Raw genomic sequence first — 65,868 nt, 5'->3', positions numbered from 1 at the left:
GAATATTTTATAAGAGAAGGAAATTAGGAACTGAACTGAGTTGAACTGAACTGAAAATAAACGTATGAGAACAGGCCCTAAGTAAACGCTCTCAAATTGATGAATTATACTTCGTACAAAGTATCTAGTGTTTTACACAAGTAGTACTTAAATATGAAACATACTTAAAAGATAGCAAAACCGGTAAGAATGTTAATTCACTTCTTATTAGTCTTGTATTACGGATTTACAATGATGTTTCCGATGTATAGTATATGGGAAAGATGTTACAAAGATGTTACTGATGTATAGTATATTTCTGATACAGGTGATAAGTGTCATGTGACATACTACATATATTTTATACTTCGTATTAAACACACATTTTAATACAGTGTAAATATAAATATACGATATAATTTGACCCGTATTATCACACGGGCAGGACTAATCTAGTTAGAATTAAAATTCTCCGAAATCATCACCCAAATATGACCCAACCCTAAAGCCTAAACTGATAAAGTGAATTGTCAATTGTCCTAGCAAAAAAGAGAAGGTTCTGGAATTGAATACGTGACATTAGTCGAGCATCAAAGCCCATCAAACCAAAAGAAAATCAACGGCAAAGATCGATTGATTCTTCAGGAATTCGGCGTTAACATTGACTCTCAAACAACCCTCACTCACATCAAGTCACACCCACAATTATTCTCTCTTTCTCTTCAAATTTCTGGGTTTATTTTCCCAGAAAATTCAATCAAATCTCATCAATCAATCAATTTAATTTGTGATTCTCTCTCATCTTAATCGAAAAGAGAGAGATTGAAGATCATACAACCATAAAAATGGCGAGTGGAAGTGTGAAAAATGCGGGGTCTAAAGCAGAGGTTGATAAGGCGGTGAGCGAGGGTAATCCTGTCATTTTACATTTCTGGGCGACTTGGTGTGAAGCCTCCAAACACATGTACCAAGTTTTCTCTCACCTTTCCACTGATTTTCCTCATGCCCATTTCTTCAGGGTAATTTTTAAAATGTTTAATTTTTGATGATTATATGATGTTGGGTTTTGCTGTATTGTTGTAAATGTGTAAAAAAAACTTGATTTAGTGGTTTATTTTTTGTGGGTTTACTTTACTTGGTTGATTTATTATACTCTGCAAATTGGGTTTTTTGATTGAATCATGTAGTTTTGTGTTGTTTTTGAATTGGTGATTTTCATGTTTCTAATTAGGGTTTAATGACTTTGTCTGTTTTAGCATCAGTATGTTAAAATCTGATTATTTTGAAATATATTATTGTCATTTTAGGAATTGATGGTAATAGAGTTTAATGGCTTCCTTTTCTTTAACTGTATGATCTTAATAGTGTCGCCCACTTCAATTAGTCATGCTATACATAATACATCCTTTGGTTCTTTCAATGAGAGCATCTGTGTCATTTAATTATTGGATTGGTGTCTTGTACGGGGCGGGGGCGGGGGTATTGGATTCAGGGATTCTGAATCTTTCTTGAGGGTGTGATTCTACGGACTTTCGTGATCTTTCGTGTGATGTATGGACTTGAACAGAAGGGTTGGTGGATTGGGAGTTGATCTAGTTTATGTTTAGCTCTCTTCGTCGCAGCTTGGTTAAAAGATTTTATGTTCTTAAGTGGAATGAGTAGTAGGTTGCAGTGGCGGATCCAGGATTTTTCGGGTGCTAGGTCACCACCGACTACTAATCAATAATTAATGCAAGAATATTAAAAAAAAAAACCACAAATGCTTCAATTTACAATCCACATATGCAATTATCCAAACTAATCAATTCCAAAAAAAAAAAAACAGAAACTCTAAGTTCTAATATGAAATCATCAATTAATCAATTTTACTGTCAATTTATAATATCAATTTACAGGAAACAATTTATAATATCAAATTATCAATTTACAGGAAACAATTTCAATTCCTAAAAAAAAAAAAAAAAAAAAAAAAAGCAGCAATTCAATTCCTAAAAAATCAGAAACCCTAACTCCCTAAATTGATAAATTATCAACAATTTCAAAAAACAATAGAACACACCCTAATTGACTAGATTAAATTACATAATCACCTCAATTAATCACAAATTCAAATACTCAACCCAACAATTCAACAATTTGGGTATAATTTACAAATTTAAAAACTTAAAAACAAACTTACCTGGCAGCAAGAAGAGTCGAAGAGCGCCGAGTGTATGCGGATGGAGCAGCCGGCGACTCGGCGAGGCGGTGCGGTGGCGACTCCGGCGAGCGGCGGTGCGGCGGCGAAGAGCGAAGAGAGAGATTGAGATTTGAGAGTGAGTGCGTGAATTTTGAAGTTGGTCTCTGTTTTGTTTCTTTTCCCCTTCCAGTAGACTGTCTGTGTTTTTTGTTTTTTTGTTTTTTTATTTTTTTTTATTTTTTTTTTGCTAGGTCACGTGACCTACCTGGACCAAGGGTAGGTCCGCCACTGGTAGGTTGTGCTTGTAGGATTTCAGGTTTCACAGGAGGCTCACGTTAGTGTGCTAGCTATTCTTGATTTTATCTCCATTTCCAAGTGACCTGGGTTTTACTCTATATAGTCATATGCAATAAGCTCCTATTTGAAGGGCTGAATTTTTGAAGTTTGTGAAATCTTATGTTGGTTTCCTTGGAGACTCAAGACTTAAATTGCATGTTCAACTCCAGCTTCTCATTTTTCTAGTTTAAGTTGAATGTAGTCACCGCCTAACACAGTTGTAGACTTGTGGGTAGACCTGCCAAACAGTTTAGCAGGATTGAGTTGGAGGTGGTGAATTATGGGTTCAGGTTGGTACATTTCAGGATGGACCATATTTGTTCTTCACCCAAAGCTTTTGGGTAGTCAGCTATTTCCAACAGCTGAATGGTGGGAATTAAAAGTTTGGATAGATGATTAATAAGATTATCACGGTATGTGAAGTAGATAGCATCTGGAGGACATAATGCTCAGCCCTTGTATTACCATGGTTTTAATTTTTTTTTTTTTTTAAATCTATTAATTTCATCGATTGCCATTGACATTCGTAATGTACACTTGAAGAAGCAGTTTTAGTTTTTTTTTTTTCCTTCTCTTTTCTCATGCTTAGCTTGTTTATAAATATGCTGATTTTCATGATTCTTCATAGAAAGCACTTTTATCCCCCTACTTTTAAAACCGCTCCTAGATAGCTGTAATGCTGTATGCCTCTATTTGCTTCTGAAAAGCATGCTTTATTATTGCAGTACCATATATTTCATTTTTATGTACTTCCTCTGTTTTTTTTTATTGCACCATTTGACATTTTACACTACACACACACTTTTGATTGTCTTTTACACTATTCAAGTGGGGTCTTTTTAGAATTGGCTTGATATATATACTTTAAATTTTTTTTTTTTTATTTTGGAAAAAGCTAATGAGCGCCCCGGGGTGTTAGATAAGAGAATTAAAGTGCAAATATTAGAGTAAAATTAACATTAATTACATCGAACGACGCGTGATTTTGTCATGAATTCCTAACTTAATACCCTTTCAACCAATATAATTACTCCTTATCTAACGCTCCGGGGCGCTCGTTAGCAAGATCCTTTTATTTTTACTAAATATAATTTAAGATAGTAATGGTATATCATGTGCATTGGCAAGTGTGAAAACCCCAATGTACTAATGTAGTGATTAAAAAGAATGGAGGAAGTATGATTCTTTTAGTACCCTCTTTTTCCAGGAAATATGATCTTTTGTATATGAAAATATTTTGGATGTGTGAGTGATGAACCTTTACATTGGAAAACATGATGAGATATTTATTCATCTTATTCTGTTTCTGACACTGAAATGATTTCTAAATTTGTGTGAGGGCTTGTTAGTTTTACATTTGTGTGAGGGCTTGTTAGTTTTACATTTGCGTGAGGGCTGATATATGCACACCCCTTTGTAGGTTGAAGCCGAGGAGCTACCAGAGATATCTGAGGCTTTTTCTGTTTCTGCTGTGCCTTACTTCGTCTTTTTTAAGGTAAGCTTATAAGTTGTCTTGAATTTTTTTTATCTAACATAGATAACTGTTTCAGCTATCATCATTTGCTATTCTATTGTGATTCCTATGTCTGACACTAAACTACTGTGATATAACACCTTTATATTAGCTCAATGCCTGTAATGCAGATTCTTCCTAGGGCAGAGTGAGGGAAATCAGACTTAGACTCACCTGTGCAATTGCAAATCTCTTGTAGGCTTGTATCCTTAACTTGGCATTTTGCAGGGTTGTAACCTTATCATAGATGGGTGTTTTATTTTTTGATTTTTAATTATACGAAGCAAATTTTGTCCATTTTTTTATGGTAAATTTTCAGTCTTATATTTGGTCAAAATTTCTGGTCATTATAATATGATGGTTAATTTTTTGCAATTAGTTTGTCCAATATGATAATCTTATCTCCTGTTTCATTAGGGTGGCAAGGCTGTCGATACATTGGAGGGAGCAGATCCATCCAGCTTGGCTAACAAAGTTGCCAAAGTTGCTGGATCAGTCAATCCTGATGAACCTGCTGCACCTGCCAGTCTTGGTTTGGCTGCTGGAGCCACTGTCCTAGAAACAGTGAAAGAATTTGCTAAATATGATAGGGAAGTTCCAGTGGGCAATCAGACTGGTCGCAGTGATGATCTTAACAAGAAACTACGGCAGTTGATTAATTCTCATCCAGTTATGCTATTCATGAAAGGAACCCCAGAAGAGCCAAAATGTGGATTCAGCCAGAAAGTTGTTAATATTTTGAATGAAGAGAAACTCCAGTTTGGAAGCTTTGATATCCTAACTGACCAAGAAGTTAGAGATGGGTTGAAGAAATTCTCCAATTGGCCAACATATCCTCAGCTGTACTGCAAAGGTGAACTTATTGGTGGATGTGATATAGTCATTTCTATGCATGAGGGTGATGAGCTGAAATACATTTTCAGTGATCACGAGATAGATTCCACTAATGTCGTTGACGAGAAATTATCTGAATCAGGAAGTGGAAAGGGGGGTGTATCAGCATCGACTGGCTTAAGTTCATCTGTTACTTCCCGCCTTGTAAGCCTCATCAACTCGAGTCCTGTCATGGTTTTCATGAAAGGTACACCAGAAGAACCAAAGTGTGGTTTCAGCCGAAAAGTCCTTGACATTCTTGAGCAAGAAAAGGTGGAATATAAGAGTTTTGATGTCTTAACTGATACCGAAGTTCGTCAAGGTCTCAAGGTTCATTCAAATTGGTCCAGCTACCCCCAGCTATACATTAAGGGTGAACTCATTGGTGGGTCAGATGTTGTATTGGAGATGCAGAAAAGTGGTGAGCTCAGGAGGGTTTTGGCTGATAAAGGGGTCATTATTCCTCATGAAACACTTGATGATCGTCTGACTAAATTGGTCAGCAGTTCACCTGTTATGCTTTTCATGAAGGGCACCCCTGATGCTCCTAAATGTGGTTTCAGCTCCAAAGTGGTGAATGCCTTGACAGATGAAGGTGTGACATTTGGATCTTTTGATATTCTGAGTGACGATGCAGTTAGACAGGGGCTGAAGACTTTTTCTAATTGGCCTACTTATCCCCAACTTTACTACAAAGGTGAGCTGATTGGAGGTTGTGATATCATTTTGGAGATGAAGAACAATGGCGAGCTTAAATCAATCTTTTCGGAGTAGGTACTATGATGTGAATTGCAGGATGTCGAAAATAACATCAGTCAGCAACTTGATTGCACAGTAGTCTTACATATTGATTTATGGCCAAATGTGATTTTTTCTACACCATACATGTTCAAGAGTTTCGCGGTGTAGTTGACGTTTATGTTTTGGCTTTTTTAGTCTGAGGTTGCTCTCTTTGTAGTTGTTTGGTGGTGATAGTTTCAAGGGTACGAGTAGATCTGTCCCTTGTTGTCATTACATGGAGTATTAGGCTAGAGTAGTTATATGTACAACTGCTTTTCTAGTCTTAAAGTTTTCGCTGTTTTGAGAGAATGGTATCACACACATTGGATCGTTTATGAGAAAATAATTACTTACGAGTTGGATTGGATAAACATGCACTGCTTTTGTTTCGTAATACTGCCTTTTTTTCTCCATAGGTGCAAAATTTTGACTTTGTCCACTTTATGTTAACATTGAGTGCACCTTTTTTTTTACTGGTAATGTTTTGACTTTAAATTTAACTTCCTCGTTTTTACTCGTAATGTTTTGACTTTAAGTTGATATATACTTTTAATCTTCATATTTAAAATTAATTATAGATAATTAAAAATATAAATGTTGGTATTGTGAAACTATAAATTGAGACGAATTTACCAAGGATTTACATTATTATTACTAGTGTAAATATCCTAACGTTGCAGGTAAAGATCGTGTACAATATAGCTGGATTAGTCTAAATGTAATTTTTATTTTATTAAAAAAAAATTGATGGTCAAAATGACAACTAGAAAGTGCAACAATTAGCAATGCATTTGTTGTAAAATGAAAGTAAAAATTAACTCTACAATTTACAGTGTGGTTAGCCACGTAATAATATAATACTTCGTACAATATAGCAACATCCTTTAAAAAGCAATATTGTATTCATATGAGTAACCTTTTTTTTTTTTTTTAATCGGTTATGGTAGCTTTATTTTGTCCATAAAAGTAAGCTCAATTCATTATATGAGCAACATTTGTTTATTCAAGTAATTATTATTATTATTATTATTATTTTTAAAAAAAACTATTAAAAAAGTAATCCCATTTTTTCCATTACTCAATTACTTGTCTGATAAATATATGGCAACTGTAATGGGTACACACTTCACACCATATAGCTATGCCACACGCCCTCACATAAGAATTTGTTAACTCAATATGTGTTTAGCAGCACAATGTAAATAACAGCTAGTTCATTTTTTTTTTTTTATTTATTTTTTTTTTTTTCTTTCCTATACTTGTAGCAAAATTTGAAAATAAAATTGAGAGTGTTTAAATCACCCTTCAAAATTTTTCCAAACCAAATAAGAAATCTTAAGATAAAAACATACAATGAAGTTATACTTGTGTCAACAATAATAAAGTTAAGTTTATATGGTCAAACTTTGGATTTTGTTGAATACAAATGAATAAACTGCTAAGAGTAACAAACTTGATTTTTATTGATCGATTTAATGGCACATCCTGAAAATATAAAAGGTAAATGGATAATTGTCTTGCGTCTTACAGAGTGATCTAGTTTTCCTTGGTACAGAGTATAGACCTACATAAGATAAGAATATTGGAAAAGTTGTGATCACTAGTGTAATTCCTTGCCCGAAAAGTGCTTGTGGCAACTGGGCAAGTCACTGCATCTACATGCTTCTTATGCTGTTAAATACACCTCATCCTTGATGCAGTAGCTGCATAACCCGAACAAATATACGAGCTTCTGTGGACAATGTGATCATGCGGAACTACAGATTTCCTGCCAAAAATAGCAGTAGTTGTAGAAGGTAATCAAGTGTTTGTTGGTATCGTACTAAGGATACTTTTTGTCTCTTCATTTTCTTTTATTTGATCAGCCTTCATCTCCTCCAAAATCCCATCCACATCCTTGCCATGTCGTAGATGGGCTTTAATTAGAGCATGATACATCTGTCTATTCACAGGAACTGCATTTCTCAACAATTTGACAAAGGATGCAACATCTTCAACACTGCCTTCATCACCAATCCAATTAAGAAGATAATAAATAACTTGTCTATTAGGCTTCCAACCCTTATTCTCTACATAAAATGACAAGCCTGCTTTCATGCAGCTGACTGCTTTATGCATCTCACCCTTCTCCTGGTACCTTGCTGCTAATAATCCCCAAGTGTTGGGACTTGAACCATTTTCTTTCTCTGACACAAGCATAGCCTCTGCTTTCTCAAGCATTCCTTTGTCCAAATATGCTACAGTAACAATATTACGAACCCGAAAATCATAACAATTATCAGATGATTCCCACTCCTTCAGCACTTCCTCAGCTGCTTCTACTGCATTAATCCTCACAAGAGATTCCAACACGTTAATATAATCCCTATTGATACATCTCTTACAAGCACTCTTCTCCAGTGCCCACAACCTCAATATATCATCCTTTTTTTCTAGTTTGGCATAGAGAGTAATCAGATGATTATAGGCAGTGCCGTCTTTCTTATCCACTCTCACCTCTGCCTTTTTCAGGGCATCAATTGCCTTGTCTGTGAGCCCTGCTTTAATGTAAAAATTAGCAGCAACCGCATAGGTGTTCCAGTCTACTGCCATGTGAGGTTGAGTCTCTGCTTCTTTCAAAATATTTGCCACCGCCTCAATATCAGATTTTGCTCCATATGAATTGATGCACAGTCTGTAACTGTAATTATCAGGTAAAACCTTGTTTTCCTTCATTTCAACTAACACCTCTGGAACCTTCTCATATTGCCCTATATTTGTGTATAGGCACATAATGTCATTATAAGTAAGAGCTGTTGATGCAAAACCCATCTCTTTCATCTTCCGTAAATGTGACAAGGACTTGTCAAGTTGTCGCTGTCGCACATAGCAGTTAAGAAGAGCGCCATATGTCTTATCAGTTTGGTCTTGTTCAGATAAGCTATTGAAATAGCTCTCTGCAGACAAAAAACCACGGACTCTGCCAATAAGATCTAACTGCACCGCATGTTCAACTGGTGTAAATTTACAGACGCCTTTCTCGTTCATCCACTCTGAAACCTGCAACAATGGGTCAATCATAAGCTTAGAACCCTGCTAAAAAACATAAACCCAGTTGACTTCAACATTCATCCTTCCATCATTTTCCGTCTGTCTCATTATCCCTCAAGGGATGTCAAATATTTGCTCTATCAAGGTTTGGCAAATTTTACGTCTTTGCGCCCCTTTAATTGTCCTTTGGAGCCCACCCCAACCCACCAACTTTATTCTCTCTACTTTTTACTTTCATTAAAAGCATGCCAAACCTCAAGTCTTCATTGGGCAACAAAAAGGGATTGAGGGAGTAGTTTGTTATGCACTCAGCTCTTAGGCATTTTATGATATACTTTGAAGCATTCTGCCTAACTCCTACAAGCAAAAACCTATTGTTTGGCCAACAAATCATGCAGCTCAATCATCAAACAAGACAGCAAGATAGTACTGACAAGCAGGACTACTAGTAAATAAAAGTGCATACCGATCCTTATTAGAGCAAAGAAATGTAAGAAATAAGTTTCCAAATTGAATAAAATTCTCAGCATTTATTCCTCTCGTTACTCACAGCACCACATTTATAAGCAACTTTGTCAACATAAGCTAATTTAAAAGCACATACACAAAGCTCTCAGCAACTTATAGTCCAATGAGCAAGTGAACAGCAAGAAAATCCAGTGTCTCACCAATTGCAACACTTGAAGGGTGTTTTGTTCACAAGTGGTTATGAGTTTAGAATAGGGAATAAAAACAAGGTAGTATGATTATGGAACATGATTTTGAATACCATGTGTTTGTTTCAATTCAGGAATGAATCTCTCTCTTTTATTTGATGACTGAAATTTAGGTATGCGAAAAACCTCACCTCCCTTAGTTTTCTTGCCTCTATTTATTGGGGGTTTGAAGCATGGGTTTAAAGATGGCAATTCTCTCAAACAAACACAAAGCATGGAACATATCCATTATGCAGGTCCAAATGCAAGCAACTATATTATTCTATACAAAGAAAAAGAAGCTTTGAAAATTAAACTAAGGAAGAAATAAGCACATCACTGAGTATGGACAACAATCAAAACAATGTACATGACCCCAACTCCAGGCTGGATAGATTATTTCATCATATTGAATGGCATACATTCATTTATTCTACAAAGACTCAGGCACAAAAATAACTCTAGAAATTGAATATCTTAAACTAATAACCTATAGACTTTTTTTTCCCCCAAATTACACTAGTACTTCGTGTTAAACTCCACAAATTTCTAAGGCCTACTAGAGCCGAACAAGGTCAATTGATCTAGATAGTTTGCTTACCACCAATCAAAAGTCAAAACATAAAACTTTAGACCTTGTTTAAAATCAAAGCATCCAGCCAACTACTTATTAACTTATATAGTTAAAATCAAGAATTCAAAAGCATACTAGCTGAGGACGGGGGACAAAATTGTGAGCCTGCAAATGTAGTCGCGGGTTCTCCCTTTCTAAGTTCCTATCAGGGAAAATTGTATATAATCATTTAACGTAGCATCTCATCATTTAACATAGCCACTACCTCCAATTCAATTTCAAATCGACAAACCCCGGTATTACAATCATGCTCTGATGCTCATGGACGCGGCAAAGTTTTATACTCGTTATCATCTACTGTAACCTTCCTCCTTTTATCCTTTACCCATTATTGCAAATTCATAATTAAGTCTCTTTTACTCTATACATCTTCACAAGTACCCATTTTTACAGATACCCACAAATCCAGAATCAAATTACATATACATCCCACAAATTATCATGTAAATATATGATCTCAAATATAAAAAGAACAAATTCTTCCACATTCTAATTCACAATATCATCTCTAAAAAAAAATAACAATTCAAAATCTAATTATCAAACATACCCAACATCTAAAAGCTTCCAAATTCAACAAAATCACAACAAAATTCAGCATTTATAATCTACCTCGAGAGCTTGAGTAAATCGCTTGCGCTTGCGAAAATCATGGATGATTCGCAACAACTCAGCAACGCTAATCTTCTTGCCTTTATCAACCCAACCATTAAGCTCTGGTTGAACATTGATTCCAGGACTTCCTAAGGGGCTTAACTTTGAATACAATGTCTCCCTAGTTTTCGTATTAGTGTGGTAGTTTCTCTCACCATTGATAACATTTGAGCTCAAAATTAGGGCTTTTTCTGATGAAATTTGAGCTTGATTTAACCTATAAGTCAACCGATTTAGGATCACAAATAGCTTGGAGCTCATTTTTGCTGAAATGGGGGTTTAATTTGGGGAAAATTAGGAAATGAATGAAGAAATTGAAGGTAATTTTTGTAGGGTTTTTGAGGAGGGTTTAAGGAAAAAGGGGGGTTTTGGTTTGAGATTGATTAATGTTGTGAGAAGAAAGTATGGGCTCTAAATGAGTGAATTCTTGTGTTTAGTTTTAGGAAACCGAATGTTGGCCCAAAGAAGTGGATACATTATTGGTTTTGATTGATTGATTCAATCTCAGTCTAGATTTTATGAAAAGTGGCCTATGTTATTTGAATTTGATTATCCCATTATCCATATTCGATAAATTTTGTGAAAAAATTCCATAATTTTGAACTAAAAGTGAAGTGTTTGGGTGTTATATTTATGTTCGAGTATCGGGAGTTCGACACAGATACATAAGTTGAAATGAAAAGTTCGAGTAACATAAAAAGTGTTTATCGACGTACAACACAAACTGACATCCTAAAACTATATCTTTCTCTCATGTTGCTAACTTTTGGAAATCACAAATTCACAACTCACAATTTCTAAAATTTGGACATTGCTTAAGTAATGAGATTTCTTTTTGTTGCAATATTTTAGGCTTTGATTTTATTCAGTGATTGCAACCAAAATTTGGTGGCTAGTTTGCTACTCTTTGAAGCTCTTGTTACTTAGTACTCTCTTTGTCTCCAATTTTTTTTTGTCCCATTACAGATAAATGAGTCAAATTTTAAAAACTTTTGACCTTAAATTCTCATTAATCAATTACTAATAATACATGTGGGTCCTATTAGATTCGTCTCATTGTATATTTTATTAATATCAAATTTTTATGCGTATCAAAATGAAGTATATATTTCGTACGTTTTAAGATGCGTCTTAAAGTTCCTAAAAAGGCAAATGGGGCCCAAAAAAAAAAGGACAGAAGAAGTAATTAGTAGCTTATTCCAAAATTAAAAACTTGGAACTTTGGAAGTCTAGTCTTTGTGGTATTGTTATTGCGTAATACTAGAAAACGAGAGCTTATTAGGGCATGTTTACTTCAGCTTAATTTCAGTTCAGTTCAGTTCAGCTCCAATCAGTTCAGTTAAGTTCAGCTCCTATTTCCTTCTCTCATAAATTCATTTAAGCTCTAATCAGTTCAATTCAGTTCAGTTCAGCTTAACTCCCATCAATTCAGTTCAACTCAGTTCAGTAAATGTGAACATGCCCTTAGTTGCATGCTTTTAAGAAACAACTCATTCATGTTAACGCTATGTGTCACCCTTCTTTTTCGATATGATTTGGTGTCACGTGTGTCATCACCCTTCTCTCAACACATTGAATAGTACTCTATAGTATTGTTTAGTCTTAACACTCTATACTAACGTTTATTTACTTGATTTTTTTTTTCCATATGTTCTCTATTTAAATTTGACATATATTATATATATTGATGAAAGATGATACGAAGTATAACATTCTTCATATCTATAACCTCTCTATTGTTCAACATATTAATAAAATATCATATAGATTATTATTTATATTATTCAACACTAAACCTTATTAATTAATTTAGATCAAACTTATAAATTTATGTATGATGAGTCTGGACATTAACTAGTTTTTAACATAAAACTTAAAAAACGCATCAATTTACAAAAAAATCTAAAATTGAAATAAACTTAATAGACAATAAAATAAGAGATAAGTGGAACAACATTTAAACACACAAAGTTTACGTGGTTTATAATGACAATTTACATCCACGAACAAGAGAGAAGAGATCAAGAGAGTTTTACTGATCTTGACTCTTGAGGATAATACAAATTACTCCGTACATAATAGTGGATAGGTACCAATGACCTATGTTAGAGAGTTTAAAAATTCAAGATAAGGCATAATCTAGCACTATGTAAATATGTAATTATATATTTATATACCATGATTAAATAACAAATAAAAAAAAAAACCTTTGTCAAAGAAACCAAATTTCAACAATGCAAGATCATATTTTAGATATGCAGTCTTATGATTTGCAATGCTAACCAAACACAATTTGATGACATTGCTTAGAGATTGACATTTTCCACCATTAAATTGATATTCAACTCAAATTAAAAATCTACATGAAGTACGTATGAGATAGTGACAATGAAGCATCTCAACGTACTTATTTGACGTAAAACTGAGAATCAACTTGTCAATTTTCTATCATCATAAAGTACACAATCAACTTTAATCTTATTCAACTATGAACATTGGAATGCAAGCTTCAATTAAAAAAAAAACATGTACCTAACCTTTGATAAGGTTACAAATGTCACAAAATCTTATCCCTTTTGCCAATATATAAGAGAATATTTTTGTGCAGGTTAAGAAAAAAAACTTTATCTACCCGATAGATATACAACAAGTTTTATACGAACATAATTTCTTTTTTACTTTACGTCGTGGGTAGATATAACGTTCTTTGTATACGTGCCTTACGCCCATTTAGCCATGAGAGACATAACTCCCATGCCAATGAAGGCAGCAAGATAGCAAACTAATTGAAGCTTGATATTTCCTTGAAGTTTAGGTCCCATAAAATCACATGCTAATAAGTCCACCAAAGCCATGTAAATTAGAAGTCCGGATGAAGTAGCATTTAGTATTCCTACCACAATTAGGGCAGCTGGGCTATTCTCATTATAGAAACTTAGCATACCAATTCCAAGAGCTATTCCAAATGGTGTTGTTACTGAAAAGAATGCTACCATTGTTGCTTTCATCTTGATCCCATACTCCGCCTGAAATATTCATTATATATATATATATATGAACGCATTGTCAAAATTAACTTTATAAAATAATAATTGGCTAATTTTGGATCAAAAAGTAGAGGGGTCATTGGGTCATCAAGTCTAGCTTGAACTTTCAATCTTTAGTTAAATATTGTCCTTATTGTTTCTCTTATTGTTTGCACAATTTGATCTAAAAAGCTTTCAGAAAGAATGGGTCCATAACTAACTATCGGGTTCAAATTGACTGGATTACCTGTAAGATGCAACCACCAAGACCCATGCCCTCAAAGAGCTGATGGAAGCACATAGCCGCGACAAGTGGTCTAATGGTACATGGATTGTTAGAAACACCCATTGAAAGTCCTATCACCACCGAGTGCACTACTATTCCCATCTCTAATACCTGCATATATATCAATAAATTCGGTCATTTATATGCACTATTACTTGTCAGTTTATTATGTATCACTAATATAATACGAATTACATTAACTAAAAACGTTGAGCAAAAACTTGTGTGTACCCTTAAAAAGAGGTTAAGGGAACAACTTGTGTATAGTATATATATCTTTCTCTTACTTTGAAAGTCTCTTATCCCTTGTCTTCAGTTTCCAGGAATTAATCAAAAGACTGACAATTGATTAAGTTCACTACCTCACAGTTTAATTAATTAATTAATTTTTATTAATCATTCACTCATTCTAACTTAAAGGTTAATTAGCCTATAAATACGCGTAGATTATGCTCTTTTGTAGCTGGATTATTCTGTCTAATAATTTCATTTAATCTCCCAAATTGTGGATCTAGAATGTCCTCTAACTCCTAAGGCATATATATATATATATATATATATATATTCCTTGTCATTCTTTTTAGAAATTGTTGATCATACAAAATGAATAGGATTATCAAAGCAAAAATGATAGCTAACTTGTCTTATCTAGCCCCATCAACACTTGGGAGGTTAGAATATATATGTGTATTTCCTATAATAATAATATGAGTAGAACATGTCCTTAAACTATTAGTTGGGTAAAAAATGTTAACATAATTATAAACGGAGGAAATATTAGCAAGGAAAGATCGACCGTACCATAAACTACATTACGAAGTACTCCGTAGTTGACTAATACACACTTTCATATTTATATATACTATGAAAATGATGACCACACACAAAAAGGAATCATTTAAATAAAATAACGTGTAAGTCTAATTAAACTTGATTTAATTTGCACCAGCTTATGACAAGCTAGATAGACAAATGATTAACATAATGTAATGATTAATTAACTCGACATTTTAATTAATTTCCTTCATCTTGTCTTCTTCATACCTACTCTCTAGCAACCAACAGAATTTTTCAAATTGGGAGGGCTGTTAGCGTTTATATTTAAATATTTACTGTAATTTAACTTTTACAAAATTTTAGAGCTTAATCTCTTGCATTATATTATGTGGGAGTCTTGGAGATCATGAATTGGAACTTGTAAGATAAAAGATTATATAAAAAAATTAAGCAGTATTATATTTTAAGTACTTTTGAATTACACTAATTGTATTGAAGTGTTTTACAATAAGAAGATATTTTATCATCAATTATTATTATATTAAATTATTATTCGTATATACTTTACTCCTACTAATTATTGCCATTTGATCGGATATACTTTCTCTGTTCTAGACATATTGCATTATGTTGACTTTTACAATATCTATACATGCATGCTCTCCTTTAATCATCAATTTCTAACTTTCAAAGTAGTGTGTTGGCAAGATAGCATAAAGTTAACATGGTGTAACATATTTATTTATAAAAAGAAAGTAAAAAAAAATTTATTTATTTATTTATTTATTTTTTTTTTTTTTTGATCAACCATATGAAATCAAGAATAAAATTCATGCTCTTTCAAAGTAAATCAATAAAACTTGGTCAAAAAGATATTAATTATAAGAAACTTTCTTTCTTAACAAATCAAGATCATGAATAAATCAAATTTCATTAACTACATACTAATTCATACCTGAGCCACAATACGATATCTCAAGAGTTGAGTCTCTTTTTCTTGTGCAACAACTACTTGTTCTTTGTTGCTATTATGACTTTGATCCACCATTTCCATATCCCCTTCTCTAGGACTTTGCATGTTGTGTACAACACCAACACCGCCACCGGTATCGTGGTTACCACCACAATGGGCGTGCATCCTCTTCAATCCCTTCTTCTTAAAGTACGCGGTTGCAACCGTGTCCATCATCATGGTCAAAACCGTCGTAACCATAGCTATAAAAGTAGACCAAGGGTAAATCCTCCAAGGGTTTTCAGGCAAACAGGGCGAAGTTAAATTATTCCATGAATCTGGGAGTACGTGCATAAAACCCGTGGACAAAATTACCCCCGCGGCTAGGATTTTAACTATAACAGCCGCGTTACGATCGGGGTGTAACGCGGGAAAAGCCGTTGAAAATAAGGGTAACCCTATTCCTATCATACTAGCTACTAATATGGTAAATATTCCTATGACTTTTAACTTCAAGGATTTCTCCTTGTCATAACATCCTCCACTAGCGGCCGCCTCACACTCGGAGGCGTCCTGCCCTCGGACCGACGGGGCATGGATGAGGATCATGAGAAGAGCGATTGAGATTGAGAGTGTTTGGAGTACTCTCATTCTCTTGCTAGTCATTGCTCTAGCCATTTTTTGATGCTTTAATTTTATTCTTATTGTAATAATACTATATATTGTACTAGTATTGTACTTGTGTGTATGTGTTAACTCTATAAGTGTTTATTTGGTGATGGTATTTTCATGTTGGAAGCTTTGTGTATTTATAATAGACTAGTTAGCTAGGATTCATGTGAGGTGTGTAGATTACTTCTATTAGCTAGCAAGTTAGTTGACTAATTAATAATCTAGATCATATAATTAAGAATTTTATTATAATTATTATTATTTGTCTACTATATATGATTAATTATCATTGGTAAGTACAACAATTAAGAATTTATGGAGTAATTAACATTTAGATATTTAATGAGCTTGTGGTTGACATGTGATGGAGTAGGCCAATGGGGAATTTAAGGTGCCAAGTAGACGCTCATTTTATCCAACTCATCCATTTCAAGGGCAAAAGGGTGTTGTATATGTACTCATTTTGCTTCAAATTAATCACAATGCTAGATATTACACATAATGTAACACAGTGAATTAAAATTTATTACTACCTCCAATTTTTTTTTAGTTGGAACTTTGGGGTATTATTTGAGGGATATAAAATATTCCAAAGTTGCAACTAAAAAAAATGAGAGGTAGTATATAATGTCGAGCATAGTCATTGAAATGATTTGTGTGAAAATGAATAGTGAAATGTTATAATATAATGAAGTAGCTAGTGAAATTATAATTTATTATACACTATTTATGAATTATTGTAATTCAAATTTTTTTACATGAAACCTTAAGTGAAGCTTACTTATAATAATTTATCATACCATTAACATAAATTATTCTATTTTCAGAGATAAGCTATCCTAACTTAATTTATACTACGATAACATAATATTTTACAGTAAGTTATTCAATAATTCTAAGTCATTTTTACCTTAATCTATATCGGATTAGCGGTATAACTTGATCCTTTACAACTTCATTAGAAGGTTTTTGTGTTTGTAAAATCGTATATTATTATTTAATGATACAAGACTTGTTATTTAATTTGAAATTTATTAATGAGCAAAATATATGGAATTAGTATATATTTTTTAAAAACACTAACCCTATGTGCACTTAAGTGCATTAAAAAACAATAAAAAAAAAAATAAAAAATCAATGGTTGAGTGTGCTATTAGCCTATTATCAATAGATAGGATTATAAATGTTAGCAAAGCATCATGCATGCCTTCTGTTATTAGATGTTGCTCTCAACTTATGCTTTGACATTTGACAACTAAGGTTCCGACTTTGAATTTACAATAGAAGTCAACGAGTTGCAAGTCAAATGTATTGCCTCATTTTTATTTTTATTTTGAATAGAAAAGTATTGCATCTGCATCTTAATGGAATGTTTAATAAGTGACAAACTGATCAGCAGCCACAATTAATTCCGATATTTTAATGGAAATTATCATCTTGATATTGTATTCTTTATTTATTTATTTTATTTTATTTTTTATTTTTTATTTTTTATTTTTTTTTTGGTTTGAAAGATGATATTGTATCCTATTTGTACATACAGATTATTGAAGTACATCAAAATTATCACTGGGGTTATTTTTTTAATCTATGAGTGGTCGACTAGTGCTTTCTAATGACATGCTTTGTTATACCTACCATTTATGACATGTTTTATTCATCTAATTTTCATACTCCCTCTGTGTTTTTTTTAAGTGTTATAGTTTGACCGGCACATAATTTTAGGCAATTTAATTGATTTAAATAAAATAAGAGTTAAGTAGGGTATTTGGAGTATTAAAAAATTGTAAGAGAAAGATAGTGGGGTTAATAATTTATTGAAAAGTAATGAAGGTGAGTGGAAAGATATAATAAAAAAAAGTAGTAGTGGGTTTGAGTGGGGACCATGAGAGGAGAGATATATAATATTTTAATGTACTATCTCTGGTTCAATTTACTCGCAACAAAAGAATATTTTATGTCTCACAAATAATACCCCTTTGTTGCGAGTAAATTGAACCGGAGGTAATAGTTTTTTTGCCAAAAAAAGAAAATGTAACGCTTAAAAAAACACGGCCGAAAATGAAAAATGTAACACTTAAAAAAACACGGAGGGAGTACATTTAAGAAATCTAAAAGTGATCTTTAAAAATAAAAAAAAAAAATCTAAAAGTGAGCGTTAATAATTTTAGATAAGACAAATTTAGGGGGAAAAAAAAAGTTTTTATAAATTAAGTGGGGTTACTAAAGTTAAGTTGACATCTAAAATAAGTTTGACATTAGCTAAATGAGTTTAGATAAAAGAGAATTAGGTGGAAAAAAAAAACGCGCCCATTAGAAAATTTAATACTAGACAAGCTCGTCGGTATCTATATTAGAGCAACTCCAATGACAAGTTAATTGTCAAATTAGATTGTCATGCTACATAAGCTTTTAAGCTAATTATCTTTGTAGCTAGTTTGAGCCCCAACGGTTAGCTGTTAGCTTACTTTTTAAATCATCAATTTAATATTTTTATCTTAATTACTAATTAACTTTTAGCATTTTCTTTTTGGCAAGTTTTTTTTTCAAGCAAATTAAAGCAACTTCAATGGTTGCTTTTAGGGACTAGCTTGAAATTTTAATAATTTTCAAGCTAATAGCCAAACCATTGGAGGATATTTTAATAATTAGCTTGGCCAAGCTAATGCCAAGCAAATTAGCTTAGCTAGGCTAATTAGCTTAGAAATTAATTGTCTCTAATAAAATACTAATTATTTAAAAAATAAAGCTGAAAATCTAAATGCTAATTAGCTTAACCATTGTGGCATATATTACCTAGAAGGAAGAATAGCTTTGCAATCCTAGGTGGCATGGCAAGCTAATTTGGCAATTAGCTTGCCGTTGGAGTTACTCTTAGCTTGTAATTTGCTTGACTAGGCTAATTAAATATTTTTACTCCAATGGTCAAGCTAGTAGCTAGGGACTATTTAAAATTGCAAGCAAGTCCCTAGCTACAACCATTGGAGTTGCTCTTAATAATTTTTTTTTAAAAAAAATAATACTGGTAATAAAATCTATTGTTGGTTAACAAATTTAAAAAAATGCCAAAAAAAAAAATGCCAAAAAAAAACCTAATAGTAATGCCTTATACACTGTTCAAATGCGCGCGCATGATAATCATTTCCCGCTTTTATCTAGGCATTATGAACTTATAAGAATTATTATATGGACTTAGGGCCTGTTCTCATACTTTTTTTCCAGTTCAGTTCAACTCATTTCAGTTCATTTCAGCTCCTAATTTCCTTCTCTTATAAAATATTCATTTCACTTCAGTTCATTTCAGCTGAGTTCAGTCTATGAGAACAGGCCCTAGGGCGTGTACAACAAAATATAAGCATATAACTGTGAAGGTAACTGTTAGCTGTGTAGGTAGATGTTAGCTGTCAACAAGCTGTTAGATGTGAAGATAAATAATTAGGTATAGTATAAGTGTTGGTGAAGTAGCTGTTACATATAAAAATCATTATTTTTCCTAAAATTATGGATTAAATTTTTCAACAGCTACCTCTAACTTTAAAATCTAATATTTCTAACTTTTGATAAAACCTACCTCCACCACTAAAAGCTACCACAACCACTACATTGAATTGTCAAACACTTTTTTTTTTTTGTTAAATAGTGGTTTGACTTGGTTAACCACTAAAAGCTACTCGAACGCTACTGTTGAACATGCCCTTACGTAATGTTTGGTAATTAGTGATTAACTAATCGCTAAGAGCTTACATTAGGGGGGGGGGGAATCTAAGAGCTAGTAGTTGAATTGGCTAGTTGGTTATGGTTGTCATTTGGCTGAAATGTGCGACACATATAAAATCAAAAAAGTAAAAGCTTTACTCGTATTTTCGTGCTGGAATTAGACGTTGGAACACAATCAGCTCATTGAATAAGCTCCTTACAAAACAACTAAAACACTCTTTCAATGACACCCAACTTACTCGAAAATTTACCTCTCCCACATCTCACTATCCTTAATAACCCAACACCTATTGAGTCATTGACCATCACTACCAGTATTTGTAGTACATCCCTCATCTCTCCTCTTAAAAAGGTTCAAATTGTTTCTCTAAGCTAACTCCACTGCCCACCAGGGCCACCACCTATTCATGTCCCTCTTTATCACCAATAGTCAGTTCACTATTCTCCCCGTCCTTTACACCTAAAGGTGTCAAAACCAATACGACTTGAAAATATTCATCCATTTTGAAATATAACTGATTTGATTTGACCTAAGAAAGTCAGGACCCTACCCTGATCTGTAACTGACACAAACTCAACTCGATTATCCCGTCAGAAATTTCCGACGGAATTTCTGTCAGAAAGTTATTAATAAAAAAAAAACCTTACTATACCCTCTTAACCTAAACTAGCCTCTCCTTCCCCTTATTTCATGTCTTTTCTCTATCTCCGCCCTCTTTCTTCTTTCTCTCTCCTCTCCTCACGTCTTTCTCTCCGCCCTATTTCTTTCTCGCTCTCCTTTTCCGCCCTCTTTCTCTTTCTCCTTCTTCTTTGTCGGGGTTTGTGTTCTTCTCTTTCTCCCTTTTCCCTCTCTTCTTCGGTCTCCTAGCTCCCTTGTGATTCCAGCCTCCTTCTCTCTCTTAATTCCAGCTCCTTTCTTTTCTCTCTATTCTCTTTGTCTTAGGGTGGTGGGTTTACTTGGTTTGACCCTAAAAAGCTTAGAGGAATGACGGAATTTGAAGTCTCATGGTCAAAATGAGGTTTTTAATTAGGTGAAATTCAACCATGAAAACTTTATATTTCTAAAAAATATACTAACATAACCATAAACCTAAATATATATTCTCTAACTAATAATATCTTTAACATAAATAAACCTAAATATATTATTCTCTTAATATAATGATGATATCTACGGAAAATATATCACACATATTTTCTGATATCTCATATCTCTAACATCATTCCGCAATTGTAACGGCAGTAACACAAACGTTGCAATTGAAAATTCTACTTTGTTGAATTCGATCAAGATAAACTTCTCTGTTGATATCACTGTTAATTTTTTTTTAATGATGAGAGCGTTCAGCTTTTCGAACTCATCAATCATCAAACAAGCAGGAATGTCATTCTTTTCGAACTTGCAAGAAAAACATTACAACGAGGGCGTCTCTTTTTCTCAAACTCATCATATTTCATTTGGTTTTTCCTAAGCAAAATAGAGCTCCAAACAAATATTGGTTTTTCAGAGTAAACAACACTCAAAACATTTAAAACATCTGTCTCACGGTACAAGGAGAACCAATATAAACACTGCCTCACAGTACAAGGAGAATCAATACATCTTGTCTCACAACACCACAGAGCGGATTTTTTTTTCGTTAAAAAAACCTCATGTATGTAGTCCCCAATAATCATCTTTGAGGATTCACACACCATGACACACACGAGCAACTTAATCTGACAAAGGCCACTCATAATATTAAATACATCAAATCATCAAATTTTTCACCCACAAACATATTTTAACTAACACATCGAAATTTTATCCCACCGGTGGATTTAATTTTTCAACCCACCGGTAAGAATTTTTTTTTTTTGTGAATATTACCAATATCAAAACCTATGCACATAAAATAGAAAACAATATTCCTATTATTCTCTTAATGATGATATATATCTACGAAAAATATATCACATATTTTCTGATATCTCATATCTCTAATAGAATCGAAATGAATCTGTCCCAAATTTTATTGACCCATTAAAACTAACAATAAAAGACAAGTATTTTCTACCCTATTGCAATTCTTACAACAAAAAATAAATAATAATAACAATAAAAAATAAATAAAAAAAATAAGTTTTTTACTCTATCAAAACTATTGACTTATTACGAGAAGATAGATCTCATGAACACGATTCTTAAAAAGAAACATATCAGTAAAAAAACTATTGACTTAATACGAGAAAATAGAACTCATGAACACGTTGCTTAAAAAGAAACATATCACTAAAAACACACTCAGTTTTTCATTCCATATTGTACAAATTCTGAAATTTAAGTTGTTTTTCACCATCGATTATTGTTTTCCAACTAGTTAAAACTACCGCATGACCCAAATTGGGGTTGACGTTAAGTGAATAATTCATTTATTCAGAGTCAACAATTGTAAAATAATCAAATAAACTCTTATTGTCCTTAAGCAAAAGCTCTGCAATATCAACACCAAAACACAAAATAACACGTTTGACATCCTAAATCCAACACAGTAGCGAATCTAGCTTAATTATAAGTATGTTTAATCAAAATGAACAAATTATATTAAATGATTTATAAATTAACAAATTACGTGAAACAACATACTTTCTCGTTAATAATTAATTGCAACAAAGGAGGTGCATATACACGAAACCAAGACAAAACTTTTTAAACAAGATTAGTGAAAAATAAGGGTAATAATTAAGGAGTGAATAATTAATCAAAATAGAGAATCCAAAGTGTAATACCACCACCTCTTACAAACACATCACTATCTTATGAAAATACGCCACCCAGAACCACTACCCTGAAAACCCACACCACTCGAATCACCCCCACAAAGCCCATGCCACTCAAAATCACCACTCATGAAACCCACAAACCCAAATTTAGACCCACATCACCCAAAGAAACACCAAAACCCATGCAACCCAACGAACCACCAAAACCCACTGCACGCGTCCTACCAGACCACCAGAACCACGCCACCTAATGAACCACCAAGACTCACAAAAAACAATCAACCCAAAAACAAGGAAAACCCAAATCAAACCCAAACAACCAAACTCAATTCAACGAAAAACACAAATGATGTAACCCCCACGAACTACCCATGAAAAGAAACAAGTCTTGCCTATTTCAAGATCTGGAATTAAAAGGTTTTCTTATTCAATTCATGACAATAAGGTTGAAGGTAGAAAAGAAAGATAATGAGGAAGGTCATTAAGGTGAAAAAATTGGATGATAAAAAGGAAAGAGAAAGATAATAGCAGAGATGGAAGAAAATGAATTAATGAGAAATTTGATTATTTTGGTCTCAAGTATGTAATTGAGGTTATGAAGTTTGAAATAAAGGTTTTTTTTTGTTATTTTAATGGAAAAAAGTTACCAAATTTTTTTTTGTTGCAAATAAAGCTTATCATCCAAATATAATAATTGTTGCAATTAATAATCAACGGAGGAAGTATTAAGTGTTTAGTCCCTCCGGTTCCAGGAGATCTTGGGATCGAACCTCACCCCCGCCCTTGTGGCTCTTTAAAAACCAAAAAAAAAAATATTGGATTTTTCATCAAATGCCCTTGAGTTATTTTTTTATTCACTATATACCCATGAAAATTTTCAAATTCACTATATACTAACGAGTTTTTCAAAAATATCACCAAATGCCCTTAATGACTAATGACAGTTAATTCCGTTAGTCATTAAGACTAATTATGTCACGTGGTAGCATAGGATTGGTTACGTTGTTTATTAAATTAGAGAATTAATTATAGAAAAAAAAACTTTAAGATTTTTTTTTTTAAAAGTAACCACCACTCAACTTCCCCCTATCTACTGTCAGCAGCCAATCGCTTGTCGGCCTTCTTGTCACCAACGCCATTCCTTCCTTCGTCGGCAACCCCGGAGGAGGGAATGTGGTCGTCGACACCGAAGTGTACAGTTGTCGGCGGTAGGGCTTCGGGCTTCGGCGCCAATGGGGGTTAAATTTTTTACCTTACATTTACAAGGTACCCCACTTGCTTTTTCATTATTCTCTCTCACACTCTCTCATCTGCTTAATATATGTGCCTAAATCAAACGTGTCAACTAAATAAAAATGGATGAAGTATATGCAGTAAGAATTTAAAAATTATATGGGGTCAATTGACCCTATTGCCTTAAACTTAATTTCGCCATGTTCCAACATATATTATTTTTGGCCAAAATGTGCGACACATAAATTAAAAATTAAAAAGCTTACTCGTATTTTCGTGCTAGAATTAGACTTCGGAACACAATCAACTCATTGAATAAACTCATTACAAAACAACTAAAACACTTTCTATAACCACTTTAAAGTTTAAACTACTGTAATAAAATCAAATTATCATGTTAAAACTCAAAACTCTCTTTATTACCAAATAAATTAATACTAAGTTAGCTAATAACTCTATAGTACTTAACTACCACTACAAGAAAAATCTCTTTTCGTAGCGATTGTACATTCGCTACAATATGCAAGTATGTTTGTGAAATAATTAAGGATGTCGTATCATTTTTACAATCGTCATGGTTTTTCCATATAAAATCGATAAGGAAAACATAATAATACATATCCACTCTATTTTTACACATTTATATAATTTTGAGAAATCATATCATTTACAATCACCACTAAATCCTAAAAATCGATACGAAAAACCTTTTCAACACTAGATATATAAATATTGTTTGACAATGAATACATAAAATATGTCATAGCTTATTGGTGAAACATTTAATATAAAAGTTTGAGGTTGCATGTTCGAATCTTGTAAATATCATACTTTGTATCGATTATTGAGGCCAACCCCAGCGATATTGAAAACCACTACTAAAGGCTAAGGCAACGGGGGATATTGTATCGAAAGTTTTTTTGTAAAATAATCGCTACGAAAAGGTTATTTTCTTGTAGTGTACGGAATATTTATCTACATCTATATATAACTCTCCAATCCTTTAACGTGGAATAAAATCACATTGTGTGATCTTTCTTAAGTCATTTCTAATTGTGCAAGTTTAGCTTGACAAACTATTGACTTCATTTGTACCATAAGAATTTCAACCAAATAATGTCATGTAATTATGTAAATTTAAAGTTTAAGATACTCTCTCCGATCTGTATTTAAATAATTTTCATGCTTTTACTCTTTTTATGATATAATTATTGTTTCAATTAACAAAAAAATATATTAAACACTAAGGAAATAATTTAGGGTTCGTTGGGCATCGTTGTGGTTTTCAGTTTTTTGTTTTTTTTTTTAAAAGTATATTATATATATCACATATTGAATCAAAAATTATTTAGACTTGTTAAAATCATAATAATTTTGAAAACTGACAACAGAAAAGTGAAAACACATTTTTCTTGTTTCCTGTTTTTGGATTTTAGTTTTCAAAAAAACAGGAAACTGAAAAACCAAAAATGATGCCAAACAAGCCCTTAGTATCATGAAAAACACATTATTCCCTCCGTCCCTTAATACAAAGCCTCTTTATCTTTATTATCTTAAAGAGGCTTTGTATTAAGGGACGGAGGGAGTATTGTATTAGTAGAACCATTGGATAACACATAATGATATCTCATATAAAAATCCAAATTAAAAAGCAACAAAATTAAGAGGTTTAAACTAGTTTATGAGAATGATAACTTCAATAATACAACAATCAATTAAGCACAAATTACGCGCTTTACACATTTTTTTTTTTTTTTTAAAACAATAGTAGACAAATGAAAACTTTAGGAAATCTTCCTCGCAGGAAACTCATATGCATTAACAAGCTTTGAACATAAGCATTATTGCATGTCGTTATTACGCCCATTTTGCCATGAGGGACATAATTCCCATGCCTAGGAAGGCAGCAAAATAGCAAACAAATTGAAGTTTGATATTTCCTTGAAGTTTAGGTCCCATAAAATCAGTTGCTAACAAGTCCACCAAAGCCATGTAAATTAGTAGCCCTGAAGAAATAGCATTCAACACTCCAACAACAATTAGGGCAGCCGGGCTATTCTCATTATAAAAACTTAGCATGCCAATCCCAAGAGCTATCCCAAATGGTGTTGTCACCGAAAAGAATGCTACCATTGTTGCTTTCATCTTCATTCCATACTCGGCCTAGAAAAAAAATTTATACGTCATCATCAATATTAGTTTTTCAATAGTCGAGTTAATTTTAGGCCAGATTTTAAAATCTCAATGAAATCTACACAATTTATTTTTAATTCGATAAGAGTACCTGTAAGATGCAACCACCAAGACCCATGCCCTCAAATAGTTGATGGAAGCACATGGCCGCGACAAGTGGCCTTATTGTGCATGGATTGTTAGAAACACCCATTGCCACTCCTATAACCACTGAGTGCACTACTATTCCCAACTCTAATACCTACATAAACAACAAATTAATAACACAATGAACTATTGATTATACTGCAAATAAAAAAAAATGAAATAAGTAACCTATTTAGTAGATGATAATAAATAAACTATTTAGTAGTACGTACCTGAGCAATAATGCGATACCTCAGGAGTTGAGATTGCTTCTCCTCGGATTCCACACCTTGTTTTTTATTGCTACTAATGTCATGATGATCAACCATTTCCATATCACCTTCTCTAGGACTTTGCATGTGATGTATAGCACCACCACCACCACCACCACCGTTGTCGGTACCATGGTTACCACAATGGGCGTGCATCCTCTTCAACCCTTTCTTCTTAAAGTACGCGGTTGCAACCGTGTCCATCATCATGGTCAAAACCGTCGTAACCATAGCTATAAAAGTAGAAAAAGGGTAAATCCTCCAAGGGTTTTCAGGCAAACATGGTGAAGTTAAATCATTCCAAGAATCCGGGAGTACGTGCATGAAACCCGTGGACAAAATTACCCCTGCAGCTAGGATTTTAACTATAACAGCCGCGTTACGATCGGGGTGTAACGCGGGAAAAGCCGTAGAAAATAAGGGTAACCCTATTCCAATCATACTAGCTACTAATATGGTAAATATTCCTATGACTTTTAACTTCAAGGATTTCTCCTTGTCATAACATCCTCCACTAGCGGCCACCTCGCACTCGGAGGTGTCCTGCCCTCGAGCCGAGGAGGCTTGAAGGAGGATCATGAGGAGAACGACCGAGATTGAGAGTGTTTGGAGTACCTTCATTCTCTTGTTAGACATTACCCTAGCCATTTTTTTTTTTTGGTGCTTTTTTTTTTCTTCTTAGCTTTTGAATGTAGTAGTGATTTTTAAGTAAATGAGTTAATTGTTGATGATGATTTGTGGTTAAGATCTTCAAGTATTTATAGTAGTCTAAAGTTAATGTAATTAAGTGTTGTTTATTTGTAATTAATAGCTAATTAATATATAATTAATAATAGAAATTAAAATGGTATAGTATGAGCTTGTGCATGGCACGTGTAGGGAGTAGTCGAAAGTGAATTATCCGTGCGCAAAGTACACGCCCGTACGTACTAACAGAATATAAGTTAGCAAGCATCATGCCTCTTATTATTGGATGTTTTAATTTCATTGTAATAAATAAGCTTTTGTCAACGGTTACATCTTTGGATAATAAAGGATGACAAATGTGAAAGTCAATGACTTGTTAACTAATTATTTATTTATTTTTGCATAATTTGAGAAGTTGCTATCAACTTCAATTTGTTTAAGTAGGATTAATTTTGTCCATATATCTCTTTTTTAATAAGCTCATTTGTTTTTGAAATAACCACTCTCATTCTTTCTGTGCTATATTAAGGCTCAGTTGGAAAAAACTAAATTATAACTGAATAACGTTGAACTTACACTTTTAATTTGTAACAAATTGGACTAAGGTAAGTTAGGTGAGCTTTAATAATAATCATTATTAGAAGTTTAGAACTAGCAAGGGTGAAAATAGTACTACTAATTATTCCTTGTGAATGTACAAAGTTGCATCGTCATAAGATAAGTTATACTAGTACTCCGTATGAAAATTTTTACTTTTTTTGCATTATTTTCCTTTATGAGAAGACGCATAATAATTACACAATTTCTTATTTGGTATGTTTTGTTATTTTTTCCAAAGTATCGTTAACTACCCAGCCTTGTTCATATGTATTACTGAACACAGACTACGATTTACGAAGTATGTGAATATCAGAATATGTGATAATTACAAAGGTAAAAGCTAATCAGTGCCTTGGGACGTTAGTTTTTTGAGGGAAAGCGGTTAGTGCATTAATTCAAAGAAAGAGTATCCAAAAGTACATACGGGGAAATTTCATCTGGAACGAGAAATTCCCATAATTGTTCACGACCATAAGGCACTAACTTCGCTAAGTGATGAGCAACGAAATTACCCTCACGCTTCACATGAGACCAAAAAATGGAAGAAAAGTTCGAACTAACAACAATTATATCTTCCAACACGCAATCCACCGATGCCAAGGAGAAGGTGTTCTTCTTTATTTTGGAAACTAGCTGCAAACAATCTGCCTCAAGAATTACATCATTGTAGCCCTGGTCCCTCGCCTTCCGTAGCCCAAAAAGAGCAGCCTTGCTCTCAGCAATCAAGGGCTCCCATCGCGCTCTCACCCTGCTAACTGCCGAGAACAGAACCCGGCCCCTGCTGTCGCGAGGTATAGCACCAAGCCCCGCCCATCCTTCATCAGAAATTGAAGCATCCACATTGATCTTCACTACACTAGATGGAGGAGGCATCCATGTTGTTCTTCCAGCAGGTTCATTCGGAGGAGAGGTGCCCCCATAAATCTTCTCTGTATACTCACCATAGTCAACTACCAGTCTACTATGACGGAGGAGGAGAGCCTCATCAGCATCCCAGGCATTTTCGAAGACCCATTTGTTTCGTCGAAACCATATAAACCAAGAAAGGAATAAGCTTCTCTGATGAACCTCTTTTGAGAGATGTTCTGCCCATTTCAATAAGATCTCTCCAAAAGAACCAGAATTCGCCAAGTTGAGAGCTTCCCTACATCCACTATTCAGCCATAACTGATGCGCACTCGGGCACAAAATAATCGCATGGACAACCGTTTCATCAGCCAAATTGCAGTAGGGACAGAGAGGGTCTTCAATGAGATGGCGATGCTTAAGAAGACTACGGGTAGGCAGGGAATTGGAGCAGCAACGCCATAGAAAATGACGTACCTTCGGGGTAGTCTTAACATTCCAAATCTCAACCCAAAATTTGTCAAAATCATCCAAATTTAGGGAAGAACCTAGCAAGTATGCATATTTTACCTCATAGTATCCATCCTTAGACCATGCCCATGTGATGGAGTCATTTGGCAGACGCTCACTAATTGGGATTGTTAAGATAGCTTGCTTGTCTTGGTCATTAAAGATCTCCAATTTCTCCAAATTCCAGCAGCACCCCTCCACATCAATCAACTTTGCTACTTTATCACATAAATCGGACCTGCTAGCAGTAGTAGTAAAACGACTATCAACAATAACAAGCCACGGGTCGTTCCATATATTAATATTACGGCCATTTCCAACCCTCCACAGTAAACCTTCCTTCACAAGAGCCTTAGAACTCCATATACTCTTCCAAGAGTAGCTCGAAACTGGACCAAGAGCAGCCTTAAAAATGGACGTCTTCGGATAATATTTAGCCTTCAAAACCCGGCTAACAAGAGAGTGCTCATTTGTAGCAAGACGCCATATCTGTTTACCAAGAAGGGATACATTAAAAATCCCCAAGTCCCTAAAACCCATTCCCCCAAGGAACTTCGGTTGACATAGTGCATCTCAACTCTTCCAATGAATCTTTCTACCCTTCTCATTCGACCCCCACCAAAACCGAGCCATCATACTATGAATCTCATTAATCAAATTGCTTGGGAATCTATACACACCCATAATATATGTTGGAATTGCTTGGATAACGGACTTCAAAAGCACTTCCTTCCCGGGTCTCGACAACAACTTTTCTTTCCAACCTTGAACCTTCTTCCATATCCGATCTTTAACAAATGCAAAAACCGCTTTCTTCGATCTCCCTGTCTCAGTTGGCAAACCAAGATATTTCACATGGCTCTCCACCATTTCCATACCAAGTACGGAGCTAAGAGTGATCCTAGAAGGCAATGGAACCCCTTTACTAAAAGATACTTCCGACTTCTCTAAATTAATCTTTTGCCCGGAAGTTGCTTCGTATTTGTTGAGAATATCAACAATGACTGAACATTCCTGTCGAGTAGCTCTAGTAAAAAGGAGACTATCATCTGCAAAAAACAAGTGAGTAATCTCGGGGCCATTCCTACTTGCCCGAACTCCATGGATCAATTTCCTCTCCGAAGCCAACTATAACATTCTAGAAAGGACATCAGAAACTAGAATGAAAACATAAGGGGAAATAGGATCACCTTGACGAAGACCCCTAGATGGAATCAGATCGTTTGAGGGAACCCCATTGATGATGAAAGAGTAGCTAACTGTGGATACGAAAGTCATAATAGTATCCACCCAAGCTCCGGCAAACCCCAACTTAGTCAACAGCCTTCTCAAAAATTCCCACTCCACCCGCTCATAAGCCTTACTCATATCCAGCTTCATTGCAATCGAACCCCTGCGACCTTTCAATCTCTTCTTCATGGTATGAAATAGCTCCAGAGCAATAAGAGCATTATCAGTAATTAACCATTTGGGAACAAAGGCACTCTGGTTTTCTGTGACCATTCCATGGAGAAAAGGTTTAAGTCTATTAGCCACAGATTTTGAGGCTAATTTATATAAGACATTGCATAATGAGATTGGCCGAAATTGAGCAATGCTAGTAGGATCTTTGACTTTCGGGATAAGAGCAACATTAGTACGATTTACATGAGACATCGACACTCTACCAGAAATAATATTATTAACAAATAGAGTCACATCATCACCAACAATATGCCAATATTTCTGGTAAAAAATAGCATGTAAACCATCAGGGCCCGGGGCCTTACAAGGACTCATTTGAGAGAGGGCAGCAAAAATTTCATCTTTAAAGTAGGGGCGACTTAAAGAAAGATTCATACCTTCAGATACCAAACTCGACACATTAGCAAGGACCTCATTAAGCAAATTATCATCAATCTCGCCACCAGTGAACAAAGAGCCATAAAAATCATGAATAATTTTTTCCACATCATGTTTACCAGTACGCCAATCTCCATTTGAATCCATGAGCCCTCTGATTCGATTCTTGCTCTTTCGTTGAGACGCTTTATGGTGAAAATATTTAGTGTTGCGATCCCCGTCTCTAATTTCTGATACTCTTGAACGAAGAAACCTGTACGCCTCATTTTTCTCATGAAGGTCATCAAGCATTGCCTCTAATTTATTACACTCATCAAAGTTTGGCTGAGAATTCGAACGAAGTTGGGCCTCCTTGAGTGCATCTTCTGCCTCGGCAATCTTCACACCCAGATCATCAAATGAGTCTTTACTCCATCTTGTCAAATCATTTGCTACTGATAACAATTTGTTCGACATATCGAGATGACTAGCTCCACTCCAAGAGTCTCTAATGACGTCCTCAATGCCCTCAGCAAGTAACCAACATGTGTCAAACCGAAACCTTTTCTTCATATTTTTCTTCTTCTTGCGTTCCTTAGAGTCAATATCAAGGAGAATTGCCACATGATCAGATTTAAACTTCGTCAAGTGTGTCACATTTGCCTCACTGAACCATGCGCACCATCTGGTACAGCCCACAAATCTGTCCAGTCTTTCACGTACTACCTCCCCAGCCGGAGTGCCTCGTTCCCAAGTAACCCACGACCCCTCATAGCCAAGGTCACGTAAGCCACATTCGTCAAGCACCTCCCTAAAAGCGTCTATAACCCGCTGTTCACACTTAACACCTCCTGTCTTCTCATGATGCCCAAGTATCTCGTTTAAATCACCTCCAAGAACAATAGGATAAGGTGAGTCCAAGTAGAGGTCACGTACAAGAGCCCATGTATTACCCTTCAAGGCCTTATTTGCCCAACCATAAACACCTATAAATCTCCAAATTCGACCCCCAACTTCCTTCACATCCCCACAAATATGATGGTCCGAAAAAGACACTAATGAAAAATCCACCCCTTCCCTCCAATACACGCATAAGCCACCAGATTTACCTCTACTGTCAACACCAACTGACATTAGGGATGGCAATGGATCTGGACCCGACCCGGATCCGTGGATCCAGATTCGTTTTTCACGGATCTGGGTCTTCAAATTTTGGACCCGACGGATCCGGGTCGGATCCGGGTCCTGTTGACAAAAACGGATCTGGATCTGGGTCTGGGCCCTAGACCCGGATCCAGATCCGTGGACCCGTTTTTTAATTTTTCCTATTAAAAAAACTAAAATTGTTTGTTTCTAAATTAAAAATGTTGATAATGTTAGTAATGATAAAGATTAACCCTTTCAAGAGATGAATTTTGGATGCTCATATTATATACATCACGTTGTTTTTTCACTACGTAACATCGTATTTTTTTTGTTGTTTATAATTTTAATTCAAAATATGAGTGTATAAGTTGGTTAATATGGGGTTGAACTTAATAACCAACAACGTAAGTTTGAAAAATATTTTTTGACCCGAACATTACATTTATTGCAAAAAATTAGGCAAAATATATGGACCCGTTTTGGACCCTTATCCGGACCCGGATCCATTGGACCCCACGGATCCGGATCCGGGTCTTCATTTTCTAGACCCGACGGATCCGGGTCTTCATTTTCTAGACCCGACGGATCCGGGTCAGATCTGGATCCTATATACAAAAACGGATCTGGATCCGGGTCCATCCGGACCCGGTCCAGATCCGACCCGTTGCCATCCCTAACTGACATAGAGAAATTAAATTTCGTTTTTAAATTTTCAAACTTATGTTTGCTAATCATCGTTTCAGACAAGAAAATAATATCCGGGCAAATACCTCTACTCCAATGACGGAATGCACGAATTGCACGAGAGTTGCCCGCTCCCCTGCAATTCCAACACAAAATTTTCATTGCTTTTCAGGGGGGTGGCTCAATCCAACTCCCCTTACTTGATTTATCCCGTCTCCGGCAAGCACCAAATTTTCAAGTTTCTGTTTTTTAATAATTTGAGTCTCCGATATCAGCGAGTCTTCAGGCACCTCTTCCCTCAGATTTCTTTTCAGTCCTGTCCCCTTCATATTACCACCCTTAAGAGAGCTATCTATCACCCCTTCAAAACTACTAACATTTCTCCTTTTAAATTTCCTCCTAACACCTACTGCCTCATTCGAATTTTCCACCAGATCATGCTCCATCTAAGACACCTCATCTTCCATCCTCTCAATCGCCATTGTAGCTGCATTCTCTTTTGGTACATCGTGTTCCTCACTAGTCTCCTCAGCAACATTGTCACTGCCACCTTCCCCAACAACACTCTTTAGTCGGAGCACTGACTTTTGAGTCTTTGAATCAACAACCTTGACTAAGGAAGCTTCACGAGGGCGGGGTGGAGGAAATTGTAGCTTTCTAGCAACACCCGGGGGTCCTAACTTAACAACATCCGGATCATTGTAGCTTGGGATACGAACCTTTTTAGCAGAGATCAACCTCTCTTTAAGCTTCTTCTCCCTCTTTATCTCAGAAGCAGGTTTGCGAATGGTTTTCCTTGGGGACGCTCGCAACCAAGGGCCATATTGATACACTATTTCAGCATTGGTTTCGCTAGCCTCATCTTTGTAAGAAACTAAGAACAACTTGACTCGGTGTGATCCAATCTTCCACAGAAAAAGCAAAATTCATCCAGACGTTCGTACTTTAGCGTCACCCACTTAGAGCTTGCAGTACCTACTGCCAAGAACAGGCCCCTTCTCAGAGGCTTTCCTACATCGATCATCACCTTCATCCTCACAAACTCGCCCCAACCTAAAGGATCCGTATCATCAATTTCCAGGAACGTGCCAGGAAATCACCAATTTCGATCAATGTCTTCTTGTTCCTTTTGCTGAAAGGAACATCCACCAATCGCACCCACATAGGGGCATGCTGGAAAACAACTTCAGAGGGTTGCTCTTCACCGTTCATCTCCCTAATGACAATTAGTTTCCCATCAAAGAACCATGGGCAACCATCGAGGACCATCTCTCTGTCAGCCTCACTATAGAATTGGAAAACAAAAAGGTTCGGCTCCAACATCTTAATCGAAACATTATCGTGTAACTTCCAAACCGAGATCAAAGTTCGTTTCATAGCCTCAACATTAAAGGGCTTAGAGGTCAGAAGTTTTCCTACCAACAAAAGAGCAATTTGATTATTTGAATCATCATCGTCAACAGAATTCTCACCAATCACTTTCGACTCGTCATCCGTTAATCTAATTTTCTCAAAATCGTTCAGTAAATCCTCTACCATGGTCAGAACATAATTTGCAGGGGAAAGCAGGAAAATTAAGCAAGAATTGAATGATTGAGATCAAGGAAATCAAGAAAACGCAGCAAACCCTAGGCGAGGGACATACGAACCCTAGACGAGGGACTTCCTCTTATGAGAATTAAAAGTGAAAATATTAGAGTAAAATTAACATTAATTACACCAAACGACGCGTGATTTTGTCATGCATTCCTAACTTAATACCATTTCAACCAATATAATTATTCCTTATCTAATGCCCAGGGGCGCTCGTTAGCTTTTGGCTGCATCGTAACCTTAGTGAGTGGCTGAGTGCTGTTTCAAAATTTAAATTGATTGTTTTTGAGAAAGATGATTAGTAGAAACAAGGTACAAAACGTCAGAACTGAATACTGGGTAACATCCCATTTATTATTTGATTAATACAAATCTAATCTAAGCAATCTATTAAAACAAAAAATGCAGATATTCAATTATTGTGGTAAGCCAAGAATTACACATACAAAACAAAAATGCTCTTTTTTTTTTTTTTTTTTTTCTTAGGGGAAAGGGGGGTTATGCTATAAAACAATGTGTACATCTCAACTACATGAAAAGAACCTTCAATTACACCAGAGCAACACAAAACCAAGGATATAATATAAAGAAATTGGGAGTATGAGACTATCGGAACTTTCAGAAATGCCATCCCTAGTCGAGCTGTTGCTTACTTTTAGTCCTTTTCATCTTTGCCTTAAAACGCGATTTCACAAGTAAAGTTTTCACCGTATTTACGAAATTACCAATAGCCATCAAAACCAAGAGAAATCCACAAAATACAACCTGCCAAAGGTACAAGTACAAAAATGCTTAATATAATCGTATTATCCCTTCCTGGAGAACACACGGACACAGAAGGTAGCTCACCTGCCATTCAGATACAAATCCAACAAATGCTGTTTGAAGCAACAATGAACCAACATATGCCTCGAAACCCTGAAATTTTAGGCAGATTACATAAATTCAAGAGACAGTCTTCTTCGTCAAAAAAAGATAGTCTTCAACCAAGGCTGATCTTTGTCAAAAATCTTAGGATACAACTCATCCTTTCATTCACAAGCATGCATCAACATTACTCATGTCAATCTCACTTAATGAGAGAAATAAAAATATAAATTGATTGCCTTCTATTACAACTTTTAATCCAGCAGTAGCTCAGTATCTTAATATTCAGAAGGGGCTAGATTGAAGAAGGGAAGGGAAATATCTCTTCAGAATAGAAACAAACTTTCATATTTCTTCAAATTCAGCCTGATAATACAACCAATAAAGCAAACAATATATCCCTCGCACTTTAAAAATCCCAAATAAAGATAATTTTTCCCACACTCAAAAACTGCGTTACAAACATGGCACCAGTAATGCAAGGGTTAAAAAGTAGCTGTATGAACAAAACATCACAAGTTTTGTAAAATTTTATGATCCTCGCAACTGAAATTAACTCCCACTTCCCCAACAACAAGATGACAGGCAAAACCAGCACCAAGGAATGACATCCTTCAATTTAATCACACTTTCACAAGACAGATACCAGCCATTGACATTGAGAGATCAATATCCTACAGAGGACTCCTTATCAACTATAATACCAATGTATCATTATTTAAATTCTTGGTTTTTATTTAGTTATTTTTTATTTTTAGAAGAATTTTTTCTCTGAATGCTATGTCTGATAAAGGAGGAGAAAGCATGATTGCCATGCTGTTCTCTATCCGGATTAGGGTGGAGTTGGAGTTTTTGGCAATAGAATGTTGGAGCCTTGGAGGTAGTGGAGAGAGTGGGAGCTAAAATATAAGTCATTAGTCTGGTAATCTGAGACCCCACTTATGGGATTAAGGCTTTGATTGATGACGAGTTTGGTAGGCAGAGAAAATAATTTCCCAAAGCTACATATGGAGTTATGGACTAATGGATTCCAACGAAACAATTCATTTGGAGCAAATGTTCTGGTATCTTCCCCTCCATAGCTATGGAGTTATGGATTCCAACGAAACAATTCATTGGAGCAATTGTTATGGTATCTTTCCCTCTATAGCTATACTTCATGATCCCCTGTTCCCCCCCCCCCCCAACACACACACACACACACACACAAAAAAAAAAAAAAAAAAAAAAAAAAAAAAAATCTTCCCTACATAATCACCCAATATTTGCAAAGTAAAAGCCTAAGCATGTCACCGTGTTCAGAAAACTAAGCACTGTAACACCAAATGAAATTTGAAGCTTTTATTTTATACTACGTAATATTTATCCTTTTAATTTTATTACATTCAGGCAGTTTTTAATCTTTATCCCTGATAGTTGATACAAGTCATACAACATGCAGCAATTTACAAATATAATTATAAAAAATCTCTCAAAAACAGTAACATTCCAATTACCTGCAAAATAAAAAGTATAGGGCAAAGCAACCAAAGCTGGCCATGCTCTCCTGCCGTTTCTCCCCACACAATATCCATTCTCTTTGCCTGAAATATGTCAGAAGGTAACAGTGTAAGACTACTACACCATAGAGAGAGAGAGAAAGAGAGGTGACAGCTAAAACAAGTCCCCCAAGCCTAACAATGGGATACTAAAAGATTGCTAGACACAGGCCCCCACCCCCCCCCCCCCCCCCCCCCCCCAAATCTAGTGAACATTATAGCAGTCCACCACTCCACTCGTAGAAATCCCATAGGAATTTCAGTTATATTATTTTCTTAAGACATCATTGATATATCCCATTGTTACTAGTGAAATTCATAATTTAGTCTCAGATTATTGACACGTCACAACTCACAAAACTACTCATTGCTGCATAAAATGATAACCAATTAACCATATTAGGCGTTGAGGCATGCTCAAGAGTAAACTTAATAATTTATCCCGTAACTGAATGGTTGAAGTACAATATGCAAGGATTCAGCCTAAACCCGATATCCGCTTCACTTATGCTAGAAGGCCCAAGAATTAGCCAGAAGAATGCTGAGTTGGAAGGTTGTTAGAATCAGTTTTGGGGAAGAGGGTAAAATAGTAATCTATAGAAAAGTTTGTTATGAGATTGTTATTTTGGCTGCCAATTCTGCCATGCATTAGCTGTATTTAAGTTTGTTTTATGGCTTAATTTTGGGGTATTAATAGGTGATTGGGTTAGGGGGAATGCATCAGGAGATTAATTAAGAAGTTTGTTTTGGGAGAGGTCTTTCCTCTCGAAAAAAGGCTTGTATTGTTGAACACTCTGTTTAATAATACTACTATCATTCCCTTGGCTGCCATTGTTTCTATCTCTTCTAGCTTACTAACTTGCTGTTTTCATACTAATCTCTAGCACAATATAAGCCAGGTTATTCCAATTCATCAATTCAAGCTGTAAACCTACGACAGCCATGACGCAGAACATAAGAGCTATGAGATGTCCCTCCCATGAACCCTAAACCATTATTATGATCAATTGACCATGGACCGCAAGCCCCTTTTATTTTTATTTTTTATTTTTTATTTTTTTTATGACTACACACAGAAGAGATATAGATTATGTGATCAGAAAATCAGTCTAATATGTGAAAAGTGATGAAGGATGAAGCCTATGAACTACGTGAATAACATTACATCAGAAGCATAGTATAAGCCTTACTGGGAGCTCTATGGTGTATGCTAAGATTGGCTCTTTAGTTGCAATGATTTCATTACACCAATTGTCATTTATCACACTTCTCGTCAATCTTTACTACAGTGGCACGTTAGCTGGAACATCTTTGAAACAAACACCTTATGTAATTGCAATTAAAGTAGGATGATTGAGGCTGCACACCTAATACATGCGCCTGTTCCTAGGTATCCATGGAGCCTAGACACAATATAACATGCAGCCAATAAAGTCTTAATGGAATGGGTGTCCAAGCTTCATGCTACTAACAAATTCCTGAACATCCAACTTCACATATTCAAGCGAATTCAGGGAATACTATCAATAAAAAAAAAAATAAATAAATAAATAAATAAAAACACATACCTTTCCAAGTGCAATACGAGTGTACAACCTCTGCCGTTGATATCGGTTTTGCAATAACATTGCAACTCCTTGCATCATGGCCCATTGTAGAAAAAGTTTTACCCCTCTCTGGATGACATTGACCATGAGTTAGAAAACAAACAAGAAATAATCAAGTTAAAAGCTATAGGTTGCAATAACGACCAAGCCCCTCGACACACATATCTATACTCCACTTTCTGCGAGAGAGAATAGGACATCATCAATAAGGATGCGATACAGCTAATATAGTTCCCTTCAAATTATACAGCTCCAAATGTATTCAAAAAGACACATAACAGTTCCAGGGAAAACAAACAGATTTAATTCATACATGTCCTTGAAATGCAATGCATTGTTCTTAGGGAAAAGGTACCAAAGGGGGAGTCCCCTGTCCCTCTAAGGTCCAACAAGTTCAGCAAACTAATAGCAGATTCTATACAAACTCATGTATGTAAACATAAAACATCCCATGCAGAAGTCAATAAAATTAATAGTTCATTGACTCACGGCCTGCTCATAAGTTTGCCATAAAGATTCACTTGTGTTTGGTAAAGCTAACATCACTCTTATCAGGACACCTAATAGTTTGAAACTATGTAACACAGAAATGGAAAAGAATTTTCATTTTGTAAAAAAAACAGAAATGGAAAAGAATTTTCATTTTATAACTCTATCATCAAAGATAGAGTTATAAAATTGCTAGTTCAAATTACATTATCAACATGATAGAAAAATACATTATTCTGCACTCAACTCTCTCCCACTGGTCTGCAGTTTTTGGGAAACTCTATAATACTGTAAAATAAAAAAATAAAAATAAAAGTTGGGGAAATTTGTTAAAAATCAAGTAGTTAAATATACAGCAACAAATACACCACAGCAGGATCTCAAGTTGCAATATCAAATATACCATATACATGAATCAGAATCAAGCTGTCACATTAGGCTTATCAAATAGACCATGGAGGAAACATTTTAAGTCTTGTTGGTGTAAAGCATGTAAAAATGAGATATTCAAGTTCCATAGACGAAGTTACAAAAACAAATATCTCCAATCAAATTCTTGAGTATTCAAGTTGAGATTCTCAATTGCATTCTTTTCTCTAATTTTTTTTTCTTTTCCTTCAAAAGCATTGCTTCTGATAGACCTTAACAGTGAAGAACGTTAGAATATGCAGTTGAATATCCACTGATGTAGCAGATCAAATCATTCTGTTACAGATGAGATGTGAATTTCATCACTTAAGCATCTGTTAAAGAATGGAATAACATGGTCCATCAAAAAAAGTATATATAAAACCATGAAGCACCCTAAGAAGACTGACCTGCTTCTGTGCACAATCAGGTTGGCCTTTAATTTCCCATGTAAGGCTCACAAGGGCCATCACCATTGCACAATAATGATGATATATCCACCTGCAAAATTAAAACAAGGTTACTAGAGTCATCTTTTAAATCCATTTACCTTATAATGAACTTTGCAAAGCTAATGGAACACAAAGAGAAGGCCCCTTTCCTTTGGATTCTTGGAGGGGGGAAATGGAATATTAAAGGACAATGCAATAGAAATAACGGAAAAATGCTACCAGTGAACAGAGAATCACCGTAAAAAAAATTATAAAATTTGTGATTTTACTGCTGATATGAGCCAAAGACTCCCTTGTACATATAAATCAAAGTATTAATTGATTTTCACAGCACAGCAAGCTCCCTAGCAAATCCTTTACGTAATTTCTTTCAAGTCATAGATTGCTGAGCAGTTTAGTGTACTTGGTTAGGATATAGAAGAATAAATCAAGAAAATGATTTAAGTAGCTCCATCAGATCTTATACTTGCATTTTGGCTTTGGTGCTTCGATATTATTCAAGGGTTGTTCAATTTAAAGTGTTCCCCGGATCTTCCCAGTGTTATTGGAAAGAGAGATTTAGATAATTATATATATATTTGTAAAAAAAAGTTTTATAACAACTTGCAAGATTAGACTGTTAAATGCCTAGGTAGCATCAGAAAGTTGGCCAATTAGAAATTAGTTCAGTTACATTTAAGTATTTAACCACTCTTTAAAATGGTCTTCAGGCCTTATAATTTTGCTGAATGAATCTCATATACTGCTGGCATATACGGTGCAAATATTGCCTCTTGTTCTCATCATTGGTCTAATAACACCCTATGTATTAATTGGGTAGGGGGGGGGGGGGGGGGGGGGGGAGGGGGGAGGATCAGGGAAAGCCACCAGTCCACATTAACAAACAAGACAGATTTAAGGTCTAAAATCTATCTACATTACTTGGATAGTTGGATGTAAGATATACAAAACAACTAATCCATGATTTACCGTCAATGAATAATCTTTAAAAGGGCAATGCAGCAGCTAATAACTACAAAGGGCCAACAAATAACATCAGATGCTTGGATATCACACAGCCTAAAAAACTTCCATTTCAACTAGACTCTTAAAAGACCAAAAGATAAGGATTGATTATTTATCCTCATAAAGATATTAGATATTCAAAGTAAGATACAAAGCTGATCACACCCACCTAGTTGATACACAGTTCAAAATAAGCAAAATCAATTCCCAGTCATCAAATAACCCGCATACAACAATGTGTCAATAATGGCTTTCTGGTAAATAAACCCATAGACCTACTAAATTCCCTGTTTTCTCCCTTTCTCACTCTCCACCTTCTAAAGTTCTATCCTCGCCAATTTCTATTTCCCCAAGTGATCAATTGCAATTTTAAAAACCACTAGTGTCACCTTTCACTACATATATCACTTTCAATAATTATCAAGAATACACTCGCTGCAGCCCATAGGTGGCTTGCATCCATAGACTTGCAATTCCCAACAACAGAAACCAATTCATCACTGGTATATCAGTATACAGTTAACATTGATTACCGCCAAATTTTTGGGGAAATAATCCTTTAGCATGCGCAATAGCCAAATATCACAATTTGTTAATTGAATAGATAGGTTTATAGGCTTTCGCTAAGATTTTAGTTTAAATATGTAGTTTGATTTCTTGTAATCTATCACTACATTAAAACAGCAGTTATATATATACACCCCTTCTTTTTCAGTTCGTAGTTTGACTTATATATATATGTATACCCCTTCTTTTTCACAAGTAATTGTCGATAGTCATTTCTTTTAGAGCAGTCGCAAGAAGGAAACAAGCTGAAATTTTTACCATTGAAATAAAAAATAAGCAACATGAATTTATGTAAAGATATATCACATCTATCAAGGTGACAAACATTCCTTATAGCCGAGGAAAGGAAATTGTAAAGAACAAAGAATATATGACCAAGAGACAAATCATAAAAACATAACATAGCATTTCAATATATCTATTGTCACTTGGCTTCCCTCAAATAGCTAAAATGGGAGCTGATTATATCAATCTTAGGTGCATAAAGGTAGCCAGTAAAGCTCTCTCTGAGAAAAAGTGGAAGAAGGAGCCAAAAAAAGAGAAAAAATGAAAAAAGCTTAACTAGCACTATTTCTAAGATACAATCTAAGCTAATGATCAAATTTAACCTCATCCCATTAGGAAGTTTTGACTATAAGAGCACCATGAACTGATACAAATAAATCCATTAAAGCAGCATCCAACTCAAGCAAGACAATCTCATTAGAGATTTAGAGAGCTAAAAGGAACAGAAACAGAAACTTTGAGGAAAATGACTAACTAAAAGCTCAAAAACTCAAATTTCTATACTATACAAAACAAGCAAGCCAGCAATACACAATCAACTCATGCACAATTTAAAGAGTTAACTTGAACTGGAAGGCCCCAGCAAAGGAAAATAAATCAGCAAGACTTGAAAGAAGAAAAGGCAATTACCATGGACGAATATCACTCCCGTTCACTCTCAAGATATTCTCTCTCAAAGCCAAGCCTGTGTAAAGGAATAAAAGCCAGGCCTGACAAAGTACAAAAAGAGCATAAATAAAATTAAGCAAACGATGAAATAAAACTGACGCTAAGTAGCTGAATGTAGCCTGTACCTGATAGAGTTGAACTGGAAAAGCAGGCATGCAGCCATCCCACATCCAAGATCTAAGAATCAGTAGTATAGATGGAAAAAGAAGAAACAAGTAGGCAGTTCTATCCTGCTCAAACAAAGTGTACAATAATTATTAAACTATACCCCAAAAGATCTTTAGATAAATAAAATATTTAAAAAATAAATAAATAAATAAAAAGGAATGTTTGAGAAGACAAAAGGACAATAAATGGATGCACTTAACACATAAATATAGCTATCCATTAGCAGAATGGGATTCATAGATGCAACACATTATACAACATGATACGAAGTAATTTTTATTGCAACACAACACACAAAAGTAAAACTCTCACTTGAGACCTTTTGACTATTTATTACTCATGCAATTGTAAAAACCAGATTATGCACATGTGAGGTCCACAACCCTGACCAAGGTAGGAACATCTTCGCAAAATTGGGTTAACACTATGTTAGTACAGATTTGTATAATTACTTTATTATGAAAACTTCCCTTAGACCAACACTATTGTATGTTCTTTGGTCCTTAGCTATCCATTTCAAACAAAAAGATAATTTAAGATTTTGCAACACTAAGACAATCTCATGATCTCATCATCATTCACTAGTTTCACACTTTCACTGCCACCAACCATAAAGTAGGATATGTCTCTTCCCACCAAGTTGTATATAGCCCCACTTAGCACAATCATGTACATAGAAATAACAATACAGAAATGGATTTTTTATTTTAAATAGATAAATAAAATGCATAGATATATAACCATAGAAAAATTAACAATTTTAAAACATAAAAAGGAGAAAAACTATGTTTTTTTTTTTTTTTGGATAAACATAAGCTCAATATGGATCCAGTCCAGTACCACAGTATTAAAAAATAATAATAAAATTAAAAATAAATAAATAAAGCATCAAAATCAAACACAGATGCAACAGTTGTCTTTTTTTTCTTAGAAAGGGAGAAAAAGTGATAAAACATCAAATGTAAACGTAGACCGTTGGCTTGTAAATTTAAATTGCTAAAACAAGAGAATACATTAGCAACTTATTGTCTAGTTAACAAACTATGAGTGGCAATTTAGGGTGATCATCAAAGCTAAAGAAGTTCAAATGATGTGATGCAAATGACATTAGACATCTAGAAACCAAAAGTTGTTAATCCAATTTCTCTATCTCTTCCATCTTTTCTTACACCCCTCACCAACCAGGTAAGCAAACCCTCCTAGCAAGTAGCAAGAACTAACTTAAAATCCATTTCAAAACCATTTTTTATTTTAATAGACACACGTCGCCAACAAAATGAAGTAAACAGCCAAATCACATTCAAAGATTAATAATCATGCAAGTACAGCTAAAAATAAGTAAAAAGAGGTTATCGCAGGTAGAGCAACCACTACATAAAAATAAAAATACGGAGTACAAAATTTTGGTACTCCAGTGAAATACATAACACTCACAACCTTCCTCCCCTCTGACCTCATTTTTCTAAATTTTCTTTTTTTTATAATTCAAATTAGATTGTTCATTGTTTCATGCACCTTTTTCAGCCTTTTAAAGGGTAACAAATTTGGCTCTTGGTATTCAAAACAACAATGCAGTGTGTGTGTGTGCGTGTGTAGAACTTACTTTGTAACTATTGTACTCCTCTTTGACTTTCAACTTGACATCCTTCCTGATAGCTCGCACATTAATAGGACCAAGAAACCTCTTTAAAAACCAACCTATCAACAAGAAAATCTCATAATTATTCACCACAATAAGCAAAGAATATAGAATCAAAGTGAGAGAACAAAATGACACACACTCTCAACTTTGCCAGGAAGGAAAGATGAAGCATCTCCATCAACCAGGATACAGTTTGCTCTATTCAATTCATCCTCAAGCTGCACCAAAGAAAATTTATTAATTACATCAACAAACAACAAGAATACCAAATCAATTCAACTCTAAAGATATTGATGTATAACCTTCTCAACTAGCCTGGGATCCATGCTATTTGTGAGAGAACTGATGGAGGAACGAAGCTTCGCAATAGACTCATCGAGTGAACGAGCACGTTGTCGAAGTTCTTTCTCTTCCCTCGATGACGTCGAAATGAATGATGCTGCCGCTTCTTGCAATTCCTTTGCTTGCTCCACCACTCTCCCCACTTCCTCTTCAATTGTTGTCTCTGATTGCTTTGTTTGATCCCCCATCTGAGCGATCAGTTGAAAAAATTGTTTAAGTTCCGTCTATACTCAAGTGCCCTTTGATTTGAGCTGGAAAAACAAAACAAATTCAGAAAGAAAAACAAGTATAAAGGAAAGGAATAAAGCATGATTGTCCAGGGTGTTCACATTGAAAAGTAGAGATAAAATTGAGTTATTTTTGTTCCATTGGTGACTGCTAGGTTGAAGGAACGGGGAAATCATAGTGACATTATGCCTGATTGCGTAATACTCCTAAACTACATAGACATTAAGCAAATGATCTACCAAAAATTTAACAAAACCACCAATACATCAACATATAAGCAATAAGCATAATGTCTTAAAATTCAATGCACACTCCGGCAAGATTTTCACTTAGCAAGACAGTTTACAATCTTCGAATTCGCTATCTGAATACAGTGTAATGGTAATTCACTGTATAACATAAGAATAAGGCTTCTTGATAAATCCGTCTATTACTCTATAATATACATTGATAAGCTCCTTACTAACGCCACAAGGGCAGGTGATGAGTGTCGATCTCAGGATCCCGGGAACCGGGAGGGAAACTCTAACCAACCGAGTTACTCAATCATAAAATAATCAATCCTTTCAAAATCTACACTCGAATTCATTCGCATTACCGACATTTACGACCCGATACCAAACATTTATTTTTACCATTTGCCAAAAGGCAATGGCTTTCTATATTTCTCAAAAGGTAAAGTTAAATAAAGTAGGAAAAAAAAATTATGTTCATTATTTTCTCTAGTGATTATTATTCATTTCTTTATTTTCAATTTACAGAAAATTGTACGAAGTACACTATACTACATAATGTGATAAACACAACATAAATCACAAAACTTACATTAATTAATTACTCAAAATTAATAAAGAACTCCAACTAATTTGAGCATATAATAAACATTAATTTCAGAAATCAACAACCTAAAACCAAAAAATCAATAAAATACCTAATCTAATAATAATAAAATAAAATAAAAAATTAACATAGATGAAAAGTTAATTACCTTTGATAAGAATTAGGAAGAATGATAATAATTAGAAGAAGAAAAATCTAGTAACTTGCGTTGCAACCGTCCGCCGGAAAAAGAGGTGGTCGGATGTCACAAACTCGCCGGAATTCCGTCGGAATACGGCAAACTCCGGCGTGATAAAATCGAGGAGTAGTGGAGGTGAGAAGACGAATGAAGAGGAGGAGAGAGAAAGTGAAAAGAGAAGTCTAGAATGTTTTGTGTGTTGAGTAAGTTGGGCCTTGGTTGAGTTAATTCAGGGTCATGCCATTTGGACTTCTTGATTTCACATAATTCATCTATCAAAAGTATTTGCTTATTTACGTATCATATCTTCAATTTTGGGTATATCACTAATTCACTATATTGTGGTCCCAAAATCTTGGTCACCCATTCAACATATTTAAGCCAGCATTTAAGCCTCATTATTTATTTCCGCCCGTTTCTAAATACTCGTAGGTACTTGGAACATTTGTGTCTTTCGTTATTTTAGTGATTGCAACGGTTGATTTTTTTGGAATGGGACGGCTATTATTTCATTGTCTTGGCTAATTATGAAGTACATCATAGGTGTATTGATTAGTTCGTTTCAGGTCATTTTATTGTTTACATGCCTTCTTATGCATACAATGTGCTCAAGTACATCTGATAAAACTGACTTGTATCTGATATGTTGACTCGGAATATTCGATTTGAAAACCAAAATCTACTAGAAATCACTTGATCCAATTTGAGCTAACTCGAACAGACTTGATAACCGATGTTGATAGTAACAATTATTTTATCAAAATATGCATATTGGCAATAGAATAGAGAATGACTTGACTCCATCCAAACGTATTCAAACCCAAAATCAACTCAAAATGGCATGACCTGAATTGACATTATCTGAATAAAAATAAACCGAATGATCAATAGTTACCTCTGTGCGCAAACACATTTGTTGTGAGTATCTATAAACAAAATGAATTTATTTTTGTTTTTGAACTATCAAAGTTTAATGTCACATCAAGTGATTCTTCTGAAGTATTAAGATTGTTCACACTTCCATTGAATGATTCAACAATATGTTCAAATTTTCAACAAGAACTTTCCATCTTGGTTACAACACTTTCTCAAAAGCTAGCCTAGAGAATATAATGTAACGCCAACCACCTACAACATAAATAAATCTAATTACTTCAAAAGCGAACCTAGAGAATATAATGCAATGCCAAACCACCTACAACATAAATCTAATTACTTCTACCTAAAAAGTAAGTGCTTTATAAAAATTACTAATTAATCCTTGTTAATTAAAAAGAAGACTCCCTTAAAAAATTCTAGCATATTTTACATATTATCAACATTAGATTAATTTTTTTTACTCTTATTTATAAAGAGTCATAGGACTAAAGATGTATCATCCATTCATTCATTCATTAAGAGTTCCAACCACCATCACCAACTCACCATACGTACTAGCAAGCTTAGTAAAAGAAATTAAAATCATGGCAACTTCTACCAACATTAAGAAGATTGGCAGTGAAGCATTTATGCTCCTGGAGCAATTTGAAGAGCAAAGAGGACAAAGGCTTAGGAACCAAATTCATCGTCCTAAAAATTACCAATTTCTCTATGATTACCAAAATTATCGAGTCTTTCCTTGAAGAGAAAATACCATGGACACTTTTCAAGCAGCTCAGAAGTACGGTGGTTTCATGATACGTGAACATCATGCTAGGAAATCAATGCTAACTAGGATGACTTAGATCCTTAAAAGTGCCATATTGGATGATACTTGTATCTCTTTTAGGTGTATTTGTGTTAACAACTCAGTCGATATGTTGTTTGTTTTAATGTGTCTCTTTTAACATGTATTTTACGTACATGTGACGGTGGATCAATTGTTGATAACTCCGTACCATTATTCGCATTCTATATCAAGTGATGATTGTTCGGTCGGTGGTCCATTTTGATTCAAATGTATTGCACCATTGGATCATTCACTACTTGATTAAAACACGGAACATTACATTTTTGTACACTTTGGTGGACAAATAGAGCTAGTAACCTCTTCAATGTATGATTCTATGTATACCGTACCATAGTCGTATCATACATAGCGTATGGCTACTGTGGTTTAGAAGTTAGCTTATGTATTACTTATATTGTTAATTCTTAATCAATTAATGAAGCTAAAGTGGTTAAATCAAGCATTCAAGCACTAATGTTCGAAGTCTCAAAACGTCAATTCAATTCCAAACACTATCAAGGCACCAACGGTCCATTGGGCCCTACACTAAGAACAGTACGTGTGATACGGTCCAACGAAATAAATACCCTAAACCCACCCATTTATTTTTCTGTAAAGATAAAATTTACAAAATTGCAAGGTTTTTTTTTTTTTTTTTTTCCTAACAATTTTTATAAGTGGCTGATCATACCGTGTGACCGGCCATAATAGTGTTACTCGGTCAGTATTACATGGATTACTCAATCAATGTTACTGGGGTTACTTTGTCCGTGTTATAGAGATTACTTTATCAGTGTTACAAGGTCTATATATATGTCAATGTTATAGGGGTTACTTACTTTGTTCTTTTACAACCAGCCACATGGTGTGGCCAACAGTACACAATACAAGCTATTTTTTTCCTTAAGAGATTAGTGTATATGAATCAGGAAGAATTGAACTATAAGTACTACAGTATTATAATTCTTCATTAGTTTCCAGTTAAGATAAAAAAAATATTTTACAATGAAATGACTATATTTTATATCATATATCAATAAATTAGTTCCATTTTAAATATCTCATTAGAGGCCAGGAAAGAAAATATTTACATGTGATATCATGTTTTGATTCATCTCAATGTATAGTTTTTAAAATATCGACATATATGCATATCATAGTTGAATATATTGTTGATTATAAAGTATAAAAACTGAACTCATTAAGCTTTAATAATCATCTATTTATGTTTTTGGTTGAGTTGGTCCTTTAACAATTGTTACTCAAATTTATGAGGTGATAATTGTGCAAACAAATGATACAAATACATAGTAAAAAAAGAAAAATTAGTAAGCATAATTATTTATTTTTCAAAAAAAAAAAAAAAAAGATTATGACATGCGCTATGTTTGAAGTAAAATGAAATGGAGGAAGTATAATACGAGTATACAATATAGTATAACATAGAAATCTAAGAAATTTAAAAGGGTTCTAGTCTTCTAGATGCATGATCATGCTAAGATATCCTAAATTTTACTAGCTAGTAGAAAGTTGTCGATAAGAGAAGTGTCTTGGAGCTTTCAAAAAAAAAAAAAACGTATCTTGGAAAAAAAATTGTGTTATTCTCTTGGAAGATCTTTTCTCCACATATCTTTCAATTATACAAACTAGGAATATTTTTCAATAACAAAACTTTACACTTCGTACTTCGAAAATAATTGATAGAAGTGTATTTTATCTAATTAGCTTGTCCTTAACTCTTCCTTCCCACTTGAGATCTCAAAATGTTCCCTTTCTTGTTTCGTTCTTTTCATTTCTTTAGACTTTAACTATTCATAGATATGAAGGGGGGGAGATTCATGCAAAAGAAAAAAGTTATTAAAATCAAACAAATAAGAATTAAGGTAACATAACTTTTTTTGCGCGTTCAAAGAATATTGGAATTGATTTTTTATGAATCGGAGAAAGAATGCAACAAAGGATAAGATATGCTATTTTTTTTTTCACTTTATTTCATTACATTATTGTTATTAATATCAGACCATAAAAGATCGTTACACCATAAAAATATATATCAGACCAAAATAAATCTTTGTATTTGAGTTTTCTTATTATGAATACCATTTAAAATAATATAATCAACCCGAAAACCTTATTACAAATGCAGCGTATATATTGACATAGATTAGAATTAATCTAAAGTTCTTATAAAGTTTATCCCCTAAAGTAGTTGGCATGTATCCATGACAATGTACACAAAGTTGTATTAATTTAAATACTTAAAGGATGAGAAGGTATTTATACCACAATATAAAATTGAGATGTATTTCAAATTTACAATGTGAACAAATTGAGCTTGTAATAACTTAACACCTAAATAAAAAGTTGAGAAGGTATCTATACCACAATATAAAATTGAGATGCATGTATTACAATGTGAACGAACTTGTAATAACTTAATACCTAAATAAAAGGTTGAGAAGGTATATATACCACAATATATAATTGAGATGTATTACAATAATGGAATGAACTTGTAATAACTTAATTCTTTGTACAAAGTATATTAATTATCCCCTCAAATTATATAAAAAGTTATCAACATGGAATATATATAGGCAATATAGCAATATAGCAATATAGCCACTATTATTGGTCACAACATATCGTAGATTACTAGATTCTCTAATTGCCTATTTAAAGGCCATGCATTCAAGGTAACTTGCTATCTACCAACAACATAATTTCATCTAACAAATAAATTAAAAAAAACTTCTCTAATTTTTCAAAGTTCTAATTATACACTAGCCACTAGGAAAACTAACATGGCGCCTCCTACTCTTCCCCCTCATGTTGCTAGGGAAGCCTTCATGTCGTTGGACCAATTCTACGAGCAGCAGAGATCGGGGCAAAGATCGAGGGCTCGACCTCAAACTCGACCACAATACCAAGCCTATCGTCCACCAAGGGAGAGAACTATTGATAGTGTGCAAGCTGCTAGGGTATATGGTGGAATGATGATTTGTGAACACTATGCCAAAAATCGTGGAAAAAAATCTTCATTTGGAAAGGCTTACTACTAAATTTATGTACGATTGTGTAGTATGTGTGTCTTTCATCAATTAATGTAATGCGTAATGTATAATAGCAGGTCGAAGAAGTGCCAAAGTATCAAATAAATGTAATTGTACTTAGTGAGTGAGTGAGTGGTAGTAACTCAAGGATCGGACTATCGGAGTATGTTGTATTGTTATAAGTTACAATATGATGAGAAAGTAGCTTAACTAATCCAATTCTCTCTCTCCTTTTTTTTTTTTTTTTTTTTTTTTTTGAAGTTTATACGTTATGTGAATTTTGCCAAATGTCTAAGTTAAAAAGAATTACTATAAAATTATAATAATGGATAATTTATGCTCTTAATTAAATTCAGGTGATCGATAAAAAAGATAACCTAATATTACAACATAGTCGATATGATCATATGATATAGATATTTATTAGTGTAGCATATATTTAAAACTAGAAATAAGCAAAGATCTCATTTGTAATTTTCATGTGATATGTGCGTTGTTACAATCAAAACAGCCCCTTTGCACCCTTTCATTTATACCATTTCACCATTATCTAATTTTGAATTACATCTTCAAACAACACCATCTATTTTATTAATATCGAAATAGATTTCTAGAATATAATAATTACGAATAAGTGTCCGATTTTAAACTTGTGCACGACATTCCTACTAAAAAGTAAAAACATATGATCCTTGCTTTACCATGAGTTCAATACTATAAATTGTTCTCATAATATGACCCAAAAGGCCAAAACCTATAACATGTTCTCGGGCCTACTTGGTGTTGGGCTACACATAAAAGTAAGAATTTGGTTAGATTTTTTAGTGGATTTATTTAGAAAATTTCTTAAGATTTTACTTGAACAATTGGTACTTGAGTTCCCTTGCAACGAATATTTTTGCACGACTTGGCACAGTCCAACTGGAAAAAAGAACGACACGGATACGAGCATGCTGTAGGCAGGCACGACACGTTACTGTGTGTGTCGAGCCACGGACCGCCGTTATTTGGGAGAAGTACGATAAGACATATCAAGACAAAGCACGTTAAAATCAATGAAGTTTTGCTTAGGCACGCAAGCTCGGCACGTGAGTCTATGTCAAGCACGAGCCAACCTTTTGAAAATTTAGGCACGACATGAAACTCGTGGGCCGAGCCATGAGCCAACCCTAGCTAACTCTAAAGCACGTGAGCATGGCAAGAGGTACGACCTAACATGGCCCAATTGCCCAAAGCCATCTTTAGGTACACCCAGGCCGTGTACTCTAAAGTTAAGTGCATTGAAGGATTTTATCTATTTGTTCATTTATGTAAGAGTAAAATTGATCAAATGAGCGAAAAATCAATTATTTCAGGTACCATGCTTTTGTGAAATTTTTCTAGTTCATTGTTAGATTGAAAATGAATTAGAAGAGAGGTTTGGCCAAAAAGTTAAATATAAAAAAGAATTGTTGTACGAGTTTTATGGAAGAGATCATTGGCCAGGATCTTACCTTCTTGGTTGCTTATAAAGGGTCAATATGCCATACATACAACCATACAATAGGAGAATTTTACTCAATGCAATCCGTATAACTGTAGTTACTGTACAACTATCTATCCTAAAATCAATTGATAATAGATGGAGTATTTCACCCATCTTATATTATACAAGCTAAGTTAATTATTACGGAGCATTCTTTAATTATTAGATACCCTGTCAACCAAAAGTTTAAGCTGACAGTTAAAACTCACGATTGATTTAAATAATTTATCATTCTTCTTTGGTATCATTTTGTGCCAACTACTGCCAACTTATATGTAGGAATGTAGGATATTTCTCCCTCAAAATTTTCATTGAAAGGGGAGGTGAGTTTCCATTATTTTCTCCATTGTAAAAGCCAAAAAGGATGGTGTTATGAAAGAGGTAGGATTATTAATGGATCCCCTCTTTAGGCTCTCTCCTTTTTTCTTTCCCCTAATAATTTATTCAAACAAAAAAATTTATTCCAGTTCCTTTTCCCTTCCCTCAGCTCATTTCCTCTCCATTTCCTCTTGTCCAAGTAAAATGTTAGCGTATATATTTATAATATATATTTGGTACGTAATAGTTTTACAAGAAAATAGTTAAAAATATTAATAGTCAAACTTGTGTATTGATAAATTTTACCTATAGTTTGTTTTTCCGAGTTCTTATTTACCACCCAATTTTCTTATTTTATCAAATTTTACTTTATTCTTTGTGATAATCTACGTTTATTGTTTTTAATCATATAAGGCCCCATTATATGAGATTACTTTATACTTTTATAGTTAACTAGTTTAACTCCCGTGCAATGCACGGTTATTATTAAATCTTATAAAGAGTTATTATATTGAATTTTATAAAAAATTATACTCATAATACTAATTCAAAAATAAATATAACTTTAAAATCATACCTAGGTATACTAATGTTGAGAATAGTAACACTTAGACTTGATTTTATTTTTTTAAAGGGGTCTATGAGGTTTTATTTTAAAAAGTAAAGAACTAAGGATAGTATCCGCGCATGTGCTTTATTATTGATACGAATTTAAGAGTAAAAAATAAAGTGTATATGTGTGTTAACAAAATGTTTTTATTTTTTATTGAATTGAATTGAATATTATTGCAAAAGTAACAAAATTAGAAAAAATGAATAAATAAATAAAAAGTTGATAGTATTAACGATAACTAAGATAATATATAGTAATATTGGTGTGTCTTTTTTTTTTTTGAACATATATAGAGGCGATAGAGTAGTATTATTTAATAATATTGTCATTCATTTTTTTTACAAAAAAAAAAAAAAAAAAAAAAAAACCTTATATTATTTTTGAAAAAAAAAACCTTATATTAAATACTACGTTTATTTAAAAATATATTAGTTGGGTTTATATGGAGAATTATTATTGTTAATAATTTTAATGGGAAAAAAGATGTTTTGGATTATTATAATTTACTTTCCTTAAAAAATATGTGGGAAAACGGAAAGCAAAATGGACGGGAAAATTACTAATAACATTGTGACAAGTGTTATTTTAGATTTGCTTTTAGTATAGGTTAATTGATTGATTGATATGTCTCATACTCTCTCTATCTCCTTCTTTGTAAAATTTAAGTAAAATTATGTAACATATTAGTTGCTATGATAAATTGATAATTAAGCAGAAGTTAAGAAAACAAGGAAACTATATGTATGTGCAGTGTATCAATTAAAATGTTGCGATTACTTTTTGAAAAAGAAAGATAAATGAAGATGATAGAGCACACTGCACACGCGAAGCTAGACATTAGACCTCTCAACTACTTTTTTTTTTTTTTTTTTTTTTTGAAAAAAAGTCCTAAAGGACACTAAATTTCATTAATATAAGCCATACGACATCTACAATTGACAATGAACGATAATGAAAACGAATTTAACAAAATCAAACAAGAATTAATCGGGGAATGGCTAAGAATCCAAATACATAAATATAACAATTCGGCATATTCTCGATTTGTTGTCTCATACAACTTTTTGAGTGGATCCGTCGTCACTTCGCAATTTTGTGAGAAAGTAAATTCTTGTGCTAATTCCATAACTAGGGGTGGCAATATCATCCAAACCCGATGGATAACCATCCACCCGATCCAAATATATGGAGGAAAACCCGAACTTAAGCGGATGACGAATGGATGATGGATGGATCGGGTGACGGATCGGGTCGGATACGGATGATGATACATCCAACCCATCACCCGACCCATCCATCCACCTGTTAAATTTATATAAAAAAAAATAAAAATAAATATTTTTTTAATAATTTAATGTCTATTGTAGTGTTAGGAATTGACATTTGTTTTAATTTAGTTAAAAGGAACAAGTATTAGAAAGATGTATCAAAGTTTTAATAAATTTGATCACTTTTTTTGTCAAATCTTGATTTTAATTATGAAAATGAAAAGTTATATTTATATATTTATTTCACCCGATTCATCCATGGATGACGGATGGATCGGATGTGGATGAAAAAAAATTAGGTAATGGATGGGTCGGGTGATGGATGGATCGTTGGTGGATGGAGGCGGATGAAGCATCACCCGACCCACCTCCGATCCATTGCTATCTCTATCCATAACCCAAATCCGAGCCACAATCAATAGTAGCCCCGCACAACCGGAGACCAAATTAAGCACAAATAAAATCTTGTCTTTCGAAGGAGTACGAATAACCTTGTCTTTCGAAGGAGATCAAAAAAACCTTGTCTTTCGAAGGAGAGAAACCCTTTATTTTGAGGGAGACATTATTGTAACCTAAAACAAAAGGCTTAAAAGTAAATAAAGATTGGGGCTTTCCACCGGTGAAATCCGATGGAAGCCCCTTTAAAATTGACAATGGAGACTAGGTTTAGGAGGGAGAATCTTATAAAAAAAAAAAAAAAAAGTTTAGGAGAGAGAAGATAGAAAAGTAGACCTCTCAACTATTGGTTATTGGTTATCGAAATTAAGAAAAAAGGGGGGCGAATCCAAGAAGAAAGAGTAGGATGGCCGAGGGAAGTGTCTTTGTAGTTAGAGACATGAAATCAAAAGCTCTACAAACAAGAGCTTACAGACACACCACTTCCAACCAAAATTCTTTTTCTATTACATAAACAATGCACTTTCTTTCTTTTTTTTTTCTTTTTTAATTAATGTGTCATATCTTGATGGTTGAGCCATCTACTTACTTACCAATGCTACTCCCCTTTCTAAATTCATCTCTTACTTTAAACCAATTGGCTAAACGACAATTTCCCACCTCCCTAAATCATTATTCCCTATTATTCTCTTTATTTCAGCCTGGCTTTGTCTTTTACCGCTCAATATTATTACTCCTTCGATCACTTGTGATAAAACCTATTGTTAATACGGATACAAGAAAGATAATACGGTAGAAATCAACAAACAAGAATATAAATTTTACATTTGGTTCAGTAGTTAGGTCCTGTTCTTTTGAGCTTATGCGCAACAAAGCAGGTGTGACGTGCAAGAGAAGAGTTTGTAGTGATATTGAAAAAGTAAAGATTAAGTTGCTAGGTTAATCTCTAAAGGAGTTTATATAGTACTCCTACTCCAAAACCATAATAGGCTCCAAAACAGAAAACCATACAAGAATATGTTTTCTAGTTATTAAAAGCATATTCTAACATACACTTTAATTTTTTAAAATAAAAGTTTCATTCCTCGGTTAGATAAAGTCTATCATCCACTTACTATTTCTCTTAAAGTGGATAAAACTTCATATAACTCCGCTTCACAAATATTAAAATAGTACCATTACCTTTAAATTATATTCAACTTTTAATTTTGTTAATAATATCTCAGCATAACTCAACTATTAAAGCTATATGCTCAAAAAGATAAAACGAGCTTTTATTTTCAGATATTCATCTTTGCCTAATTTAATTATTCTCGTTTAAAATCATACAAGTATTAGGCTATTCTAAGAATATAAACTACTATAAAGTGGCAAGTTCTACTACAATTAATCATTTTTTTTTAAAAAAAATAATAATATATGATGATGTATGTCTCTATTTAAAACAATAATTTATATCTACTAATTCTATAGATCAAAGTTGGACATTGCCTTTTACTCTCGATCACCCACATTGTAGAAAGTAGATACACTTTCTGTTGTGTACTTTAGTCAAAATTTACATGTTGCTATGTTGTACACAAAACAAGTGGTCGTTTGGTCATTCATAGAGAGTTGCATTACATTTAGACAGGGAATTATAGAAATGGTTGAATTATAAAGCTTAATTGCAAGCAAACCATGTAAATATATTTTGTCAATAACCGAATAACTTATAACTTTATAGGAATTTGTGATGCAGTCTGAGCCTCATCACCTCTAAATTGAAAAAACTAAAACAAACTCCTATCATTAACAAAAACTAAATAATACTTCATCAAAGTTAGGACTTTTGATTGTTTAGGTCACTTGACATAGTGTTAAAGTCAGCGTGATAGAAAAGTCGTCATGAATGAGATTAATTTATTAATTTCATATACTACCTCCGATTTTTATTATTTGTAACTTTAGGGTATTATTTGTGAAATATAAAATATTCTAAAGTTGCAAATAATAAAAATCAGAGGTAGTACTCCGTAATATTTTTGAGAAGAGAAGGTCAGATTTAATATACACCACATTAATATATCAACTTTAAAAAGCTCTCACATAAAAGGATGTAATGACTATAAAACCATTAATCCAAAACTTCAACAATCCTATCTAAAATATTACAATTAAAAAAGAAAAAGAAAAAGTATATGACACAAAAAGAATAAAACTAAAGAAGAAAGAATAAAAGTTAGGATTAAAATATACACCAACTTTCACCCCCCAAGTACAACCTCTTGGTGGGTAGCAAGTGCAAGGCTTTGGCAGTCGCGCAACTCTGAAAGCACACAAACATACACACACACTCACACTCACACTCACACTCACACTAGGCTATTATTTTTGTGTAGTCCTAAATTGTACTTGCATTGTTGTATATTTATATTATTACTCAAAAGAATACCACGCCAAAAACCCATACTCTGAATTCCTCCCAAGTCCCACCCATCTTTCTATCTATCTATCTATCCCATTTACCCAAACCCCCACATGCTCCCCCTTCCATTTCCCAATTCACCTTCTTCATCATCATCTCCACCACCACCATTATTATCTTTTCTCATTACTCATTACTCTTACCTTCTATCAGTATAAACAAACATACAACGTCGTATCCATCTATCTATCTATCTGTCTATACTATTATCGTGTTATGTTAGTTAGCTAGAGGTAGCTAGTAACTAACTAACTGCGACGATTTGGGTTACCATTGAGAATTTCCCTGCTGGTGTTGAAAATTAAAATACACGACCATGATCACTCTATTGGATTTCTACCATGTAATGACGGCCATGGTGCCGCTTTACGTGGCTATGATCCTCGCTTATGGTTCTGTTAAGTGGTGGAAAATCTTTAGTCCCGATCAATGTTCGGGTATTAATAGATTTGTAGCGTTGTTCGCGGTTCCACTTCTTTCGTTCCATTTCATTTCGAGTAATAACCCGTACACGATGAACCTAAGGTTCATCGCGGCGGATACTCTTCAAAAAGTGATCGTCCTGACCGCGCTTGCGATCTGGAGTAGGGTAAGCAAGCGCGGTTCACTCGAGTGGACGATCACGTTATTTTCATTGTCAACGCTTCCAAACACACTTGTTATGGGTATCCCTTTATTAAAAGGAATGTACGGGGATTTCTCGGGTAGTCTTATGGTACAAATTGTTGTGTTACAATGTATCATTTGGTACACGTTAATGTTGTTCATGTTCGAATATCGAGCAGCTAGGATGCTGATATCCGAACAGTTTCCGGACTCTGCCGCCTCCATCGTGTCGATCCATGTCGACTCCGATGTCGTCTCATTAGACGGGCGGCAGGTCCTCGAGACCGAGGCCGAAATCAAAGAAGATGGAAAGTTACACGTGACTGTGCGCAGGTCTAACGCGTCACGGTCCGATATTTTCTCTAGAAGGTCACACGGGTTTTCTTCGACGACTCCTAGGCCGTCGAACTTAACCAATGCCGAAATTTACTCGTTACAATCGTCTAGGAACCCGACACCGCGAGGGTCGAGTTTTAATCACACCGATTTCTACTCGATGACCGGTGGTGGTGGTGGAAGGAGGTCAAACTTTGGTGCAGGAGATGTTTACGAGTTAGGTTTGACCACCTCTAGGGGTCCCACTCCAAGACCTTCTAACTTCGAGGAAGATAGTGGGGGTAATAGTAACAGGCCTCAGCAGCCGAAGTACACACAATATCCCGCGCCTAATCCAGGGATGTTTTCTCCTACTAAGAAGGATAATAGTAGTACTGGAATAGCTAAAACCAATAGTATTACGAACACGATAACAACCACGAGTACAAATACTAATACTAATAGTAACGCGGCCGCGAAGAAGGCTAAGGGTGGAGATGAAGCTGGGAAGGATCTTCATATGTTTGTATGGAGTGCTGGTAATTCCCCTGTATCGGATGTATTTGGTGGGCATGATCATTATGGTGTTGCAGCTGATCAGTCTATTAAGGAAGTTCGGATGAATGTGTCTCCTAGTAAAGGTACGTACTTATCACTCTCTACATCTTTCGTTGTCACGTTATTAGTTTAAATTGCCGAACCTTAATGTGTGACTATTAATTTTGTATAGAGAATGTATTCATGTTGCAATGTTTACTACTACCTCTATTACACGTTATGTGCAACGATTTGACATAAAGCAGACGATTTGACATAAAGCAGAGAGGAAAAATGTCTAATCGTTGCACATAACCTGTCACGGAGGTAGTATTATTGTTACCGTTTTTTATTTTCACTACCTTGCTTGATTAGATATTTTTTTGAAATTAATATTTTTTTTTGTTAATCACTTGTAAGATAATGTTGCCACTCCGATAATGTCCCTACCCAATATATTGACCCATCTTTCATTGGATTCTTCAATGTCGCATGCATATTTTGAATCTTGTAAATGATACTCACTCCAAAATATTGCAAGTAAAAATAAAAAGATAATTTGGAAAATGGAGTTTTTTGAGGTGGGAATAATGATATGGTATGAATGACTAGAGCAATTATAATATAAAGACAATTTTTATTCATTGTTGAAATGAAAATAGAACTTTAATTATCAAAAGTATTTGGTGTAGCAAATTAAAATTCAATTCTTTTTTACTTTAGTTATCATTGGAACTAGTTTTACATGGATAGTTATTTTGAGTAAAGAGTACTCATTGGAAAAGTGTTTTGACTTCTAAAAGTTAATTCTACACATAACACATCAAGTTTTTTTTTTTAAAATAAAGTACGGAGTATAATATATTGTGAATAACTAAATAAATCATAATTAATCTTTTTATTTTATTAAGATACGGAGTATGTCTATGTATTTTTAAGGTAGGTATATGCTCATCGTATACCTACAAGGCTACACAAATTAATAATAAAAGTAATAAAAGATACAAATCCGTAAATGTTTAATATTTCGTATAACCGTTGGACACGTACAATTATTTGTCGTAATATGAATATTTTAAGCTACTTTGTGATTGACAAGTTAAAACGTTTATTCTTGTCTTTAAAACCTGTGTAACATAAGTACCATTTCATCATCTATCGTATACTGTATTATTATTGTCATTTAATACTACTACTATTTTAATTTGTAGAAAATATTAATTAATTAGTTAAATATATTGTTAATGGCCAATATAGTGGAGGGTGGAAGAGATAATAATCAAGAAGAATACATGAATGGAGATGAATTTAGCTTTGGAAATAGAGGAATAGAAGGAGAAATGAAAGAGCATGCGAAAGTGGATGATGGAAAGCCCAAAACTTTACCACCAGCTAGTGTTATGACAAGACTCATACTCATCATGGTTTGGAGGAAACTTATTAGAAATCCCAACACTTATTCAAGTTTAATTGGCCTTACTTGGTCTTTGGTCTCCTTCAGGTAACTTTTTCTTTTACTTGTATTCAATAGTATTTGTAACTTCAATTCACTTTAATTTGCATAATGAATTTATTGCCTTGGATATAAGTGTTTGGATCAACATTCTTGTTTCTAGTCACACGCGGGTTGTGGTTGTTATTTGAACAAAAGTCGTTATGATCTCGTGCTTGTAATCCATTACTGTTATCGTTATTTATTACTCACTCCTTATCAAACATGCGTTATTTCTTAAAGTTATTAACTATGCAATAATGCAACGTTACCTTTTAAAGTTGCAATTAGAATTTCACTTTCAATCATGAACTTATTGTCGTGGATAAGTGCTATATTGGTCATGCACGGGATTTTTACATGAACAAAAGTGATGTCCTTTTAATGTAAACTCATTACTGTTATTGTCATTTATTACTGATGTCTGTCTATCAAACACGCGTTATTACTTAAAGTTAATCACTTAACGTAACGCTACTCGCTAGCTCTAACACATAAGTAGGTTTGTTATATGTGTATATGGCGGTGTGACATAAGTATTCATTACTGTTATTGTTATTTATTACTGTCTGTCTATCAAACGCGCGTTATTGCTTAAAGTTATTCACTTAACGTAACGTTACTCGTTCTAACACATATGTAGGTTTGTTATATGTGTGTATATGGTGGTGTGATATAAGTATATTCATTATTGTTAATGTTATTTATTACTGTCTGTCTATCAAACGCGCGTTATTGCTTAAACTTAATCATAACGTAACTCGATCTGACACATATGTGGGTTTGTTACATCTATGTTTATGGTGGTGTGATATAGGTATCACGTAGAGATGCCGGCCATAATAGCAAAGTCGATATCGATATTGTCGGATGCAGGGCTTGGCATGGCCATGTTCAGTCTAGGTCAGTCACAACATTTCTTAGTTTTGTGTTTCTCTTTCTCTACTTTATGCTTTTCAGATCAGGAGACATGCGCTCTTCTCTTTTTCTCTTTATAACTTTTATTATCAAAAGTTGTTAACCAGCAAGTATTAGCCAACTGATCTTAATGCAAGTGTATGTCATCAATATAACTATTTTTCCTAGTGCTTGTAATCATGTCTTACCGTGGGCCTTTTCATTATTAGAATATTTTCCCTATATAATACTTATTGGAATCATGTAATTGGGCATCATCATACTTTGGAAATCTTAGAGTACATTTTATATCTACTTATCTAGAAAATGCATTAAAGGACTTAATTAAATTAAGAGCAAAGTGTTATGTAGAGTTTATGTATTTATTTCACTTTATCCCTTAATTATATATACACAAATTAACTGCTATGCATTTACAAAGCATATAGGAGGGCAAAAATGTAAATTTGGCAAGTTTTTGGAAAAAAAGCTAACTCTATCGTAGTACATTATAATGTACCATTATGCATCTACTGTATAATGTATCATTAAAGTATAAGTTGTCTATATAGTACAACTATACATACAGTGGTACTTTTTACCTTTCTATAAATTGAATATTTTCCCCTAAAATACTTACCACTTGTTACCTGTCACTTTCTAAGCTAACTAGTGTATGAGAAATGCGAGTTTATATTTTGTAAAGTAATTACTTATTTTCTATACCACAAAGCATTTAAAAGGAGTGTATGTTTGAATTGAGTACATTTGTTTGTACCAAGTACAATATGAATCAATTAAGTTTATTTACATGTACCATTGATAGATGTGACAAATAAATTTGAAAAAAAATCAGTATTACATTACATGAATTTTCATAACGATAGAATATGCATATTCTTAGAAAAGATCAGTTTTGCTTAATTAAGTTAATTAAAATTAAGATATTAATTTTGTGGGTGATTAAAAATGAAATACAGGATTGTTCATGGCATTGCAACCAAGGATAATAGCATGTGGAAATTCGGTAGCAACATTTTCAATGGCAGTACGATTCCTAACTGGCCCAGCTGTCATGGCTGCTGCTTCCATTGTTGTTGGCCTTCGCGGCGTTCTTTTACACGTTGCCATCGTCCAGGTCACTACTTCTCACTTTTATCCCACCTTTTTTTTAATCAACCTTTTTATGATTTTATTCTATGAAATTAATTTGAAATTATGCTTCGTACTTCGTATTATCCTCACTTTCGTTTAGGGTATGTGCCATGATGAGCCAATGAAATTAAATTAATATCTCCTCCTCTAAGTAATACTCTTTCCGGTGTCTCAATTTAGGACTTGTTCTCTTCAGCTTATTTTTAGTTCAGTTTAGTTCAGTTCATCTCCAATAAGTTCAGTTCAGTTCTTATCTTAATTTTCTTATCTTAATTCAGTTCATTTCAGTTCAGTTCAGCTCCAATAAGTTCAGTTCAACTCAGCCTAGTTCAGTCAATTAGAACAAACCCTTAATCAGATAATTGGACTTAGATTTTTAACAAATTAAATAACCCTCTTTTACGCCTTAAAAATTAGATTTAATAACAAAAAATTGGATCACTTCATTATCTCCTATCTCATTTACTTTTTAATAAGTGAGCAAACTCAGGTTAATATATATTCATCTCAATACATGATTCATTAATGCCATAAAAATAGACCATCCTTGTTTAAGGTGTTATGTTGAGCATGTATGTGTTACCCAAGTAAGAGGCTAAAACTTGAGATTGAACCATTTACAAACCTAAGCGAACTTTTATTAATAAATCAATTGGTGACAAGTGAAATAACTTTTAATTCATTTTAGTTATATCTCTTATATTCTCCTATTTTACAAGTACTTTATCAAATTCGTTAGTTGGTCTTCTAACCCTAATCAAAGGACGTTATTGAATGTAAATCTCATGTCTTTTATGGTTAAACATGTTGAACAAAACACAGGCAGCACTCCCACAAGGAATAGTTCCCTTTGTATTCGCCAAGGAGTACAATGTTCATCCTGATATTCTTAGCACAGGGTAATTACAAGCATTATATCTCTAATAGATATTAATTATCTTTATGCTCAATTTTTCTTAATTAATTACCTAAATTAGTTTATTAATTTTTATCTAATTTCTTCTATGCAGCGTCATATTTGGAATGCTAATCGCGCTACCAATCACACTCCTCTACTACATTTTGTTGGGTCTATAGACTTTGTTTTAATTTGTTGTATGTAAACTTCAAGACTAAGTGGTTAGTTAATTCTAGGGATAAGGGGGAGTAAGTAAGAGGTTGATTTTATGAGTTTTTTTCTTTGCAAAAAATTATGTAAAATTATGCTTGTAGTCCATTTATTTATAGATAAAATGAATCCTGAAAATTTTAGTTTATACTAACTCTTTTCACCTTTAGTTATTAGCTCCTCAACAGGTTCATCATAACATATACGAGATCATAATGAAAGAGATTTATTATATATGTAAAAGGATGACTCGTGTATGGTGTATTCTATTAATCAGATTTGATGAGATTACTTAAATTATGTAAATTTAACCAAACTTAGCTAAACATGTTATTAAAAATTATTTTAGTTGTAAAATAAACATGATGAGCAAATCTTATAGGAACTTATTCTCATAAACTTAACTAATCTAAAGTTATTGATTATGTATACACTTATATTCCTTGAAATAAATAAATTGCGAAATTAAGTTCTACACAACATGTACTCCATAATCAAACTTTTATTTCAAGGATTTTAAAAATAATTTCTAACAGCCCGGCCCATAATCAAATTACAAAAATATTTAAGAAATTCAATTTAATTAGATTTGGACAAGGGCTACAAGGCATACCCATTGATCACGATCATAAGATTTGCTCAAATCAATGTTAATGGATCATCTAAATCAAAAGTTTAAGCTGATGGTTAAGGTCCAGGAATACATTTTATACTCTATCACTCTCCTTCACATGAAAGGCCCTTTAGGCTTGAAATGTGGATGTAGCATTACAGACCCTCCCATACTTAACGCGAATTAATTCTTTCAATTCCTTTTTTTTTTTTTTTTTTTTTTTTTTTTTTTTTTACTTGGCTAATATTTTTTTCTAAGCTTTATTGGGCTAGGAAGACGTTATCTTGTTGTCTTGCATAGGAGATGAATGAGGCCAGTTTGAAAGAGCTGTTGGGTTTGAGAGTGTGGAGAACGGTTTCAAGAAGGCTAAGGGGGTGCATAGCTTAGGAGATTAAGCTATGGCCTATTGCTTGATGTAAAGCAATGTATGGTGGATGTCAAAGTGCTGATTTCAAATGGGAATATCTCAAGATCTAGAAGTGATATTGAGATGATTCAAGTTGGAGGTGATAGCTCATCTCAAGAGCTTTCCAACGACTGGTCATAAGCTTGATTTGGTTAAGAATCAAGGGAGTTATGGCTGTTTTAAGAAGAGCTATATGCGCAGTGCGGGAGTTCGACCGAACTCATGAAAGGTTCGGTCAAACCTAGTTACTTCTGAGTAATTGAGACAGAATGTGTATCCTTTTGATTTCTAGAGCAGGTTCGGTCGAACCAATAATGAAGAAGTTCGACTGAACCACCTCATGTTCGACCGCGAACTCTGGGAAGGTTCGGTCGAACCATCGAGCCCCTGTTCAGCGACGCGATTTCTTTTATTTCGCTCGGGATGTAATCTTAGCCGTTGATCTTCTAGCACTATATATACTCTTGTATTGTCATTGTAGAGAAATAATGAGATGAAGGGAAAGATGTAGAGAGAGAAAGCCTCATGAAATGCCCAAACACTTAGGGTTTGAGTGTTTGAGAGGGTGAGTTTGGGGTGGGAGCTTTCATGGTGATTGAAAGCTTGTAAACTACATTGTTATTCATCAAATTGTTACTCCATAGTGTATTGGTGGGTTTTTCTCCCGGTTCTCGGGTTTCCCACGGTAAATTCTCCTTGTCTCGTTTATTACTTGTTTTTCCGTCTTCATGGTTGTTAATTGTCGTTAATCGCAAACTTAGCTAGCACATTCGTAATCCCTTTCAAGAGCTTACAAGCTCCACAAGTACTTGGATCACTTAGTGAAGCCTCTTGGTGATACATTGAATACAATTTTGTAGACGACATTATTGCAAATGCTTATATATGGGCCTAAAATAGATCTAGTGTCTCCATACTATCCTAGGAGTACTTCACTTTGGAACCAAGACAATGCCCTTTTTTATTTTCCTCTTTAAGAATTATGAAGTTCTATATCTATATCTGTTTTGGGTGTTTTTGTCCCTTGGGAGAGTTACGTCACGAAGTCTGATCCGGCTGAGCTGTACCTGCAAAATAACGGAGACTCTGGGTAGTTGGAGCTCCGCCTCCGACGGTTAAGTTAGTAACTTGAAACGGAATAAAGAGAACGGAAATTTAGGTGAGTATCTGCTCGGATTCCAAGCTCATGTCTTTCTCCGATGTAAGAGAATGCAGGTGTAATAAATGATTGAAAAAATGTGTCCCCAAAGTGGGGAAATATCTCCTAATTTATAGGGTCGTTGGAGAATGTGCCCCTACCTAGGTCACTTGACCTAGATTTTAGTGGGCTGCGCCGTTTTACGGCGCTCCTAGGGATTTGGGCCCTTGAAGGCCGCCATTTCAGAGGCATATCTGAGGGTGCCAAGTGCCATGAGGATGTTGAGTCACATGGGCCATCCTGAGCTAGACACGTGGCGTCCTCTCATTGGTCCACGTGTCTAGGGTATAAATACCCTAAACATTTGCCCCTCACAGGTCGCACATGCATA

At 34.2% G+C, this 65,868-nt stretch overlaps 6 protein-coding genes across 7 annotated transcripts; 2 read left to right on the top strand and 4 right to left on the bottom strand.

Annotated features, from left to right (window-relative positions):
* The first annotated feature begins 584 nt into the window (after window positions 1-584).
* Window positions 585-6,050, top strand: LOC145636274 (monothiol glutaredoxin-S17-like). The gene is made up of 3 exons (XM_081687787.1): window positions 585-998; window positions 3,915-3,989; window positions 4,425-6,050. Exons 1-3 carry the CDS (start codon window positions 825-827, stop codon window positions 5,652-5,654), a joined length of 1,479 nt encoding a protein of 492 aa, XP_081543913.1. The 5' UTR covers window positions 585-824; the 3' UTR covers window positions 5,655-6,050.
* A 1,055-nt stretch (window positions 6,051-7,105) lies between these two features.
* On the bottom strand, window positions 7,106-11,090 carry LOC145635231 (pentatricopeptide repeat-containing protein At4g21705, mitochondrial-like). Its single transcript, XM_081686521.1, has 2 exons — window positions 10,632-11,090; window positions 7,106-8,699 (listed from the first exon to the last, which is right to left on the bottom strand). Exons 1-2 carry the CDS (start codon window positions 10,932-10,934, stop codon window positions 7,461-7,463), a joined length of 1,542 nt encoding a protein of 513 aa, XP_081542647.1. The 5' UTR covers window positions 10,935-11,090; the 3' UTR covers window positions 7,106-7,460.
* A 2,258-nt stretch (window positions 11,091-13,348) lies between these two features.
* LOC145635230 (zinc transporter 7-like) lies at window positions 13,349-16,380 on the bottom strand. The gene is made up of 3 exons (XM_081686520.1): window positions 15,718-16,380; window positions 13,947-14,096; window positions 13,349-13,699 (listed from the first exon to the last, which is right to left on the bottom strand). Exons 1-3 carry the CDS (start codon window positions 16,378-16,380, stop codon window positions 13,394-13,396), a joined length of 1,119 nt encoding a protein of 372 aa, XP_081542646.1. The 3' UTR covers window positions 13,349-13,393.
* Window positions 16,381-25,956: 9,576 nt separating this feature from the next.
* Window positions 25,957-27,326, bottom strand: LOC145635229 (fe(2+) transport protein 1-like). The gene is made up of 3 exons (XM_081686519.1): window positions 26,652-27,326; window positions 26,384-26,533; window positions 25,957-26,262 (listed from the first exon to the last, which is right to left on the bottom strand). The coding sequence occupies exons 1-3, from the start codon at window positions 27,324-27,326 to the stop codon at window positions 25,957-25,959; spliced, it is 1,131 nt and encodes a 376-aa protein (XP_081542645.1).
* Window positions 27,327-34,902: 7,576 nt separating this feature from the next.
* On the bottom strand, window positions 34,903-46,088 carry LOC145636273 (uncharacterized). 2 transcript variants are annotated; one of them, XM_081687785.1, is made up of 11 exons: window positions 45,833-46,088; window positions 44,577-44,867; window positions 44,414-44,492; window positions 44,236-44,330; window positions 42,590-42,694; window positions 42,426-42,505; window positions 39,897-39,987; window positions 38,551-38,658; window positions 36,941-37,027; window positions 35,427-35,495; window positions 34,903-35,342 (listed from the first exon to the last, which is right to left on the bottom strand). In XM_081687785.1, exons 2-11 carry the CDS (start codon window positions 44,802-44,804, stop codon window positions 35,211-35,213), a joined length of 1,074 nt encoding a protein of 357 aa, XP_081543911.1. In that variant the 5' UTR covers window positions 44,805-44,867; window positions 45,833-46,088; the 3' UTR covers window positions 34,903-35,210. The 2 variants fall into 2 exon arrangements, with proteins under 2 accessions (XP_081543911.1, XP_081543912.1); XM_081687786.1 differs by having other exon boundaries at window positions 44,577-44,804.
* Window positions 46,089-57,086: 10,998 nt separating this feature from the next.
* LOC145635228 (putative auxin efflux carrier component 1c) lies at window positions 57,087-63,468 on the top strand. The gene is made up of 6 exons (XM_081686518.1): window positions 57,087-58,772; window positions 59,926-60,169; window positions 60,978-61,063; window positions 62,038-62,195; window positions 63,035-63,111; window positions 63,223-63,468. Exons 1-6 carry the CDS (start codon window positions 57,527-57,529, stop codon window positions 63,287-63,289), a joined length of 1,878 nt encoding a protein of 625 aa, XP_081542644.1. The 5' UTR covers window positions 57,087-57,526; the 3' UTR covers window positions 63,290-63,468.
* The last annotated feature ends 2,400 nt before the right edge of the window (window positions 63,469-65,868 follow it).

Source organism: Chenopodium album, chromosome 6, assembly GCF_948465745.1.
Source record: "Chenopodium album chromosome 6, dcCheAlbu1.1, whole genome shotgun sequence".
In the NCBI taxonomy this organism is placed as follows: Eukaryota; Viridiplantae; Streptophyta; class Magnoliopsida; order Caryophyllales; family Amaranthaceae; genus Chenopodium; species Chenopodium album.
Note: the sequence above shows the minus strand (reverse complement) of the source record. Positions and strands in the feature narration are given on the sequence as shown.

What these genes read in the sequence shown, in the direction of transcription:
- LOC145636274 (XM_081687787.1), top strand. Translation starts at nt 825, where the DNA reads ATGGCGAGTGGAAGTGTGAAAAATGCGGGGTCTAAAGCAGAGGTTGAT. An exon ending in CTCATGCCCATTTCTTCAGG is followed by an intron (nt 999 to 3,914) that starts GTAATTTTTAAA and finishes ACCCCTTTGTAG; the next exon opens with GTTGAAGCCGAGGAGCTACC. An exon ending in CTTACTTCGTCTTTTTTAAG is followed by an intron (nt 3,990 to 4,424) that starts GTAAGCTTATAA and finishes CTGTTTCATTAG; the next exon opens with GGTGGCAAGGCTGTCGATAC.
- LOC145635231 (XM_081686521.1), bottom strand. Translation starts at nt 10,934, where the DNA reads ATGAGCTCCAAGCTATTTGTGATCCTAAATCGGTTGACTTATAGGTTA. An exon ending in GATTTACTCAAGCTCTCGAG is followed by an intron (nt 8,700 to 10,631) that starts GTAGATTATAAA and finishes CCATTGTTGCAG; the next exon opens with GTTTCAGAGTGGATGAACGA.
- LOC145635230 (XM_081686520.1), bottom strand. Translation starts at nt 16,380, where the DNA reads ATGACTAGCAAGAGAATGAGAGTACTCCAAACACTCTCAATCTCAATC. An exon ending in GATATCGTATTGTGGCTCAG is followed by an intron (nt 14,097 to 15,717) that starts GTATGAATTAGT and finishes ATATATATGCAG; the next exon opens with GTATTAGAGATGGGAATAGT. An exon ending in TTGGTGGTTGCATCTTACAG is followed by an intron (nt 13,700 to 13,946) that starts GTAATCCAGTCA and finishes TGAATATTTCAG; the next exon opens with GCGGAGTATGGGATCAAGAT.
- LOC145636273 (XM_081687785.1), bottom strand. Translation starts at nt 44,804, where the DNA reads ATGGGGGATCAAACAAAGCAATCAGAGACAACAATTGAAGAGGAAGTG. An exon ending in CCTTCCTGGCAAAGTTGAGA is followed by an intron (nt 44,331 to 44,413) that starts GTGTGTGTCATT and finishes TCTTGTTGATAG; the next exon opens with GTTGGTTTTTAAAGAGGTTT. An exon ending in CTGATTGTGCACAGAAGCAG is followed by an intron (nt 38,659 to 39,896) that starts GTCAGTCTTCTT and finishes AATGTCATCCAG; the next exon opens with AGAGGGGTAAAACTTTTTCT.
- LOC145635229 (XM_081686519.1), bottom strand. Translation starts at nt 27,326, where the DNA reads ATGTCTAACAAGAGAATGAAGGTACTCCAAACACTCTCAATCTCGGTC. An exon ending in GGTATCGCATTATTGCTCAG is followed by an intron (nt 26,534 to 26,651) that starts GTACGTACTACT and finishes TTGTTTATGTAG; the next exon opens with GTATTAGAGTTGGGAATAGT. An exon ending in TTGGTGGTTGCATCTTACAG is followed by an intron (nt 26,263 to 26,383) that starts GTACTCTTATCG and finishes TTTTTTTTCTAG; the next exon opens with GCCGAGTATGGAATGAAGAT.
- LOC145635228 (XM_081686518.1), top strand. Translation starts at nt 57,527, where the DNA reads ATGATCACTCTATTGGATTTCTACCATGTAATGACGGCCATGGTGCCG. An exon ending in GAATGTGTCTCCTAGTAAAG is followed by an intron (nt 58,773 to 59,925) that starts GTACGTACTTAT and finishes TGGCCAATATAG; the next exon opens with TGGAGGGTGGAAGAGATAAT. An exon ending in CCTGATATTCTTAGCACAGG is followed by an intron (nt 63,112 to 63,222) that starts GTAATTACAAGC and finishes TCTTCTATGCAG; the next exon opens with CGTCATATTTGGAATGCTAA.